Source organism: Humulus lupulus, chromosome X, assembly GCF_963169125.1.
Source record: "Humulus lupulus chromosome X, drHumLupu1.1, whole genome shotgun sequence".
Lineage (NCBI taxonomy): Eukaryota > Viridiplantae > Streptophyta > Magnoliopsida > Rosales > Cannabaceae > Humulus > Humulus lupulus.
In genome coordinates this window covers 232,502,182-232,574,270 of record NC_084802.1, presented here as the reverse complement: position 1 = coordinate 232,574,270, position 72,089 = coordinate 232,502,182, and positions in this window count along the sequence as shown.

The window sequence follows — 72,089 nt, the reverse complement described above, 5'->3', positions numbered from 1 at the left end:
CTACCCCCGATCTCCATTGGAGGGTGAGCGGAGCTGTGCCTCATTGGAGGACGACTTCGAAGCCTGGAGTGATGAGCACCTTAAGGCAGGTGCCTTCCTCCCACTGGATCAGTACTTTGTAGACTTCCTAAACTATGTGAAGTTGGCCCCATTTCAGCTACCACCAAATTCTTATCGCCCCCTCGTGGGGCTAAACTATCTATTCCTCAAGAACGAGTGGGAGGTCCCCACCCTAGAGGATATTTTATATTTTTTTTCTGTCTGAAGGCCAATCCAAATGTTAAAACTCAGGCGATGGTTTTTGTTACCTCACCTGGTTTCCCAAATCCGCCAGCACCATCGACCTCCCCCATACATCCGAATGACTTCGGATTTCGGAGCTGTAAACACCGTTATTTCAACAAACCTCGTAAGTATCATAGCTTTTAAACTCTTCATTTGAATTCCTTATTTTTGCTGAGTTTTCCTTGTTCTGATCGATTTGTTATCTTGTGTAGTTATTTATAAGAGAACAAAGCGGTCTAAGACCCTTGGGGCTCGATACAATACTTTGCCCATTGCTCCTACTGAGGAGAAAAAGTTCAAGGTGATGGTGATTGACGCCACCATGGTGGCCTGTAAGCTGGTTAGGGAAGATCAAATGCTGGCCATCAGGCCTCGAGGTCTCCTCAAGAGGATACCTCCAGTCATTGTTAGTACATAAAAGAAACATTGCTAAAGGCGGGTAGGATACGGACCAAGGTCATGTCGAATCGGGGGCAGTAGCCGGCATCTCCGACCAAGGTAATAAAGATACAGAAATTAACCGTGTTGTTGCCAGTTTTGCACAAACTCAATTCAATATGAGGAAATTAGTGAGCAAACATCCCGAAGACCTGGATGCAACCTTGCATCAGTGCGTCAACCAATTAGTTGTTTGCCATGACTTTGCCTACCCTAAGTACACTGTAGTAGTAGATAACACTTTACACTTTAAGTCCACCATTTTTAGCAATATGTTACAAATCTCATATCATGGCATTCGTTATGTCATGGTTCCTTTACACCAGGTATTAGGCAGGTCGAATATGAGCCTAGTCCGGATGACGAACTCGAACATAGTAAGTTCTACAAAGTAGTAAAGTTACAATCTCTCCCTCCCCCAGTAATCAAAGAGTTAGATGTTGTGTCTAGCCCAGTCCATGATCCAGAACTGATCATAGTAGTTTACTCCTCTAGTTTGGAGGGTAGGGTTCTTGTTCTGTTACTTCTTGTTGTTTACACAATTAGAATTATAAGTCTTTGTTCTAACTCTTCTGTTCGTTCTTGTAAAAGAAGATATGAGCCTCTAAGACATCTTCAGCACCGACCCTACCGTCAAGAGGCCAAGGATTTTGAAGAAGGCTACCGTCAAGAGCTATTGCTACATCTCCGGCCAAAGCCAATGGAACAAGCTCTATCCAGAAGCATCGATAGTCCTCCATTATTTCGACCCAAGATGCTCCTCCCCAGCTCCTTGTGATACTGTGAATGTTCCCCAGGTCATCCAAGCCGAAGCCCCAATTATCATGATCCCAAGTCCTCACATTGAGGTGGGGAAACATCTAGAGCCCCTGCATGGCTCTCTCTAAGAGATCGTGAACCATGTGATGAAGCATGCAAACCTGGTCAGCCGTAGAGAGCTCCAGGCCATAGAGGCAAAACCCTTGGCGACCGTCCTCAACTCTACATTAGGGATGAATCTAACAGTAAGTCCTATCCTTATCCTCCTTATTTAGTTCCATGTTTTCATGAACTGAATCATTGGGTGCAGTCTTGCATGGATGAGATTCAAGGTATTGCATGGATTCAGGTTGAGATGGAAGAGGCTAAGGCAGCTCTGGAAACCTCCTAGAATAACGAAATTTTTTTCAAGGCGCAAGCTTTGGAGGTGATCCAGAGCCTTAATCAACTTCTGAAGGAGGTCGATGATCTTAAGCTGAATGTTTTGGAGGTCGAGGAAAGTCTCTGTCCAAGGCCAAGGAGGATGCTGCCCAGATTGAGGAGCTTAATCTTCAGGTGAAAGGCCACGAGGCCCAGATAGAGAGCTCCATGGAGGATATCTTCTATCAGTTTTGGGCGTACAATCAGGACGGGGATTTCTCATTCCTTGATGTCAAAGTCTGGGGATGGTATCTCACCAAGTTTCAGGACCGATTAGCAAAAGAGCCTGCAAAGACAGTGGAGACGGCTTCTAGGGCTGGAGTTGATGGATGAGAGGAAGAATTGTCATCCCAGAGCACACAGTCGGAGCTCGGGGATGAGAGGACTCTTCCATATGTATGTTTTATTTATTATTTTTTATTGTTAGGGGTATTGCAAACCCTTGTAAGGAGGCCTTTTAAGCCGAGACAATTACCTTAGGGCACTGCTTCGAGGTTTATTATCATCGTTCAATTTGCACATATTTTCCTTATATATATGTTGATCTTTCTACTCCCCTTTTCCAATGATTACTATCATGTTTATAAACTTTTGAAACTTTTATACACTTGCATAGTGGTAGGGAGTGCATTTTAGATCAAGACATGTGCCTGATGGCTTGACCAGTTAGTTTGTAGTCGTTGACCTGGTTATATCTACGAGCTTTGACTGCCAATTTGCGCATACTTGTTAGGATATAGGCCTTGAACTTGGTTTGGCTCCAGGATTTTTTATCCGACTTCAATTCTAGGATTTTTATTTTCGCTCTAAGTTTCCTTAACTTATTTCGCATTCATAATTGCTTTGAAAACTCTAGCTTTAAAAACTGCAGATTTTCCAAATTTCTAAATTCTGAGTTGCCTAATATTCCAAAGACTATGGGTTATATCCCCCCCCCCCCCCCCCCTCCCCCCCAAGTGACAACATTTAAAAATGTTCTAGATCACTTTTACATAATCAAGTCGTGGTAGATAACAAGAATAAATTGAAAAATTCTACCGTCGTGTTTAAATTACACAAAATCCTTATACTATTCAAATCGAAACAATAGGAAATATATCTTTTATACTTAAGCCTTACAAGAGATGAAATGAATAAAGTCCTAACAAAGATTTCTTATCATTGGTAATACTTCTTGAGATTCAAGGCATTCCAAATTTGTGGAACCATCTCTTCGTTTAACCGGGCTAGTTTGAAGGTTCCTTCTTGTAGGATCTTCATGATCTGATAGGGTCCTTCCCAGTTCAGTCCCAGTACACTATCTTTAGGGTCTTTGTTAGCTAGGAACACCCTCCGGAGTCCGCTTTTTGATCTTTGGGTTGAAATAGTGCATCACCCTTTGATGGTAATGGGGGAGTTGTAGCTAAGATTCTTCTCGTCACTCTTCAATTAAATCTAGGGATGCATTAAACAGGTCGTGATTCTAATCCTGGTCAAAGATCTTTTGCCTGTGTGACGTTACCAAAGCCTCGACAAGGATCATAGCTTCGCTTCCAAAAGTTAGAGAGAATGGAGTATGCCCAGTGGAAGTGCGATGTGAGGTTCTGTAGGCCCAGAGTACTTGTGGGAGTTTCTTAGGCCATAGCCCTTTAGCGTCGTCTAGTCATTTCTTTAGAATCACCTTAAGGGTTTTATTTACTACCTCGACCTGCCCATTGGCCCGAGGGTACGCCGCTGAAGAAAAACTCTTAACTATGTCGTATTTCTCACAGAAAGTTGTGAACATGTCGCTGTCAAATTGAGTCTCAGTCTCTGACACAATCCTCTTTGGGAGTCTATATAAGCATATTATGCTCTTCACCACAAAGTCCAGTATTCTCTTCGAGGTTATAGTTGCCAGCGTTTCTGGCCCACTTTGATTTAAATGGGCATATTTGTAATTTTAACCCGCTGATGGTCTAATTGTAATTAAATGATATTATGTGATTGAGACCACATTATTATGTGGATATATTTTGAGATATTTGGTAGGAGTCGGTCCTTTCGAACAAGATAGCAGTTTAGTCACAACAGGGGATTTATACCCAGCTCAGGGTGAGCCAAGGGGTATTTCAGTAATTCAATGAGTTACCAGGACTCACTAGAGTATGAGTCGTATTTTGGGGAAAATAGTGATACTCTGGGTGTAGCAGAATTAACAGGGAATTTTAAGGGTATTGTGAGACGGGAGGGTAAAATGATGATTTTTCCCTTGAGGGGTGTTCAGAGGAAAGAGTTTCCTTGGGGGAATTTTGGTCATTTATACCCTTGACTTAGGTAAACTCAGCTGAGTTTGTCGACTCAGAATACTCTCTCTCTCTCTAAGTTCTCTTAGTGTTTGAAGATAAATTGATTCCAAGCTTAGGAGCTTATTGCTGGAGGAATTAAAGGGATTTGGGGCAAGTTTGGAAGCTATAAAAGCTTTGGAAAGAGCTGGAATTGAACTCCATCAGAGGTAGCTCAACTAATTGAGTTTTGTTTTTCTGGTTTTCTATGGTTTTTGAAGTTTTATTGAATTTTGGGTTTGATGACGTTTTTATTGAGTTTTAAGGTTGGATGTTGTATCTCTAAGCTACTAGGACCATTATTATGGTCGAAACAGGTGAAAATAATGTTTTGGGGTGATTTTTGGGAAGTTCGCGATTCTTAAAATCGCTGGTTTTCTAAGTTCGCAGTGTCGCATCGTGGCCCTATTCTTGGAGTGTCCAGTGGTTTTGGGCTCGGGCTCTCTGACTTTTTAAGCGTCGCGACGCTTAGTTTGGGGCATCATGACCCTATTTGGGAAATGATAAAAAGTAGGTTTTGGGAGCTAGGAACCCAAATGTAAGGGATTATTACCCGGGTTAGTAGAATGCAAGGTCTCGGAGGCTAGGACTTGGTATGGAAGCCTTTATTAGTGAATTTTGTGATAATTATTCATTATTATGGTTGTGACTAGGGTGAATTGTTAGGCTCGGGAGGAAAGGACCGTACAAGGGGGTCGTCAGACACAATTTAACTCAGGACTTGAGGTAAGAAAACTTCACCCAGACTTTGTTTAGGGCTTGGCCTGGTTATCGAACATGGTTATAACCATGCTGAGAATGTTTTATTAAACACTTTGATTGCACTGTGCTTACCTGTGTTAAGTAATAACTGCTTATCTATAAATCTGATTGAAAGTCTCGACTTATAAGTCGAGGGTTATCTGTTATATCTGATTGAAAGGCTCGGCTTATAAGCCGAGAGTTTATCGATTATAATCGATTGGAAAGCTCGACTTATAAGTCGAGGGCGACAATAGTGTGCTAAACGTCGACCGATGTGGTTAAGCTAACCAGGAAGCGTGATATACACTTGAACGACCCTATGGCCTCCTGAAACAATAAGCACCAGGTACGCTTGGCCAGCTCTAAGGCTGGTTATATAAGGAATTGGGCATTAGGCCCTAGTGTGACTTTATAGTCACTTATCTGGATTGAATGCATGGACGAATAGGGTATTACTGCTAGGCATGTTAATTATGATTCTGTGATCTGATGATTTTTTACTTATAAGCATGATTATGTTTTCTTGCTGAGCCTCGGCTCATGGGTGCTTAATAGTGCAGGTAAAGGAAAGGAAAATTTGGACCAACCATGAGTTGGGGAGCTTCAGGGGCAGGGTGTACATATACAGCCTGCTCGACTGCCACGACCGAGGTTATCAGTTGGAACTAGGGTTGGACCTTACTTTTTCCTCTTACGTCGGCTTTTGTATTCATTTTGAGTTTGTAACAGTTTTGAAACTCTATTGGGATCCTACGTATCGAATTCAAACTTTTTCAATGAAATTGTTTACTTTTGACCAAAAATTTTAGTATCTAAATCCGTGGTTAGTTTCAATTACACATTTTAAGTCCAAATGACTCGTTTAGCAAGTTAAGCACTATTTAATTACATAGTGTAACGGTTCTGGATTTGGAGGATGTTACAACTTGGTATCAGAGCGGTTTAGGTTTAAGGGTTCCTGAAGATTGGCTAGGCATGTACACTCGCCGCTAAAGACAAGCTCGGCTCAGAGTTCGATAACTATAGATATGAATCTGTGCTTACCTGCCTATTTCATATATGAATGTTTCATTTGTATGATTTATTAGGAAGCATGAGTTATACTGATAGGGCCTGGCCCTTGAGTGTTATGTGGATGTTAAAGGAAGTGTTGATTAGCATTATTACTGCTATGAATATTGAAGAAATGCTTATTAGTACTCTTATTAGTTTATAACTGCTAAGTGCGTGCTTGTTGGCACTAGTGTGGCTTGAAAAGCTAGAAAATTCTTATTGGCTTTGTTGTATGCATATGAATACTAAGAACGTGCTTATTAGCCGCTTAATTGAGCATGAATATGATCAGACGTTCTTATTAGCATGATTGTTGTATAGGAAAGCTATTGAACTACTTTTTAGCATTGTTATTTCATGTGTATGCTTAATTGTTCGGTCTTGGATCGTGGGGTGGTTATAGGCACTGTTATTATTGCCTAATGTGCTGAGTCATTGATTGCAGATAGACTTGGAGTATGCTTCCAGGGCAATCAAATGAACCAGTTAGTGTTGGAAGTCAGGTTAAAGAAAACGACTACAGTCAGAACCCTCCGCCAGCTCCTGAGAACTGGCAACAGGTGCTTGCAGAAATGCAAGCTAGATTACAGAGGCAAGAAGAAGAGATCCGCCTATTGAGATAGAGCAGGTTACAGCAGGGAATGCTACACCAGTTCTGCCACCTGATGTGGCACCAGTAATACAGCAACAGCCAGGGGCTCTGAACAGGTGGGAGCCTCTTCATGAGCGCTTCAAGAAGTAGCACCTCCTTGTCACGACCTGAGCCCTAGGCTGTGACAGATTTGTAATATTCATAACTTGGGTGGTCAAAGGTCAAACTTTGACCCTTGTTGGAAAATAGTCGTTATAAATGAGCCTTTAGTTTATATTAAATAGTACTATAATTATAAGTCAAAATAATGGAATAACTCCTCTAATTATATATAAAAATAATAGTAATAAAAGCAGGATCATCTATCATTATACATAGAACAATAATATCTCCACAGTTATGTAGTCACCAAACAGTTAAATTTAATAAGTCATAAAGCACCCAAAACAATACTTAGCATCCACCATTCCTCATTCCTAACTATTGTTAGAAACAAGTTTCCTAATACGCAGCGGAAAGGTGGTGTGGTTGGCCCACTGTACAACAAAAAATTTTGTAACATATTTAAACTACCTTTAAATATGTGGATCCATTAATATACATACATTAATCATAAGCAAGTTAAGAATAGAAATCATACCTCTTGAAGCCTATCAAGTGTCATTGCTATCTTTTCGTAATAAGAACGATCTTCCTATCCAAGCTACTCCCAGGTACTCAGACCAAGATCTTCCACAGCGTTCTCTACACCTCAAGAAGTGTGTGGGCACTTAGAGAATGAAGGATAGTTTATTTGTGATTCTACTTGATGTACTCAACACATGAGATCAAGAGAATAGACCTGAAAATTGGTTCTTTATTTTTCAGGAAGAGAAAAGTATCGTTCTATTTTTCACAGAGCGAATAGACTTAGTGGTCTGAGTTATCTGTATATTTTCTGATTAGTCATACTTAAAAGAAAATATTGAAATTTAAAAGATAAATCTGTAACCAACTTACAATTTACTTTTTCATTAATTAATTATTTTATTAATGAAAATATTCAAAAACTAATTTTTTGAATTATCCATTAATTAATTAATTAAAAATAAAAATCCTATCCCTGAAAAAATAGCAGTGCACGCCACACATAGTCTATGGACTGTGTGTACACATGAACCACCCCTATTTTTAGGGAAATTTGATTTTTCTATTTTTATTTAATTATTTATTCAAACTACTTTGTTAGATAAAAGTCTAACAACCTGATAATTAATTCAAATTTGAATTCAAATTTAAATTAAACATCTTTTTAACTAATTATCAAATATAATTAATTATTTGAATAAATATTAATCTTCTAAATTCAAATCCAATTTGAACTTATCAGATTATTATCTCCCACTTAAATAATGATATTTAATTAATTCTACCAATTAATTAAATCCAATATTTTCGAAAATAAATATTTAATTTATTATAATTTCGGAAATTATAATTAATTAATTATTTAATTAAAATTTGAAATTAATTTAATTATTTAATATAATTTCAAAAATTATACAATAATTAAATATTAATTAATTTTGTTAACTACAACTAATTTGTAATTAATTAATTAATCACTATTATCATATTTGGCCCGAAGAACAAATTTCTTCTTAAATATGTCTTTAAACTATTTTTCCCTTCATATTAACTCTTACCTTGAATAGTCTTGATAGAGCCGCTATGGGGACCTATGGACCTATAATTCCAAGCTTCAATAAATTTGAGATTTATTAATTAAACTCTTTAATTAAATAATCTTAATTTATTAATCTCATGATTATTCCACTATAAATATGAGACTGCACTCTTGTAATTATAGACATTTCATTTACTGAGTACTTTATAATTATAAAGCGTCCATTGATATAATCATTGCATACAAATTGACACTCATAAGCTTAACGATGATCCTAGAGTGATTTAGCTCAATTTTAATATCATGTTTTTCCTACATGCATAAAATGAGAAAATGATTATCATCATTGCATTCCTTATTCAAAGTCGTCTCCAACGACATATAATATGACTATATTTAAAATTTCAAGTACCGGAACCTCACCCAAGCAGTGCACAGTAGCAGTTGGTGGCAGCAGTGATCGGTGTATCGAAAACGTCAACGAAGGTAGGCGTGGCATATATAAAAAAGGTCATCTCGATGAGTACATCACATATGTGCAACACGTTACTCTAGATAGCCACCAGTGTAACACCCTGGTAAGCCAAGACCGTCACACTATGTACTTTAAATAGAGCTTAATTCGCTAAATGAGTCATTACGTCATAAACGTGCATCTAAATGTTTTTAATGGGCCATGGTGAAAATATCGGTCAAAAGGAATGAATATGATTTACTAAGAACATTAAATGGTACATGGGATCCCATAAAATTGTTTACAAAGTTATTCACAATCCAAAATGGTCATTACAGTTCAAAAGTTACAATCCACCGACCTAAGCGGCAAAATTAAGGTTAAACCCTAGTTCCTCTGAGAAACACCTTGGCCATGCTGGTCAACTGGTCGCATATGTACACGTCCCCACCTAAGCTCTCCACTCAAGGCTAGGTAAGCTATTCTTTCCCTTTACCTGCACCACTTAGCACCTGTGAGCCATAGCTCAGCAAGAAAACATATTGCTGCATGTATTCAATATAAATAAATGATCATGCAATCACTTTGGGGATTTAGCCCTAATCAAATGACGAATGAGTCTCTTCGGGGTCCTGTGCCCTGAATAGATGACTAATGAGTCTCTCTGCGGTCCTGCACCCTGAATAGATGACTAATGAGTCTCTCTGGGGTCCTGCGCCCTGAATAGATGACTAATAAGTCTCTCTGGGGTCCTGCGCCCTAAGCTATGTGACTGTCAATTCACCTGAACCTTTTTTGTCCTGGCTCTGAGTAACTAGTCATAAACTAGCCAAGCACTTTAGTTTTCTTCGACCAATAGGTCGGTCAAGCATTTGATGCTCATGTTGATTAGACCTGATCATTTCGGCCTGCAGTCAGAACGCTAATGCCGTTCTTGACTCATAAGTCAATTCTATATGACCAGCGCTCACTACTATTGCGGATCATGACTGATAAGGTAGAACTTCCCGACCAGTACTAACACCATTGTCGTTTCTGACTAATAAGTTAGTGCCATTTGCAAATAAGCAACCCTGCCAAGCATTCAATCCCAGTCCAAGAGAATCGAAAACCTTCGCTTAAAACTTGTTAAAACCCAACCTGGCACAAAGAAGACAGGGTCGCGACCTACCCCAAGGGTCGTGGTGCGCCCCCAAGATAGAGAGCCCCTTGTCTGGGTGTCAGGGGCGGGTCGCGGCGCGCCTGCCAGACAGAGCCCTGGGGATTCTCAAGGGTTCATTCAAGTTGCGACTAGCATGAACTCGGTCACGACTTGACTCCATGAACCAAGCCCCCTGAAATTCCTTCAATCTAAACCTCAACCAAAACTCATCAAACCAATCCCAATATCACAACCAAACCTTAATACAACATTATCACCATTCTAACATCAAAACCCAAGCTTTATACCACTTGAAACATCATCAAACACCCAATTGCACAATCAAACTCTCAACTTGCAAACCACCTTAAAAACAGAATAAAAACCAGAGATATAAACTAAAAATCCTTACCTCAATCCTTGAATTAACACCTTCAGTTGTGCAATCCAATCCTAAACTCTCAAGCCTTAAATCCTTAAGCTTCAATCTCCTAATTTTCTTCAAAACTTCAAACCAAGTGAGAGAGAGAAGAAAAACACTCTTTTTTGCCGTAGTCCTTCTACAACCATCTTAACTCAAGCCTATCTTACAGCCAAAATGACAGAAATGCCCCTAAGCCATAATAATCCTTCAAAGCCACCCAAGGGTATAATTGTCATTTCCCACCTATCCAGTTAATCATAATTAACGTCCTCAAATTCTGTTATTCCCAATATCCTCAAATAATTAATAAATCATATCCCATTACTCGCTCATTCCGGGTAATGTACTAAACACCAAATTACCCATAGGCTTGCCCCGAGCCAGGTAATTAACCCTGTTATGACCAAACCGCTAACTTGATTCCTAGGATTGTCTTATGCCAAATTTCTCAAACATATCCACATAACAATGTGGTCTCACCCATATATAACATACATGCACATAAATATACAATTATGCCCTTAACAGGTCAAAATTATGAAAATGCCCTTCTAATAAGAAGTGGGCCTACATGCATGCAATTATCATCATACAAAAATATAACTCACATAATCATGCATATAATCACATAATAACATATTATATCAATTATGGCCCTCCTGGCCCCCTAATCCAAGCACTAAGCCACATTAGGGAATTCGGGACATTACAACTACCCCCTCATTACAGAAATTTCATCCTCGAAATTTACATGAACAACTTGGGATACTGACTCTACGTATCTGACTCCAGCTCCCAGGTCGCTTCCTTGACCTTGTTGTTCCTCCATAATACTGTAACCAAAGGTATAGTTTTATTTCTCTGGGCCTTGTCTTTTCTGTCTAGTATCTGGACTGGCTGTTCCTCATAGGAAAGATCTACCTGAAGCTCTAGATCTTTGTAACTCAACACATGAGTCACATCTGATACATACCTTCGAAGAGCTAAAACATGAAATTTGTTATGCACGACCGACAATGTCGGTGGTAAGGCCAACCTACAGGCCACTTGACCAATCCTCTCTAGGATATCAAATGGACCTACAAATCTAGGGCTCAACTTGCCCTTCTTCCCAAATCTTCTCACCCCTTTCCATGACGAGACTCTAAGGAAGACATAGTCTTCTACCTGGAACTCCACGTTCTTGCATTTGGGATCTGCATAACATTTATGTTTGCTTTGAGAAGCAAGCATCCGAGCTCTAATCTTCTCAATGGCCTCATTGGTACTTTGATCTGCATCAGGACCCAAGTATCTCATTTCTTCTTTCTCATCACAATGAATGGGAGATTTGCATTTCCTACCATACAACATCTTATAAGGAGCCACCCCAATGGTCAACTAATAGCTGTTGTTGTAGGAAAACTCTATCAAAGGTAGATACTTACTCCAGGACCCACCAAAGTTCAGCACACATGCTTGCAGCATATCTTCTAATATCTGGATCGTCCTCTCAGATTGTCCATCTATCTAAGGATGATAGGCAGTATTGAACTTCAATTGCGTACCCATGGCCTTTTGCAAACTTCCCAGAACTTGGAAGTGAACGTGGGGTCCCTATCTGACACAATCGACCTTTGTACCCCATGGAGGCGCACAATCTCTCTCACATAGAGATTTGCGTACTAGTCAACTGTATAAGTAGTCCTCACTGGTAAAAAGTGAGCTGACTTAGTGTATCGATCCACGATAACCCATAATGAATCATGTTGACCCGCAGTCCTGGGTAACCCCACCATGAAGTCCATCGTGATGTCCTCCCATTTCCACTCTGGGATGTCTAGAGGCTGTAATAGCCCTACTGGCCTCTGATTCTCAGCCTTGACCTGTTGACATGTCTACCACATCCTTCTTCATCCCAGGCCACCAATACAGCGATCTCACATCATGATACATCTTCGTGGTGCCTAGATGCAAAGAGTATGGAGTAGTATGAGATTCATCCAGAATCTCCCGCCTCATAGCAGTGTCCATTAGAACACATATCCGGCCTTTGTATCTCAACAACCCCATCTCTAACACTATATAATCTCTGGACACTCCAGCTAAAACATCCTCTCTGATCTTGGTCAGCTATGGATCACCCAACTGACATTCCTTAATTCTTTCCAGGAGCGTAGACTATAGCGTAATGTTTGCCAACTATCCTACCAGCAACTCTATGCCAGCTTTGGTCATATCCTCTGATAACTCTCTGGACATCAGCCTTTCGGCTTAAAGCATCTACAACCACGTTGGCCTTCCCTGGGTGATACAAGATTTCACAATCATAATCCTTTACTAACTCCAGCCAACGTATTTGTCTCATATTCAGGTATTTCTGTGTGAAGAAGTACTTCAGGCTCTTGTGTTCAGTATAAATGTCACACTTCTCCCCATAAAGATAGTGTCTCCATACCTTTAATGCAAAGACCATAGCCGCCAACTCTAAATCATGAGTGGGGTACCTCTGTTCATACTCTTTTAGTTGGTGTGAGGCATAAGCAATCACCTTGCCTGACTGCATAATAACACAACCCAAACCTTGATGTGAGACATCACAGTATATCACAAACTTCTCCTGATCTATTGGAAGACTCAGAACCGAAGCTGTAATCAACCTCTGCTTCAGTTCCTAGAAGTTGTTCATCACACTTGTCTGACCACACAAACTTTTGAATCTTAAGTGTCAACTCAGTTAATGAAGTGGCAATCTTTGAGAATCCTTTCACGAAACATCTGTAATAGCCTGCCAATCCAAGGAAACTTCTAACCTGTGAAGCATTCTTTGGCCTTGGCCAATCACTAACTGCCTCTATCTTGGCTGGGTCTACCTTAATCCCCTTCTTACTGACAATGTGCCCAAGTAAAGTTACCTGAGATAAGCATAACTCACATTTCTTTAATTGTGCAAAAAATCTGTGTTCCCTCAGTCTCTGTAAAACCAACCTCAAATGTTGCTCATGTTCTGACTCTGACTGAGAATAAACCAGAATATCATCGATGAAGACGACCACAAACTGGTCCAAATAATCCTTGAACACTCTATAAATCAAATCTATAAAAGCAGCTGGGGCATTAGTCAACCCAAAGGACATGACTAAAAACTCATAATGCCCATATCTAGTGCGAAAGGAAGTCTTAGGTATATCTCCCTCCTTGACCTTCAGTTGATGATAACCTAATCGAAGGTCTATCTTAGAGAATACCCTTTTACCTTGCAACTGATCAAACAAATCATCTATCCTTGGTAAAGGATACTTGTTCTTGATTGTTAGCTTATTCAGTTCTATGTAATAAATACACATCCTCAGAGAACCATCTTTCTTTTTCACAAAAAAAATTGGTGCACCCCACGGTGAGAAACTAGGTCTGATAAAACCTAAGTCTAACAGCTCCTGCAGCTGTAACTTCAGTTCTTTTAATTCTATTGGGGCCATCCTATAAGGTCCTCTAGACACTAGCTCCATCCCTGGTGCCAGTTTAATCACAAATTCAATCTCTCTGTGTGGTGGCAACCCTGGTAAATCTTCTGGAAACACATCCAGAAACTCATAGACTAGCCTAGTCTCCTCTGGTCCCACTGGCATGACCTGAGTGGTATCAACTACACTGGCTAAGAATCCTATGCAACATGCTTGCAATAAATCTCCAGCCCTCAGAACAGATATCATAGGTATACGGGGTCCATGCATAGTGCCAACAAACACAAAAGGATCCTCACCTTCAGGCTGAAAGGATACCATTTTCCTTCTACAATGTATGATTGCCCCATACTTCACCAACCAATCCATACCCAGAATCATGTCAAAGTCGGTCATAACCAACTATATCAAAGCAACTGATAACTCTCTGCCATCTACTATCACTGGAAATGATTTGACCCATCTTCTGGTACTACTAGCTCCCCAGTAGGTAATAAGGTTTCGAACCCCACAACATAATAATCACATGGTCTACACAGTCTATCAATAATTCTACTAGCAACAAAAGAATGTGTAGCACCGAAATCAATCAAAACAGTATAAGGGGTTCCAACACTAAAAAGCTAATGTGTAAATACTAAGGGATAAGCCTCAGCTTCTGCCTGAGTCAATGCGAACACTTGAGCTGGGGCCGAGCTGTCTGCCTTTCTTGGCTCTTCCTTCTTTGTTCTTGAGAAATCTTTCTTCAAATGTCCCACTACTCCACATAAAAAGCAAGCTCTTACTCGAAACTCCCCTATGTGGCACCTCTTGCACCTAGGGCACTCAGGAAAAGTCCCCAGGCCTCACTGCCACCCTGGTGACCCATTGTAATACCACGTGGTCGTCTATCAAGGCCTGGAGCTAGGAAGACATCAAGAGCCTTCCTCTTCTGATCACTGGGGCCTCCGCCCCTACCTGTACCCAAATATGGAGGTCCCACCCTCCTAGTGTCTCTTCTGGCTGCACTGTCACGCTAGATCTTATTCTCTGTGCTCTCAGTTGTGAGCGCCTTCTCAACCACCTGTGCATAAGTAGTAACTCCAGACAGTGGTAATACGAACATCACAGGCTATCCTAGGCTGTAGCCCCTGGAGAAACCTCTCCCTTCTGGTCCCATCAGTGGGCACCAATTCCATTGAAAACTTGTCAGTCTATCAAACTTTAAAGCATACTCAGTCACTGACAGACTTCCCTGAAACAGCTTGTTGAAATCTTCAGCTTTGGCAACCCTGATAGCATCATTATAATACTTCTCATTGAACAGAGTCTGAAACTCTTCCCAACTTAGGGCATTAACATATCTGGTCTGGGATATCACTTCCCACCAAATTCGGGCATCTTCTCGAAACATATATGTGGCACAAGCTTAGAAAATCTTTTATCTTAAATTTTATGATCGATTTACTGGGGTTGTCTTCCTTTCTTGGGCGTCGTCTTAGCCTTCCCTGACCAGGATCGCTCCCACACCCATAGCGTTCGTGATCGGCCTACTCACCACCCTATCATTACCAAACACCCTCATAAAGTCAAGGATGGTGGTAACCATGCTCATCCATTGCTCAGCTTTAGCTGGATCTATAGTATCCTTAAAGACTAGAGGGTGCTATTTCCTGAACCTTTCATAAAGAGGTTCCCATTTATTCTTAGCCTCTAACGGCTGCTCAACTATTGGCACCGCTACAGGTGGTGCCTTTGGTAAAATTTTCCCCGCAAGAACCTATTGTTGTCTAAGGAGGCATATTTCTTCTTCCTGCCTCATTACTCTGGCTTGTAAATCAGGAAACAACTGCTGCTAGTTATCAGGAGCTACATGAGGGATCTGACCCTGGTCATTATCCTGACTTTGTCTGTCATTCTAGCCCTGATCTTCATGGCCAGCTGATGAGTCTACCTGTCTTGGAAGTATACTATCAACTTATACCTTGCTGCAATAATGAATATGGCCAGATAGGTAGTGATAAATAAACCTCTTGCTGCCTCACTGTCCTAACATGTTTGTTAGCATGATTGTGGAACATGGATTGTGGAACATAAATATACCTTGCTCATCCATGTTCCACAATCATGCTAACAAACATGTTGATTTATAAACATGGCAGCTAATATTTAACATTTAGCATTTAACAATTAACAATGCTAATAAGAATGTTCTAGCAATATCAATCCTAATAAGCCGTTCTTGCATATCATGCAGCAGTCAAGGGCCAGCCCTATTAGTGTATCTCATGCACGCAAATAAAGCATTTATATTCTATTTAAGTAGTTTAATACATAACCACATAAATAGTTACCAAACCATGAGTCGAGCTTGTCTTCAGTGGTGAGTGTACATGCCCAACTAGTCTACAGGAACCCTAAACCTTGGCACGCTCTGATACCAAGTTGTAATGCCCTGGTTAGCCAAGACCCTCACATTGTGTACTTTAAATAGTGCTTGATTCGCTAAACGAGTCATTAGGTCATAAACATGCATCTAAGTGTTATTAATGGGCCACGGTGAAAATCTTGGTCAAAAGGAATGGATCTATTTTACTAAAAAAATTAAACGCTACATGGGATCCCATAAAAGTGTTTACAAAGTTATTTACAATCCAAAATGGTCATTACAGTTCAAAAGCTACAATCCGCCGACCTAAGTGGCAAAAATAGGGTTAAACCCTAATTCCCCTGAGAAACACCTAGGCCGTGGTGGTCAAGCGGCCGCATATGTACACATCGCCACCTAAGCTCTCCACTCAAGGTTGGGTGAGCTTTTCTTTCCCTTTACCTGCACCACATAGAACCCGTGAGCCAAATCTCAACAAGAAAACTTATTACTGCATGCATTCAATATAAATAAATGAACATGTAATCATTTTGGGGCTTCAACCCTAATCAGATGACTAATGAGTCTCTTTGGGGTCCCGCGCCCTGAATAGATGACTAATGAGTCTCTCTGGGGTCCTGCTCCCTGGATAGATGACTAATAAGCCTCTCTGGGGTCCTGCGCCCTTAGCCATGTGACTATCAAGTCACCTGAACCTTTTTGGTCCTGGCTCTGAGTAACTAGTCATAGACTAGCCAAGCACTTTAGTTTTCTTCGACCAATAGGTCGGTCAAGCATTTAATCCTTATGTTGATTAGATCTAATCATTTCGGCCTGCGGTCAGAATGCTAATGTCGCTCTTGACTCATAAGTCAATTCTATACGACCAACGCTCAATACTATTGCCAATCATGGCTGATAAGTCAGAACCTCCCGACCAGTATTAAACACCATTGTCTTTTCTGACTAATAAGTCAGTGCCATTCGCAAATAAGCAACCCTGCCAAGCATTCACAATGCAACCAATGTCCATATATAGAGCACTCAACATGCCTCATCAATAATCATGTATGTCACATACTGGGTGCAGTTTTCTTACCTCAAGTTTGAGCGTAAAATAAATAAAGAAGGACCCTTGAGAACGATCCTGTCCTTAGGTCCCTTAGTTGTCACCTAATCATAACCAAATATGAAATCCCATCAAGAAAATAAGTAATAAAAGGTGCATGTACTAAAACCCAGCTCCCGAGACCTCGAATCCTACTAAAATGGTTAGTAGATTCGATCCTGAGCCAAGAGAATCGAAAACCCACACTTAAAACTTGTTAAAACCCAACCTGGCAAAAATAAGTCAGGTGGGCCGCGACCTGCCCCCCCAAGTGTAACACCCTACTTCCTTAGAGCCGTTACTAAGTGAGGTTAAAAACGTGCATTCAACTCGCTAATCGAGGTTTTAGAACAAATAGTGTAATTAAACCATAAACAGAGGAAAAACTTTAGAAATAATTCCATTTCATTGAAAATCATAAAAGTTTGACACCTGGGATCCCAAATACAGTTTAGAAACATTTACATTATATAAATCGAACCAAGTCGGCTAAACAACAAAATCTAAGTTTATTTACAACCATCTCCCAAAATCCTCTGGCTGTGGCAGCCAGGCTGGCCCAACATGTACATGCCGCCTCACGCCTGCTACACTCATGGTCGGTTGGCTTTCTCCTTACCCTTACCTGCACCACAGAGCATCTGTGAGCCGAAGTCCAGCAAGAAAACCCACAAACAGATATCATAAGCAACACATATATCAAGCATATAAACAGGCCACCAGTGGGCTAAACACATACGGCCTAGCCGTCCCAGGCGTTTAACAAGCCCTGGGTTCGCGGTCCACGCCGTGAGGATATCCCAAGTATCCTTTTTAGGGACTCACCCTGGCAACTTGCACTCCACGTGCTCAACGCTGCTCCCGGCCCCTTGCCGTACTCGGCCTTGCACTCATCGTGCCTAATGCCATTCCCGGCCCTTTGCCATTTCCGGCCCATGCCGACCTCGGCCTACACCGTTCCCGGCTCTTGCTGGTCATTCACATAATTGCACTCATAGCATATTAAACAAATACAGAATACTAGCAAATACAATCAAAGGGCTACGGCCTGCAATTCAAACACCTTGGGCTCAGCCCTGTATACCAGTCCTATTCAAACACATTGGGCTTAGCTCTGCATACAAGCTCTATGGGAACAAGGGTTTTCTTACTTGAGGCCCGAGCTCTCCGAGCACCGATGTCCCAAGCACAGTCCTCTAACTTGAGCCTCACTGAAACCCTAGTCACAACACATTAACAATATCCATCCATCAAGTTCTAATCCAAGAAATAACTTTGAGCCATAACCCTAACCTCCAAGACCTTGAATTCTATCAATCTGGGTGATAAAATCCATCCCGAGCCTTAACCATTGAGTTCCCAAGCCTATACACCCTTAAAAACACAAACTAGCACTAAGAGTCGCGGCCCTACCCACAAGCGCCGCGGCAAGCCCCGAAACAGAGTCTAGCACCCCACTTACACCCACACGGGCCACGGCGCGTACACCAAGCACCGCGGCGCGCATGAACTTCTTGGCCTCCCATGGTCGTGCACACACACGGGCCGCGGCCCTCTCCTTCAAACCCAGAATTATTCACCAACTTTCTATATTTTCCTCAAGCCAATTCACCCTAAAACTTATCTAACAACCCCAGATAATTAACACAAACATCCAGCTCAATATCAACCTCAAAACCCCATTAAAACCTACTCCAAAACTCAAACTAAAATACTAAAAAACAGATCAATTTCTACCCACATGCATAACCCAAAAAACACAACTGAAATCCAAGCATAATCCCCATAATTAGAGCTTACCTTTGATGTGCTATGCTTCTGAACTGTTTCCCCCCCAAGTGCCCAGCTTTAACTCCTTAATTCTAACAGCTCAAAATCCTCAATCCTTGGCTATTTCCACCAGAATTTCCCTTTGATATGCCTTAGAGAAAAATAGAGAAAGAGAGTGATCAGAAGCTATCCTTAACTGAAAAGAAGGGTATATGTCGGTTTCCCAAAGTTTCTAAATAATTCTTCCTTTTTGTTTTACTTAACTTAAGTCTATAGGGTTACCTCAAGGCTCGGGGTACCAAAACATCCCCGAGGGTGAAATGGTAACTTTCCCCAACATTCCCTCCTAGACATTCTATCCTCAAATATATCTCGAAATATTCATTTCCATATCCCGATAACCCCATAATATATCTAATACCCAAATTACCCCTCGACTCGCCCCGAGTCAGATTCTCGACCCCGTTGTGACTTCCTGGCTAACCGCTCCCTAGGACTGTCTCAGATCGTGCTGCACAGACACATCACATATATATAGCATTTATCACATTTATACCCCTAACATCCAAACGGGGCCCACATGCACATTTAACTCAACTAAACATGCATCATTATCATATATTCACATTAATTCATATATTAATATAATAATCCATTTATTGCCCTCCAGGCACACTAATCAAGGCTCTAAGCCTTATTAGCAAATTCGGGTCGTTACAACTATCCCCTCCTTACAGAAATTTTGTCCTCAAAATTACCTGAACAACTCGGGATACCGCTCCCTCATCTCTGACTCAAGTTCCCATGTCGCCTCCTCAACTTTGCTGTTTCTCCACAGCACATTCACCAAGGCAATGGTCTTGCTCCGCAAGACTTTATCTTTCCGGTCAAGAATCTTAATCAGCTTCTCCTCATAGGACAAATCCTGATCAAGCTCTAGATTCTCAAAACTTAGAACATGCGTTGAATCTGACATATACTTCCGGAGCATGGATACATGGAAAACATCATGAACCCCTGATAAAGATGGAGGCATTGCTAGTCTGTAAGCTACCTCTCCAACTCATTCCAGAATCTCGAAGGGGCCAAAAAACCTAGGGCTCAACTTGCCCCGAACACCAAACCGTTTCACACCCTTCATGGGTGAGACCCTAAGGAACACATGATCACCAACCTGAAATTCCACGCTCCTGCGTTTCAAGTCTGAATAACTTTTCTGTCGACTCTGGGAGGCGAGCATACGTGCTCTAATCTTATCAATCGCCTCATTGGTCCTCTGAACCATCTCTGGACCCAAATATCTCCTCTCACCTGTCTCATCCCAATGAATACGTGATCTACACTTCCTTCCATAAAGCATCTCGTACGGAGCCACTCCGATAGTCGCCTGATAACTGTTGTTGTACGAGAACTCGATCAAAGGGAGATACTTACTCCATGATACCCCAAAATCAAGCACACAGGCTCGCAGCATATCCTCCAATATCTGAATCATCCTCTCAGACTGCCCATCCGTCTGAGGATGATAAGTAGTACTAAATTGTAACTGTGTGCCCATAGCTTTCTGCAGGCTCTCCCAAAAGTTGGAGGTGAAGGTGGGGTCTCTGTCGGATACTATCGACCTCGGAGCCGCATGAAGAACAATCTCCTTCACATACAACTCAGCATACTGCTCCACAATATAAGTTGTCCTAACAGGCAAAAAGTGGGCGGACTTGGTATACCTATCCACAATCACCCACACCGAGTCATGCTGTCCCGTAGTCCTCAGCAAACCAACCACAAAGTCCATAGTGATATCTTCCCACTTCCATTCTGGGATCCCTAGAGGCTGCATCAACCCTGCTGGCCTCTGATGCTCAGCCTTAACCTGCTAGCAAGTTAAGCACTTAGCCACATAATCCACCACATCCCTTTTCATGCCCGACCACCAATATAGAGGTCTCAAGTCCTGGTACATCTTCGTCGTACCCGGGTGCAAAGAATAGGGAGTGGTATGTGATTCATCTAAGATCTCTCGCCAGATATTAGAATCCATCAGAACGCAAATCCGACCCTTGTACTTTAGTAACCCCATCTCTGAAATGGAGAAGTCCTTAGTCGCTTCGACCAAGGCACTCTCCCTAGGACCTCTCAACTGGGAATCTTACCCCTGTGCTTCCTTGATCCTCTGAAGGAGTGTAGACTGAAGAATGATGTTGGCCAACTGACCAACCACCAACTCTATACCTGCTCTGGTCACCTCCTCAGCTAGCTTGTCAGATATCTGCCTCGAACTGAACAACTGTCCTGGGCCCTTCCGACTCAATGCATCAACCACTACATTAGCCTTCCCAGGATGGTATAGGATATCACAATCATAATCCTTAACCAACTCCAGCCATCGCCTCTGGCGCATATTCAGGTCCTTCTGAGTAAAGAAATACTTTAGGCTCTTATGGTCGGTGTATATCTCGCACTTCTCACCATAAAGATAATGCCTCCAAATCTTAAGTGCAAACACCACCGCTGCCAACTCCAGATCATACGTAAGATATATCTGCTCGTATTCCTTCAACTGCCTCGATGCATAGGCTATCACCTTACTAGCTTGCATCAACACGCACCCCAAACCCTGTCTGGATGCATCACAGTAAACCACAAACTTTTCATTCTCTGTCGGCAAGCTTAACACTGGCGCGGTGATCAGTCACCGCTTCAACTCCTTAAAACTGTTCTCACATCTATCCGTCCAGACATACCTTGTCCTCTTCTTTGTCAGCTCTGTCAATGGCGTAGCTATTCTGGAGAACCCCTCAACAAACCGCCGATAATACCCTGCTAAACCCAGAAAGCTCCTCACTTCAGGGACATTGCTCAGTCTAGGCCATTCTCTGACCGCCTCAATCTTACTTGGGTCAACCAGAATCCCCTCCTTACTGACGATATGGCCTAGAAATGTAACTTGTGGCAACCAGAACTCACACTTATTGAACTTAGCATATAACTTATGCTCCCTCAACCGCTATAGAACCAACCGTAGATGCTGCTCGTGCTCTGTCTCTGACTGAGAGTACACTAGGATGTCGTCGATGAATACAATCACAAACTTGTCCAGATAATCCTTGAAAACCCTATTCATCATGTCCATAAAAGCTGCTGGGGCATTGGTTAATCCAAAGGACATAACCAGGAATTCATAATGTCCATACCTCGTTCGGAAAACGGTCTTTGGTATGTCCTCCTCCTTAACCCTTAACAGATGGTAACCCGATCGGAGATCTATCTTGGAAAACACTGTTCTTCCCTGTAGCTGATCAAATAAATCGTCAATCCTAGGCAGTGGATACTTATTCTTAATGGTTAACTTGTTTAGCTCCCTATAATCAATACACATCCTAAGGGACCCATCCTTCTTCTTAACGAACAACACTGGAGCACCCCATGGCGAGAAACTCAGTCTGATGAACCCTAAATCAAGTAACTCCTGCAACTGAATCTTCAATTCCTTTAACTCCGCCAGAGCCATTCTATAAGGTGTCCTAGATACTGGCTTCGCTCCTGGTACCAACTCTATAACAAAGTTAATCTCCCGTTGCGGCGGCAACCCTGGCAAATTTGCTGGAAACAAATCCGGAAACTCACACACCAATCTAGTCTCACCCGGTCCAACCGACACCGCCCTAGAGGTATCCACAATGCTCGCTAGGAATCCTATGCAACCTTCCTGCATCAGGTCTCTATCCCTCAAGCCTGAAATCATCGATACACGCGGTCCACTAACTGATCCCACAAACACAAAGGGTACCTCCCCTTCTGGTTCAATAGTCACCATTCTGCGCTTGCAGTCAATCGTTGCCCCATACTTGGATAACCAATCCATTCCCAAAATCATATCAAAATCATCAATCTCTAACTCAATCAGATCAACAGACAGTTCCCTACCATCTACCTCTACTAGCAATGCTCTAATCCACTTCCTAGAGACTACCAATTCTCCTGTTGGCAACAAAGTCTGAAATCCCCTAGCATACACACCACTAGGTCTACAAAGCTGATCTATCACTCTAGCAGATACAAATGAATGAGTAGCCCCTGAATCAAACAATGCAGTATATAGAGAACCAGCACTAGAGATCTGACCTGTCACAACTGAGGGGCTAGCCTCCGCCTCAGTCTGTGTCAAGGCAAATACCCTGGCAGGAGCAAGACTGTCACTCTGCTTCTGCTCCTCCTTCTTAACTTGAGGGCAATCCCTCTTCAGATGATTGGCACTCCCACAAACAAAGAAGGCCCTGATCCTGCACTCACCCTAGTGTCATCGCCTGCACCGCGGACACATTGGAAAACTCCTCCAGTTGTCACTGCCACCCGGACGGCCAGTGGAAGCACCCCGTGCCCTCCTATCTAAACTAGGAGGAACAAAGGAATCTGGGGCCTTCCTCTTCTGGTCACTACAACCACCACCACGACTGAACCCAACAAAAGGAGGCACTGTCCTCCTGGCATCGCGCCTAACAACGCTATCCTTCCAAATCTAATCTTCGGCCCTCTCAGCAGTAAGGGCCTTGTCCACCACCTGGCCATAAGTAGTAGTCTCTGGATCCAAGGTAATATTCACATCGCGGGCAATCATAACATTCAACCCTCGCACGAACCTGTCCCTTCTTGCCGCATCAGTCGGCACTAAATCTGGCGCAAACTTTGCCAATCTATCAAACTTTATAGCATACTCTGTCACTATCGATCGGTTTTGAGTCAGGTTGATAAACTCATCAACCTTCGCAGCTCGAACTGCCACACTGTAATACTTCTCATTAAACAAGTTTCTGAATTCTTCCCAGGTCATAATTGATATATCCCTTCTCTGAACCACCACGTCCCACCAAATGCGGGCATCCTCTCTAAACATGTAACTAGCACAGGCTACCCTCTCATTCCCCTGAACTCTCATAAAATCCATAATTGAGGAAATCATATTCATCCACTGCTCTGCCCGCAGTGGATCTGATCCACCCTCGAAGGTGGGAGGATGCTGCTTCCTGAACCTCTCATACAAAGGTTCCCACTTATTCTCCTCAGTAGACTACACTGGCACTGGCGCTGCAACCTGCTGCACTGGCAGCCCAGTAACCTAAGGCGGGGCCTGCTGCCTCAACTGCCGTAACTCTTCCTCTGTCCGCTGCAGTCCTTCCTCCATCTCGACAAACATCTCTTGCCAATTCTATGGGGCAGGTGAAGGGTCCTGACCCTGGTTGTCATCCTCGGCCCTACTGCCGCAGAATCTAGCTGATTGATGAGGCATTTCAACAAATATGCCTACAACCAACGACGCCACTCGTCAGGCATGATAACAACATCCAAAACCACTTCCCAAACACAACAGTCATCCACAAATAATACCTCATATAACATATAGCACACAACGAGCCATGCCCTAGCATCATGCATATGTTAACTCATTCATCACGCTCTATATAAGATAAGCAGGCAAACAGGGCATTCAAACACATATTCAAACATATTAGCCAATCTAACCAACCAACCCTGAGTTGAACCTGTCACTGACAGCGAGTGTACATGTTCGGTCAATCTCCAGAACCAATAACCTTGGCTCGCTCTGATACCAAGTTGTAACGCCCTACTTCCTTAGAGTCGCTACTAAGTGAGGTTAAAAACGTGCATTCAACTCACTAATCGAGGTTTTAGAATAGATAGTGTAATTAAACCATAAACAGAGGAAAAACTTTAGAAATAATTCCATTTCATTGAAAATCATAAATGTTTGACACCTGGGATCCCAAATATAGTTTAGAAACATTTACATTATATAAATCGAACCAAGTCGGCTAAACGACAAAATCTAAGTTTATTTACAACCATCTCCCAAAATCCTCTGGCTGTGGCAGCTAGGCTGGCCCAACATGTACACGCCGCCTCACGCCTGCTACACTCATGGTCAGTTGGCTTTCTCCTTACCCTTACCTGCACCACAGAGCATCTGTGAGCCGAAGCCCAGCAAGAAAACCCACAACCAGATAACATATGCAACACATATATCAAGCATATAAATAGGCCACCAGTGGGCTAAACATATACGGCCTAGCCATCCCAGGCGTTTACCAGGCCCTGGGTTTGCGGTCCACGCCGTGAGGATTTCCCAGGTATCCTTTTTAGGGACTCGCCCTGGGAACTCGCACTCCACGTGCTCAGCGTTGCTCCCGGCCCCTTGCCGTACTCGGCCTTGCACTCATCGTGCCTAATGACGTTCCCGGCCCTTTGTCGTTTCCGGCCCCTGCCGACCTTGGCCTACACCGTTCCCAGCTCTCGCCGATCATTCACATAACTGCACTCATAGCATATTAAACAAATACAGAATACTAGCAAATACAACCAAAGGGCTACGCCCTGCAATTCAAACACCTTGGGCTCAGCCTTTCATACTAGTTCTATTCAAACACATTGGGCTCAGCCCTACATACAAGCTCTATGGGAACAAGGTTTTTCTTACCTGAGTCCCGAGCTCTTCGAGCACCGATGTCCCGAGCACAGTCCTCTAAGTTGAGCCTCGCTGAAACCCTAGTCACAACACATTAACAATATCCATCCATCAAGTTCTAATCCAATAAATAACTTTGATCCATAACCCTAACCTCCGGGACCTTGAATTCTATCAATCCGGGTGATAAAATCCATCTCGAGCCTTACCCATTGAGTTCCCAAGCCTATACACCCTTAAAAACACAAACTGGCACTAAGAGCCGCGGCTAGCCTCAAAACAGAGGCTAGCACCCCACTGACACCCACATGGGCCGCGGCACGCATGAACTTCTCGGCCTCCCATGGCCGCGCGAGCACACGGGCCGCGGTGCACCCCTCCTAGGGCCACAACCCTCTCCTTCAAACCCAGAATTCTTCACCCTAAAACTTATCTAACAACCCCAGATAATTAACACAAACATCCAGCTCAATATCAATATCAAAACCCCATTAAAACCTACTCCGAAACTCAACTAAAATACTAAAAAACAGATCAAGTTCTACCCACATGCATAACCCAAAAAACACAACTAGAATCCAAGCATAATCCCCATAATTAGAGCTTACCTTTGCTGTGCTATGCGTCTGAACTATTTCCCCCCAAGTGCCCAGCTTTAACTCCTTAATTCTAACAGCTAAAAATCCTCAATCCTTGGCTATTTCCACCAGAATTTCCCTTTTATATGCCTTAGAGAAAAATAGAGAAAGAGAGTGATCAGAAACTATCCTTAACTGAAAAGAAGGGTATATGTCGGTTTCCCAAAGTTTCTAAATAATTCTTCCTTTTTGTTTTACTTAACTTAAGTCTATAGGGTTACCTCAAGGCTCGGGGTACCAAAACGTCCTCGAGGGCAAAATGGTAAATTTCCCCAACATTCCCCCCTAGACATTCTATCCTCAAATATATCTCCAAATATTCATTTCCATATCTCGATAACCCCATAATATATCTAATACCCAAATTACCCCTTGACTCGCCCCGAGTCAGATTCTCGACCCCGTTGTGACTTCCTGGCTAACCACTCCCCAGGACTGTCTCGGATCGTGCTGCACAGACACACCACTTATATATAGCATTTATCACATTTATACCCCTAACATCCAAACGGGGTCCACATGCACATTTAAGTCAACTAAACATGCATCATTATCATATATTCACATTAATTCATATATTAACATAATAATCCATTTATTGCCCTCCAGGCACACTAATCAAGGACCTAAGCCTTATTAGCAAATTCAGGTCGTTACACCAAGGGTCGCGGCGCGCCTCCAAGACAGAGAGCCCCCTGTCTGGGTGCTAGGGGCGGGTCGCAACTTGACCCTAAGGGTTGCGGCGTGCCGCCAGATAGAGCCCAGGGGAAGCTCTGGGGTTCATTCAAGTTGCGACTAGCATGAACTCGTTCGTGACTTGACCCTGCGAACCCAGCTCCCCTACAATTCCTTCAATCTAAACCTCAACTAAAACTCATCAAACAAATCCCAATATCACAACCAAACCTTAATACAACATTATCACTATTCTCACATCAAAACCCAAGCTTTATAGCACCTGAAACATCATCAAACACCCAATTACACAATCAAACTCTCAACTTGCAAACCACCTTAAAAACAGAGTAAAAACTAGAGATTTAAACTGCAAACCCTTACCTCAATCCTTGAATTAACACCTTCAGTTGTTGCAATCCAATCCTAAATTGTCAAGCCTTAAATCCTTAAGCTTTAATCTCTTAATTTTCTTCAAAACTCCAAACTGAGTGATAGAGAGAAAAGGAATCGAGAGAGAGAAGCAAAACACTCTGTTTTTGCCTTAGTCCTTCTACATCCATCTTAACTTAAGCCTATCTTATAACCAAAATGACAGAAATGCCCCTAAGCCATATTAATCCTTCAAAGCTACCCAAGGGTATAATTGTCATTTCCCACCTATCCCGTTAGTCATAATTAACGTCCTCCAATTCCCGTTACTCCCAATATCCTCAAATAATTAATAAATCATATCCCATTACCTTCTCATTCCCGGTAATGTACTAAACACCAAATTACCCCTAGGCTTGCCCCGAGCCCGGTAATTAACCTTGTTATGACGAAACCACTAACTTGCTTCCTAGGATCGTCTCATGCCGAATAGCTCAAATATATCCGCATAACAATGTGGTCTCACCCATATATCACATACATGCACATAAATATACAATTATGCCCTTAACGAGTCAAAATTATGAAAATGCCCTTCTAATAAGAAGTGGGCCCACATTCATGCAATTATCATCATATAATAATATAACTCACATAATCATGCATATAATCACATATTAAATCAATTATGGCCCTCTTGGCCCCCTAATCCAGGCACTAAGCCACATTAGGGAATTTGGGACATTACAACCAGTGTCGCCGGAAAACGCTCCCAAAGGGGTAGAGATACCAAAAACATCCCAGGATAAAAATGACAAGTTGACCTGAATGGCTTAGTGGTTTTTTTTCTCCTCGATGAGCTGGTTTCAATGGTGGAAACGGCTCGTTGATTGGACATCGGAGTTGGCCAAAAAATGGAGTCAAAGTTGACGGACAAAAACTTTGACTAGCGACTCCGGGTAGTTGGCGGCGAGTGAGGCGACGCCGCTTGGTGGTTGAGGTCACTGGTGGCTGCTGAACCTAAAGAGGCAGCATGTGGCAACAGCTAGTGTCCATAAGTGGTCATCCATGTTGGTGGTAGTGGCTGCATTTTTAAGAGAGAGAACGGAAGAAAAAGATAGGGAAAGGGAGAGGGAGAAGAAGAACACTATTGTTGCACGAGAGAGGGAAATGAGACCAAAATTTTAAAATATAAAGGGTGGGTCCCACCACTTCCAAAATAATATATATAATATTTGAAAAATAGTCTTGGTTTTCACATTCTTCCCTCGTTAAAGAAATTTCGTCCCGAAATTTAGTAGTACAACTTCAAGCTAAAAATTCAACACAGGCAATGACACTTCTCATAGGCATACACCTCCGTCTCCAACTCCAACTCCAACTCCCACTCCCACTCCCAAGTATTCTTGTCTTTTCTATGGATTCGTCATAAGACCCATATTACTGAAATCTCCCTTTTTATTTACGCCTCTAACTCGCTTGAAAAGTTATTCTTCATAACCCATATACTTCAGACGATGGGCAACCTCTTATCCAATAATGTGCAGGTCTAGATTATACTCCCTCAACATTGACACAAGGAACTCATTTTGAACTCACCCTAATTGCACTAAAAAATTGAACCAGTAAGCGATCTGCCTGACCTTCTCGATAACCTTGAAAGGTTTAGCCTACATTAGAGCTACCTTACCCTTACCCTAAAATCATTTTGCCATACATGAGAGCAACTTTCAGTAAGACATAGTCACCAACCTCAAACTCAACTTCTCATTGATGAAAATCAAAATAACTACTCTAATGTCTTTGAACAATCTTGAGTCATTGTATGGTCTTGATGTAGCTTGCTACATCAGTAAAATCTAATGTCCAATGGTGACATGATCGTCCATTCCTGTCCAATAGAAGGGCGATCTGCATGGTCTTTCCTATAAATTCTCGTAGGAAGTCAAGTTGTTTATAGATGATCAAGAAATTTTGATTCCAACTAAACTCCACTTGCAACAAGTGATTCTAAGTAACTTCTGAGATCCAAGATACAAGAACGAAGCACATCTATCGACATCCTTATTGTCTTCTCAAAGTATCCAACAATCTAAGGATGTGAAAAATACTTAAATCCAATTCAGTCTCTGAATGTTCATGCAATGCTCACAGAATCTTGATGGGAAATAAGGATCTCAATTTGACACCATGCTCATAAATGCTTTTGTAGTCATTATACTATCCACATATAGTCGAGAAATTTTGTAATTTTTTTTATTAGCTGAGCAAACTTAGTTAATTGGTCATCAATCATCCGAAAATGTCATGCCTTAAAAAGCATCAAGGAAAACCATTCAAAAAATTTATGATGATCTTGTCTCATTTCCATTCTAGTATAAGTAATGGCTGAAGCAAACTCGAGTATTTCTGGTGCTACAACCTTAACCCGTTGGCATCCAAATACTTAGCAACAAAGTTGGCTATACTTCATGCCTTCATACCAGTGTCATCTCTTCAAGTCTTAGTACAGCTTTATACTTTCAACATGTACGCCAAACTTAGACCTATGACCTCGATCATAGCAGAGTCTTTCAAATTATGAATATATGCAATAACCAATCAACCCTTATAGAATAAGAACCTTTTGGCATTTACTGTCTATCCATTCGTAGGCTTGCCAATTTGGATTCGATTTTAAAAAAAAAATCCTAATTCCTTATCTTGCCACTGGTAATGCCTAACTTGCTTAAGTAGCATTGTTGTAATCACCAAAGTAATAGACACAAATTATCTCTCCTCACTCATAGTACTGCAAGTTATAATCATCCACCATGATTATTCTTTTTCAATCCTCAAGAGCTAAACAAGCCAAAGTACTATGAGGTTATCTACTTAATGCATCAGTGACTACTTTTTCTTTTTCCAGGATGACATTACAAAGTGAAATCATAATATTCCATGCACCCGACCCATCTTCTTTGCCTCTAATTCAAGTCTCTTTGATTAAATAGATACTTTAAACTCTTATGATCAGAATATAAGTCAAATTTTTCCCTATACAAGTAACATCTCCAAATCTTCAAGGCAAGAATTACTGCTGCAAGTCCCAAGTCATGCGTGGGGTAGTTCTTCTCATGTGGCTTCAATTGGCATGAAGCATAGGCAACAACCTTGCCATTTTGCTTGAGAAATCCTCCTAAACCAGTACTAGAAGCATTCGTGAACACCACATACAGTTCATCACTATTAGGCACAATGAGAACAGGCATCGTAGTCAATCTTTGCTTAAGTTCATTGAAAGATTCTTCACTACTGCCATCCCACACAAACTTTAAATCCTTTCTTGTTAGCTTTGTCAAAGGCATAGCAATTCGAGAAAAATTCTCCACAAAGCAACGATAGTAACCTGCTAACCCAAGAAAACTTGGAACCTCAGTAACATTCTTTCGTCTTTCCCATTGCAAGATAGCATCTATCTTTGCAGGATCCATAGTAATGCCTTCTTGAGATATTACATGCCTTAAGAATTTGACCTCGGTCATCCAAAAGTCATGTTTCTCTTTCTTAGCATATAATTGATGATCTCTCAAAGTTTGCAACACAATTGTTAAGTGTTCTGCATTGCCCTCAGGTATCTTGGAATACACCAAAATGTCATCAATAAAGACAATAACAAACTTATCCAAATAGGGTATAAAGATCCTATTCATAAGGTCCATAAATGATGCAGGCGCATTCGTCAATCCAAATGGCATCACCAAAAACTCAAAGTGTCCATAACACGTTCTGAAAGCAGTTTTAGGAATATCCTCTTCCTTAATCCTCAATTGATGATAGCTTGACCTCAAGTCAATCTTGGAAAAACACTTTGAACCTCCGAGTTGATCAAACAACTCATCTGTCCTTGGCAAAGTATACTTTTTCTTAATGGGCATTTGATTCAATTTCCTATAATCGATGCAGTCACAAGGATCCATTAGCTTTCTTAGCAAACAAGATTGGAGCTCCCCATAGGGAAGTATTGTTCCTGATATAACCTTTATCTATTAACTCACCTAATTGTTTTTTTTTTCAATTCAACCAACTCTGCGGGTGCCATGAGATAAGGTGCAATAGAAACTGGTTGAGTCTCGGGAATCAAATCAATGCAAAACTCGATCTCTCTATCAAGTGGTAGTCCTGGGAAATCCTCAAGAAAGACATCTGGAATGCCACTAGCCATTGACATTGAAGGGAACTTATGTAGACACCTAGACTCATCCTTAATTGCAAACAGACTCCCATAACACTCTGAGTTTCTTTTCCAACTTAAACATGCTTTAAGGATAGGATTCTGCCTTACTGCATTCATGTTAGCTCGAGATACAATGAAATCTCCACTTGGAGTTAAAAGAGTAACCCTTTTGCGTGATCAATCTACAATGGCTTGGTACTTAGACAACCAATCCATGCCAAGAATCACATCAAATTGTCCCATAGATAACACTATCAAGTTTCCTAACAACTTATGTCCTTCAAACACAATACAAGATAATTTACACATGGTCGATACTTCACCATGCTATCCCATTGGTACACTCAACTACAATGTAGGACTAAAAGTTTCCCAACTCAAACCCAACATGCTAACAAACATTAATGATATACAAGAATGTGATGCACCAATATCAAATAATGTATGAGCCCAAGAGTTTGAGATAAGAACCATACCATCCACAACTCCTTGGCCTATTCCTCCTTGCATATCATCACCACCAAGAGCATAGGCTTGACCAGAGGCTTTTCCTTCTTCTTGGTCAGATTTCTTTTTCCAACCTTTTACCCTATAATGAACTTTAATTCACAAGGCTAACATCACACACTTGTTCATGTCTGTAAAGGTTAGGGTAATGGTTTCACCAAGTGTTGTAGTCCTCAATTGAGTCATGAACTTTTCAATCGAAAAAGACTGATCAATGATACTGACATAAACATAGAAGGTCAACTCTACAAACTCTATGTAGAATTCATTCACTCACACCCATCATTATCTAGTCATTCTGTGATATCATCAACCTATCATTGATCTTAAGCAATCAAATGATCCAATCAAGTCCTCCTATGAGATGGGTCAAAATGTTGTTCTTTGGAAACCCTACTCAAAATTTCCTCAAGTCATCCCATTAGTTCCTCTCATCCTACTTAAGGCTTCCTACCAATCCGATGCGCTCCTTTCAAACTTGGACACATTAAAATTAACATGATACTCTTTAGGCGTTCCCATAATGTTTAAACTCTTATTTATCTTCCTCGACCATCTTTCAGCCACCATGGAATCTTGTCCACCTTTAGACTTAGGCATGAATCTGATGAAAAATTTGGAAGTGATAGCTCTGTCAGGCAGTTTGATCCATCTGCTGGGCAGGAATGCCTCTTAAAGCCTCAAGAATGGCATTCATAGGGAATGCAACTGGAAAAGAGGGAACCCTAGCCTTAGGGACATCAGCATCAAGTCTTCTCCTTATTGTCATTCCTTTTAGAGGCATTTTCATAGGTCAGTAAATCAAAAGCTAACTAGTTAGTCAGGAATGGATGTTATCTATATGCATAAGCCTTTATACATCAAAATAATTTATTTTAAAATAAATTTAATCTATTTGGTGACACACTCTGAGGTATTTAAACCCAGTGCTCTAATATCATTTTTCTATCACAACCCGAGCCCTAGGCTGTGGCAGATTTGTAATATCCATAACTTGGGTGGTCAAAGGTCAAACTTCAACCCTTGTTGGAAAATAGTCTTTATATTTGATCCTTTAGTTTATATTAAATAGTACTATAATTATAAGTCAAAATGATGGAATAACTCCTATAATTATATATAAAAATATTAGTGATAAAAGCAAGATCATTTATCATTATACATAGAACAATAATATCCTCAAATTTATGTAGTCACCAAACAGTTAAATTTAATAAGTCATAAAACACCTAAAATAATACTTAGCATCCACCATTCCTCATTCCTAACTATTACATAACTAATTTAGATATACAGATCATTAGGTTCCAAATCAAATATATATAATGTTCAAAAGATATGATTATGGCACTAAATAGAACTAGGCTAAACACATTGGCTCCATTAATAATTCACCTTCCACATTCACATCATTGGGTTCCTGGAATGGGAGAAATATAGGGCATGGGCTTATAAAGCCCAGTAGGAAAACAACTAATATCATAGGACCCAAAAGTTTAATGCAACCCCTACATGGTTAGCTTTGAAAACAAAACATACATCATCATGTGAAAACCAAATTAGAGAGAAACACAAATAATCATAAGAGCATAGTTACACATGCACATCACATCGTCCACTAGATCCCTATCTCCCGTTACCCACCATAGAAAAACCAACATCCTAAACCAGGTAGCCGGACTTGATAACCACCACAAGGGGGAGGCTCAGAACACTTCCTGTATAGAGATGCCAGGTCTTTACACCTATATGTGAGCGGACACCTGATCTACCTATGATGACACAGAGACTAGGTCATGAAACAACAGCATGCACAAATCAAGATCACTATGGCTCACATCAGTATAACCAAATGCAGGTAAACATGAAAAGAAATAAACATATTCCCTTTATATTTTAGAAAATTGGGCAACATAATGGCTACATTTGAATAAAACCCAAAAATCATAACCTACATAAATAAGTGAACAAAAATATATTTGGCACCCAGTGCCCTCTAAACAGATCAGAAAACATGCAGATTAAGTTTTCTATTTTTTTCAAACATTTATAAATATCAAAATTGGAATATGTTTAATGCAATTAATTATGAGTAAAATAAGTCCAATAGTCAAGTCGAGTCCCTACCTCCATAGAATTTTCAATCCGAGTCCAAAGCAACACTCATAAGCTTAACGATGATCCTAGAGTGATTTAGTCCAATTTTAATATCACTTTTTTCCTTCGTGCATAAAATGAGAAAACGATTATCATCATTGCATTCCTTATTAAAAATCATGTCCAACGACATATAATATGACCATATTTAAAATTTCATGTTTTGAAACCTCACCCAAGTGGTGCATAGTAGCAGTTGGAGGCGGCAATGAGCGGTATATCGGAAACATCGATGAAGGTAGGTGTGGCATATATCAAAAGGATCATCTCGATGAGTACATCACATATGTGCATTACGTTAGTCTAGACAGCCACCAGTGTCACCGAAAAACACTCCCAAAGGGGAAGAGATACCCAAAATCTCGTCAGAGAAAAATGACGAGTTGACCGGAATGGCTTAGTGGTTTTTGTTCTCCTTGATGAGCTAGTTTAAATGGTGGAAACAAATCATTGATTAGACATTGGAGTTGTCCAAAAAATGGAGTCAAAGTTGACGGACCAAAACTTTTACTAGCAACTCTAGGCAGTTGGCGGTGAGTGAAGCGATGCTGCTTGGTGGTTGAGGTCGCCGGTGGCTACCAAACCTAAAGAGGCAGTGCGTGGCAGTAGCTGGTGGCCCTAAGTGGTCATCCACTGTGGTGGTAGTGGCTGCATTTTTAAGATTGAGAGGAAGAAAAAGAAAGGAAAAAGAAAGAGAAAGGGAGAAGAAGAAGATTGTTGTTGCACGAGAGAGAGAGAGAGAGAGAGAGAGAGCGGGAAATGAGACCAAAATTTTAAAATATAAATGGTGGGTCCCGCCACTTACAAAATAATATATATAATATTTGAAAAAAAGTCTTGGTCTTCATCCTGGACGGGTATGACCACCTCAATCCTGGATTTTATGGGGGTGACAGGTAATGACAAAGTGCCCTGTGCCACATTTATGTTTCGAGAGGACGCCCGAATCTGGTGGTAAGTGGTATCCCAGACCAAAGATGTGAAGACTCTGACCTGGGAAGAGTTCAGAGCATTGTTTGATGAGAAATACTCTAACGATGCAATTAGAGCTGCAAAGGCAGATGAGTTCAGTAATCCGGTGCAGGGAACCATGCTCGTCACAGAGTACGCTCTGAAATTTGATAGGTTGGCCAAGTTTGCTTCAGACTTTGTGCCAAAAGATGTGATAAGAAAGGAGAGATTTATTCGAGGGCTAAATGTTATGATAGCCCAGGATGTTAAGATTACTTCAGTACATGGAGTGACGACTTATGCTCAGGTTGCGGAGAAGGCCCTTACTGCTGAGGGCGCTGAAAATAAGATCTTGCGCGATAACACGGCCAAAAGGGACACCATGAGGGTGGGACCTCCCTTTATTGGATTTGGAAGGGGCGGAGGCCCTAGTGAATAAAAGAGGAAGACCCTAGACACTATTACAGTTCCAGGTCCAGACAAGAGGCCACGGGGTATACAGGTTGGCCATCAAGGCGAAAATGAGAGCTGGAGGACTTATCCAAAATATGCCAGATGCAGGAGACATCATCTGGGGGAATGCCAGGTGAATGTCTGCTTTTTATGTGGTATATATGGTCACCTTAAGAAGGATTACCCAAGGTTGAAGAAGGAAGAACTAAAGAAGGCAAACAGGTTGGCCCTAGAGCAAGTGTTCACATTGACACAACGAGAGGCTGAGGCTCGACCTTCAGTAGTGACAGGTTAGCTTTCTAGTGCTGGCACTTCTTATTCTGTTTTGATTGACTCTAGGGCTACTCATTCCTTTGTATCTAGTAAAGTGATTGATAGGCTGTGTAGACCATGTGAGTACTACGCAGTGGGATTTTGGACTTTATTGCCTACTGGGGACCTGGTGGTCTCTATGAGATGGGTCAGATCATTACTGGTGGAGGTGGATAGTAGAGAGCTATTAGTAGATCTGATTGAGCTGGTCATGGAGGACTTTGATAATGATTCTTGGTATGGATTGGCTAGCTAAGTATGGGGCAACCATAGACTGTAAGAAAAAGATGGTAACCTTTGATTCTGAGGGTGAGGACCCATTTGTATTAGTGGGAACTATGCATAGACCCCGTATTCCTATGATATCAGCATTGAGAGCTAGAGACCTATTGCGAGGTAGTTGCATAGGATTCCGAGCTAGTGGGGTAGATACCACTAGGGTTGTGCCAACTGGACTCGAGGAGACTAGGTTAGTTTGTGAGTTTCTGGATGTATTCCCAAAATAGTTTCCAAGGTTACCGCCCCATAGAGAGATAGAATTTGTTATTGAATTGGCACTGGGGACAGAGCCAATATCTAGAGCACTATACAGGATGGCTCCAGCATAGTTGAAGCAACTGAAGGTTCAATTACTGGAGTTTCTAAACTTGGGTTTTATCAGGCCTAGTTTTTTGCCATGGGGTGCACCAGTTTTATTTGTAAGAAAGAAAGATGGCTCTTTGAGGATGTGTATTGATTACTAAGATTTGAAAAAGCTGACTATCAAGAACAGGTATCCACTGCCAAGGATCGATGACTTGTTTGATGAGCTTCAGGGCAAGACAGTATTTTCAAAGATTGATCTTTCATCTGGTTATCACCAGTTGAGGATCAAGGATGATGACATTTCGAAGACGGTCTTTGGTACAGTCATGTCATTTGGATTGACTAATGCCCTGGCACCCTTTATGGATCTAATGAATAGGGTGTTCAAGGATTACTTTGAAATGTTTATGATAGTCTTCATCAACAACATCCTGGTTTATTCCCAGTCTGAGGTAGAGGAGCAGCACCTCCGATTGGTATTTCAGAGGTTGAAGGAGCACATATTGTATGCAATGTTTTAGAAGTGTGAGTTCTAGTTATCTCAGGTGATGTTCCTCGGTCACATAGTCAGTAGAGATGGAATTAAGGTGGATCCAGCCAAGATTGAGGCAGTCAGGGATTGGCCAAGGCCAAGGAGTGCTTCAGTGATTAGAAGTTTCCTTGGATTGGTAGAATACTACCGATGTTTTGTGGAAGGGTTCTCAAAGATTGTGACACCACTGACAGAGCTGACACGCAAGAACTTGAAGTTTGTGTGGTCAGATAGGTGTGAGAACAGCTTGCAGGAGTTGAAGCGACGATTGATCATTGCTTTGGTTCTGAGTCTTCCTTCTTATCAGGAGAAGTTTGTAGTCTACTGAAATGCATCGAAGCAAGGGTTAGGTTGTGTCCTTATGCTGGAAATGTGATTGCTTATGCATCACGACAGTTACAGGATTATGAATAGTGGTACCCTACACATGATATGGAGTTAGCAGTGGTGGTTTTTTCTTTGAAGGTATTGCAGCATTACCTTTATGGGGAGAAGTGTGAGATACACACTGGCCATAAGAGCTTGAAGTATTTCTTTACTCAAAGAAATCTTAATATGAGACAGAGGCAATGAATGGAATTGGTGAAAGATTATGATTGTGAGATTCTTTACCACCCAAGGAAAGCCAATGTGGTGCCAAAGTCCTTGAGTCTGAGAGGTCCAGGACAGTTTTTTAGTTTGAAACAAATATCAAAGGAGTTCACAGAAGAGATGACTAGATCAGGTATAGAGTTGGTGATGGGACAAATAGCTAACATCACCTTGCAGTCTACTCTTTAGGAGAGAATCAGAGAAGGGCAGATGAATGATCTGCAGTTGATGAGGCACAAAGAGGGCATTCTAGCTGGAGTGGCTAAGGATTATATTGTCTTATAGATAGGATAACTAAGATATCTGGAGTGGATTTGTGTTTCGATGGCCTCTGTTATCAGATGGGAGATTCTAGATGAATCTCATACCATGTTGTACTTGCTCCATCCAGACACCATGAAGATGTATCAGGATTTGAAATCGCTATACTGGTGGCCTGGGATAAATAAAGATGTAGTTGAATATATGGCTAAGTGCCTAACGTGTTAGGTGAAAGCTGAACACCAGAGACCAGCAGGGCTATTACAGCCTTTAGGTATCCCTGAGTGGAAATGGGAGGACATTACTATGGACTTCATAGTGGGATTACCCATTACCGTGGGTCAGTGTGATTCATTTTAGGTGATTGTGAATCGGTATAGCAAATCAGACCATTTATTTCCAGTGAGGACGAACTTTATGGTAGATCAGTACGTTGATATTTATGTGAAAGAGATAGTACGCCTTCATGGGACTCCTAGGTCCATTGTGTCAGATCAGGATCCCATCTTTAATTCCAAGCTTTGGGGAAGTCTGCAGAAGGCTATGGGTACATAACTGAATTTTAGTGCCGTCTATCATCCTCAGACATATGGAGAATCTAAGAGGACAATACATATATTATAGGACATGCTGCGAACATTTGTGCTGGACTTTGAAGGGTCCTGGATTAAATATTTTCCATTGATTGAGTTTTCCTACAACAACAGCTACCAGTCGATTATTGGAGTGGCTCCTTATGAGATGTTGTATGGTAGGAAATGCAGATCACCCATCCATTGGGCTGAAATGGGTGAGAGAAAATATTTGGGTTCTGAAGTAGTTTAGAGGACCAATGAGGCTATTGAGAAGATTAGAGCTTGGATGCTCGCTTCTCATAGTAGACAGAAGAGCTACGCTGATCCCAAGCGTAGAGACATAGAGTTCCAGGCTGGAGTCTATGTTTTCCTTCATGTTTCACCATTGAGAGGGGTGAAGTAGTTTGGGAAGAAGGGCAAGTTGAGCCCTAGGTTCGTGGGACCTTTTGAGTTCCTAGAGAGGATTGTTCAGGTAGCCTATAGGTTGGCTTTACCCCCATCGCTATCAGGGGTTCATAATGTATTCCATATTTTGATGCTATGGAAATATGTATCATATGTAACTCATTTATTGAGTTATGAAGATCTGGATCTACAGATAGATTTGTCCTATGAGGAGTGACCAGTTCAGCTCTTGGATAGAAAGGACAAAGTATTGAGGAATAAAACAATACATTTGGTTAAAGAATTATGGAGAAACAAAAAGGTCGAGGAAGAGACCTGGGAATTAGATTCAAACATGCAAAATCAGTATCCCGAGTTGTTCAGGTAAATTTTGAGGAAGAAATTTCTATAAGGAGGAGATAGTTGTAACGTCCCAAAATTCCTAATAAGGCTTAGTGCCTTGATTAGGGGCCCAGGAAGGCAATATTGGAATATTTTGTTTATATGTGAACTAATTGAATATTTATGTGATTATGTGAATTGCATGGGTTATATTATTATATAGCTGATTATGCATGTTTTAGTGTATTAAATGTGCGAAACAGGCCAGCTTTTATTTAAAGGGGAATATATGTAATTTTAACCCGTTGAGGGTCCTTTCGAATATTCGGTAGGAGTTGGTCCTTTCGAGCAAGATAGCAGTTTAGTCACAACGGGGGATTTATACCCAGCTTGGGGTGAGCTAAGGGGTATTTCGGTAATTCGGTGAGTTACCGAGACTCACTAGAGTATGAATCGTATTTTGGGGAAAATAGTGATATTCTGGGTTTAGCGGAATTAACGTGGAATTTTTGTGAGACGGGAAGGTAAAATGGTGATTTTGCCCTTAAGGGGCGTTGAGAAGAAAGAGTTGCCTTGGGGGGCATTTTGTTCATTTAGACCCTTGACTTAGGTAAACTTAGCTGAGTTTATCAACTCAAAATACTCTGTGTGTGTGTGTGTGTGTGTGTGTGTGTCTAAGTTCTCTTGGTGTTTGAAAAGAAATTGATTCTGTTGACTGCGTTTTTGGCCAACGACGTGAGAACGTCAAAAACGACAAACCTTCAAGAGAAAATAAAACAACACAGACGGGTTTTGAACAGAAAATAAATAACACAGCAATTTTTATAGTGGTTCAGCCCCAATATATTGGTAATAGCCTAATCCACTTAGAGTTGTGATTTATAGATCTGTACTCAAGATCAGATGAACTGTGCCAACTGAGTTTCTTCAGTACAGATTGCAAAAATACAAGGATTCTTTCAAATACACGCACTTTCTCTCTCTAGAAAACTCAGACCCAAAATTTCCCAAAAGTCTAGAAAGAAGGAGAAGAAGCCCCTTTCTAATCCCATATTTATATGCTTAGGATCATATATCTGATATCCCCTAGAATAGGGATATTTTATTATATTTATTACATTTAAATTACAAAAAACATTCAAAATGTAACAAAACCCCCAATTTGTGGGAAGAATGAGAGATTCCTGCGCGTGCCAAGACCGATTCTTGTTGAAGCCATTTCTGGGAATCTTGACTTAGTCCTCCTATATCTGGTCGACCCATATCTCCTACTGACCACCCATGCAAGTGCTGGTCGGACACATGCATGCTGGACATATGCAAGTACTGGTAGGACATACACTTGCTAGTAGGACATGCTTTTGTTGGTCGGACAAGTGCATGGTGGTAGGTCATGCACTCCTCTCCTCTAACATGGCACTCTCCTCTAGCATGCCATATCTCTCCTCTAACATGGCACTCTCCTCTAGCATGCCATATCTTTATTTGGACAACCATGCACTTGCTGGACATATGCATAAAGACCACATTCTTGGGGTCTCCTCGGACCAAGGTCCCTTGTGCTCTCCTCCGACCACTCTCTTGGGTTCTCCTCGGACCAAAGTCCCTTGGGGTCTCCTCGGACCTAGGTCCCTTGGGCTCTCCTCGGACCAAGGTCCCTTGGGCTCTCCTCGGACCAAGGTCCCTTGGGCTCTCCTCGGACCAAGGTCCGACCTCACCTTGGCCTTTCATCGGACCAAGGTCCGACCGGGCACTTGGACTGCTCCTCGGATGTACTTGGCTTGGACGTGACACTCTCAAGCAGTCAAAACTCTTCATCAGTCTACCGGGTCACTTTATCACAACTCTGAGGAGTCAATGTATTTATTGACTATTTAATGTGTCTTTTACGGACCATGTACTGCCATTTGTCACCTCTATTGCCACATCATCAATCTCCATTTTTGGGGATAACAGATTCCAAGCTTAGGAGCTTCTTGATAGAGGAATTAAGGGGATTTGGGGAAAGTTTGGAAGTTATTAAAGCTTTGGAAACAACTGTGATCGAACTCCATCAGATGTAACTTAACTGATTGAGTTTTGTTTTTTTGGTTTTCTATGGTTTTTGATGTTTTATTGAATTTTGGGTTTGATGAAGTTTTTATTGAGTGTTAAGGCTAGTTGTTGTATCTCTGAGCTACTGGGACCATTATTATGGTCGAAACAGGTGAAAATCATGTTTTGGGGTGATTTTTGGGAAGTTGGCGATTTTTAAAATCGTTGGTTTTTTGAGTTCACAGTGTCATGTCGCGGCCCTATTCTTGGAGCGCTGCGACCCTCATGAACTCAGAGAACTGGGGAGGTGCCTCGAACTGCCTTGGCATTGTGGCACTAGGCGAGTTGCACTGCAGTGTGTGTCCAGTGGTTTTGGGCTTAGGCTCTCTAACTTGTTGAGCACCGAAGCCCTTAGTGGTGGGCGCCTGACCCTATTTTGGGTTTACAGAGCTGGGCACCCAAACCTAAGGGTTCGGGAATGGTTCTACTACCCGAGTTAGTCGAATGCAAGGTCCTGGAGGCTAGGACTTGGTCCAAAAGCCTTTATTAGTTTGTTTCCTGATAGTTATTCATTATTATGGTTGTGAATAAGGTGAACCGCTAGGCTCAGGAGGAAAGGAGAGTACTCGGGGGTCATCAGACAAAATTTAACTCAAGATCTAAGGTAAGAATACTTCACTCGTTTTGTGTTTAGGGCTTGGCCTGGTTATAGAACATGGTTATAACCATGCTGAGAATGTTTTATTAAACATGTTGATTGCATTGTGCTTACCTGTGTTAAGTAATAATTGCTTATCTATATATCTGATTGAATGTCTCAACTTATAAGTTGAGGGTTATCTATTATAGCTGATTGAAAGGCTTGGCTTATAAGTCGAGAGTTTATCGATTATAATCGACAAGAAAGCTCAGCTTATAAGTTTAGGACCTATTTATTGTATCTTCCTAAAAGCATGGCTTATAAGTCAAGGATCTATCTATGATATCTCATTAAAAGCTCAGCTTAATAGCGAGGATATATCCGGTTAAAAGAATCGACTTATAAGTTGAGGGTTTATAAGGCTCGACTTATAAGCCGAGGGTTTAAAGGCTTAGCTTATAAGTCAAGGGTTTAAAGGCTTAGCTTATGAGTTGAGGGTAGCAATAGCGTGTTGGAGAGTTGGACTAGCCATGAGTAGGAGAGCTTCAAGGGCAGGGTGTACATATGCGATCTGCTCGACTGCCACGACCGAGGTTATCAGTTGGAACAAGGGTTGGGCCCTTCTTTTGCCGCTTAGTTCAACATTTGTATTCATTTTGAGTTTTTAATAGTTTTGAAACTCTGTTGGGATCCCATGTATCGAATTTAAACTCTTTTAATGAAATGGTTGACTGTTGACCAAAAATTTTAGTACCTAAACATGTGGTTAGTTTCAATTACACGTTTTATGTCTGAATGACTCATTTAGTGAGTTAAGCACTATCTAATTACACAGTGTAACGGTCCTGGATTAGGAGGATGTTATAGGTTCAGCCTCAACCTACTTCATGAAATAATCAGTTGCGACAACAGCGTAGCGAGCTCCTCCCTTTCCAGTTGGCAATGATCCAATTAGGTTGGTCCCCCATACGGCAAATGGCCAGGGCGAGGATGTCATGGTTAGCTACTTGGACGCAACTTGGGTGATGGTGGTAAAGCATTAGCATTTGTCACACTTGAGGACATATGAGGTCAATTCCTTTTTCAGTGTGAGCCAAAAATAGCCCTGCCTTAACACCTTTAGGTCCAAGCTTTGCCCCCCAGCGTGGTCTCCACAAAATCCTTCGTGAATCTCTTTGAGAATAGCTTGCGCTTCCTTGGGCAAGACACGTCTTAGAAGAGACATAGAGTGACCTTGTCATTTTAGAATCCCCTTAACCCTAACATACCTTGGGACCTGGGATAGCAATTTTTGTGCATCTTGAGGTCTTCAGGAAGTTTTCCAGACATGAGGTATTCAGTGATTGGAGTCAACCAAGTCGGTCCTTCGCAAATCATTACAGCCTTTCTCGGCTCTTCATCTATGCTTGGTTTGTCTAAGAATTATACGAGGACCACATTCAATGTGACCGGTACTTTTGTGGTGGTAAGTCAGGCCAAAGCATATGCATTTTTGTTCTGCTCGAGTGGCACTTGTTCAATGGAATAGAATTCAAACTATGACTGTTCACTTTTCACCTTACCTAGATAAGCTGCCATTTTGATTCCTCGAGTTTGATATTCCCCCAATACTTGATTAAACATGAGCTGAGAATCAATGAAACATTGAATCGCCTTTGCTTTCAATTCTTTTGCTACCCGAACTCCGGCCAATAAAGCCTCGTACTTCGCTTCGTTGTTGGATGCGTCAAAGCCAAATTTGAGAGCTGTATGGAAGCGATGTCCTTCAGGTGTAATTAGGATTATTCCAACTCCAGAACCATTTTTGTTGGATGACCCGTCAACAAAAGGTTTCCACAATTCTTGTACTAGTTCCCTCATATGCTCATCTTGGAACTCAGTACTTTCAGCTATGAAATCAGTGAGCGTCTGGCCATTTATTATTGTCCATGGCTTGTATAATATTTCAAACTGACTGAGCTCGACAACCCACTTCAACAAACATCCCGATGCTTCTGGCTTTTGCAAGACCTGGCTTAAAAGTTTATCAGTTAAGACGTGTATGGTGTGGGACTGAAAATATGGCCTGAGCTTCCTCGAAGCCAAGATTAAACAGAACACAAGCTTCTCAATCAGAGGATATCTGGATTCAGCTCCCAAGAGCCTCTTACTTGTGTAGTACATTGGTTTCTGCGCTCGATTTTCTTCTCAAATTAACATTGTGCTAGTCGCGTTCTCTTTTACTACTAGGTATAAGTATAGACATTCCCCAACAACTAGTTTTGATAAAACAGGGGGTTCAGCTAAATGTGTCTTCAGATCTTGAAATGCCTATTTGCATTCTTCTATCCATTCAAATCGTTTGTCCCCCCTAAGAAAATTAACCAGATAAATGTGTTTCTGCATGTCTTTTAGGTCGGTACACACAGTGAAGATAGAAGTGTACTTCTCCCCATACTTATTCTTTTTGGACCCAGTCTGGTCGCCCTCACCATTCCCCTTTCTTTTATTACTTCCTGCTTGGTTGTTATGGGCCATGGTTGAGTAGTAGCTACAGCATCCGTTGCCATTCTAGCGAGCTGAATAGGGGTCTGGCTGGTTCCTACGATTGCAGACTCTACTTCTTCCAGGTTGATCCAATCTTGAGCTCGAACCAAGAACTCGTTCATACTCTTTATTCCCCCCATTGGAGTTTCTTCCATAGTTCTCCACCCACAGCAATCCGTGTTTTAATAGCCATGAGCTTGGCACTGTCGTCAGCGTCTTTAGCTCATGCTGCTATATTGGTGAACCAGTTGAGGTAGGTCTTCAGGGATTCACCGGACAGCTGTTTATTGTTGGCCAATGAGTCGTACTCAACTCGAACTTCCTTTGCAGCCTGAAATTGCCTCTTGAACAAGGTGGACAAATTTTTCCAGGAGGTGATTGAATGTTTCTTATACTTGTTAAACCAAAACATGGCTTGTCCTTTCAAAGTAGCCGAGAACAGGACACAATGCAAGTTGACGCCAATGTTATGGGCCATCATGAAAGTGTTGAAGGACCCCACGTGGTTAGGCAGGTTAGTAGCTTCGTCATATGTTGGCATTCTAAATCCAATGGGATAGGGAGTTGTCATGATGTGAGTAGCAAAAGGCTCGAGCTCTTCAGCAGAATCGCAGTCGTCCACATTTTTTCTAGATAAAAGTCTCTTCATCGGTTTATCCATTAAGGCCAATTGTTAAAGGGTTGGATCATTTGTCTCTAGGTTATTTAGGAATTGGTTACTAGCTCCCATCCCATCTTGTGCGTTATATTGGTCATTGTCCTTCCAAGCTGGAGCTCGGTTAGGCTAGACGTTCCCATTATCACACATAATTAGCATATCTCCCACTGTCTGAGCGTAACTCAGATCATTGTAATGGGTCGACTGTCCTCTTTGCGTGTTCAGATGGTCGCACAGATTGGACTGAGGATTGAAATGGAAGCTTTGGGCAGAGCTTAATTGATTTCTTAGGTCTCTCCCATGTGTCTAGGAGTGTGTGTTGCATACACTCTCGGTTCTGCTTCCATGATGGCTCTCAGTCCAATAGCTACCATTCACGAAGCTTACTTCTCGCAGCTTAGGTCACAGGGCCTGATTGTTCCTACGAGATTACGGGACATATGTATCTTCTACGGGTACAAAATTTCTCATGTCATTCCTGCAAACTGAAACATTTCTCTGTGGGAATGTGGTGTTGGATGACGTATAGGAGATCGAGGGTGCCTTATTGGCAAGGAAATTCATCTCTCGTCGGGGTGCACCAGATTAGCTCACCCATTGTCAACTCTGATCTCCCAAGTCGGTGGCAACATAGATTGTTTTCTTTGCACCCGAGCGGCTGGTTGAGGTGCTGGTGGATTTACAGGGACCTCTACCCTTCTCGATGCAATCTCAGCTCACCCTGTTTGACTAAGCTGATTTCTGTGAGTGTGAGTCGCTTGTTCATTCCTACAATTATTAGTAAGTGGGTTGTTTCTTGGAGTTTTTTCAGAAGGCACAGAGTTCAGAGCTGATGTTCTAACAGAACAACTCACATTGGGTCGATTGTTCCTACAGGACCGAGATCGGCAGGACCCGCTTTGCCTCCTTCCGACATTATTTTTGGTTTCAGTGAGATGTAATCTAGCCATTATCTTGTCTATTCACCTATTAGCCTGGGCATGGTGGCTATTTATCTTAGCATTCTCCATTTTGATGGCTGTCAAATATCTAGGATTTGGATTCAGAGGGTGCAAAGCCGAACTTCCAATATTGCCCTGGTTCACTTGTTGTTTTTAAGGACGACACTGTACAGAGGTGCCCTCTTCAATTGGGCCAGCTGTACGGTAATCTCCATGGTCACCAGGTCTCTGATTCATTGTCACGCATTGAACGAGTTACCACCATGTTGATTGTTGTGTCGAATATTCTCTAACAAAGGTCAAGCCTAATCTACTCTCAATGAAGTACCAATCTGTTAATGCAGTTTTTCACCAACGAGGGATTAAGAAATCCTATTAGAGAGATTAAGCTTATTAATAAACCAGAAATGTAAACTCCTAAGATTTTAACGTGGTTCAATGGTTAAAATCTACCTAGTCCACGAGTCACTCTTATTCTTGCTTAGGAACTCTTGAAGAGATTGTTTATGAAAAATTCAGTAGAGTTTTGGTATACAAGATCTCGGTCTCTTTTACTATCAATTCCCCTTATATTATGGGGAATTGTGATGGACAATATTGGGTAACTGTACTATAAATGGTAACATACAATATTGGGTAACTTCCCAAATAAATGGATACATAAATATCCTAATCAAGCCTATTTCCATTTACATTAATCAATAAATGTATATAACGATCATGAGCATTTAATGCACATATTGGGCATCCGAGTCTGTAGGGATTCTTCCATATGCGCATCTTTCACCTGCCTTAAGCTAGATGTCACTATTGAACTGGATATAACTAGAGCGTGACGAATTGACTTAGATAATGCTTGGGCCTGATGAAGGCGATCAAGACACGGGACACTTCGATCTCTTGTCATCAACATTTTAAATGATTTGAAGGATCCTGGGCTGTCCAAGACTCGGTGACACAACCTCGAGTTATTTTGTCTTGAGTTAATGAGATATCTCTGAAGCCTTGTAACCTTTATTTAATACATGCCATTTGTGCCTCGAGCAAGATCGTTGAGCTCGTGTTTTTAGGGTACAACAAAAATGTATCGAAATCTTCGATACATCAAACACGTTTTTTGGATTCTCCAACATGAGATCTCTTAGCCAATCAACCTCTTTGTCGGTTGCCACTAGAGCTACAAACTCAGACTCCATGGTTGAGTGACATATACCTGTTTGTTTCTTAGATCCCCAAGAAACTGCACCCCACCAAGGGTGAACACCCAACCGGTCATGGAGAGATTATCTCCTACACCAGATCTCCAACTCATGTCAGAATATCCCTCAAGTATCTTAGGAAACAAAGAATATTGGAGGCATTACCCTTTGGTTCTTTTAAGGTATCCAAATACTCTTTCCACGACCTTCCAAGTGCATTGGTTAATAGACTAGGGTGCACATGTGTGCATGGCACATATGTGGACATGTGACATGTGATGCATGTTGATTCCTTAATAGTTACTAATATTTTTTATTATTTATTTAATTTGCTTATTTAAAAATAATAATGGTATAATTCTAGAATAGTTAGAAATAGGGTATAGAATATTTTAGAAAATAAATTAATAAATTATAAAATATCATAATATAATCAAGGAGTGTGCAAATAAGGAAATAAATATGGTGATAGACAAGAATGGGTAACTTGATCATTAGAGAAATTCGTAGCTTTTGAGGCAGCTGTAAAGAAACAGTCATATCTAGAGCTAGAAGATTTAGATTTGCACATGAGAGATACCGTTGGAAAGATCTCAAAAAGATCTACAAATGTCATGAGGATCTCGAAGTATAATTCATATGCTAACATGGTCGAAAATAGGTCGCAAGGTGTCAGGTCCCTAAGGGTGCGAAAATCTATTAAGTTTCCATTCTTGTGTAGAATCATGGACCAAGACTAGATACAAGGCCTTAGTGTAATGTGATTCGGGTGCAGAAATCACAGGGGTAAATTAGGAATAGAAACTTACCACTTTAACTTAGGACAATCAATGAGATTGTTGACTTGTTCTTGCACCCCAAGGCCTTGAATCCATATAAATAGAGGAGCAAGAGCTCTCATTCTTCACACCATTCCAAGGTTTCGGTCACTAGAGAAAGAAAGGGAGAGAGAGAGAGAGAGAGACAAAGGACCAAAAAATTTTAGAGAAAGAAAGAGATAGTGATAGCTCGAAGAAGAAGAAGAAAGGGAAACCATAGTGTCAGTTTGTTCTTGAAATCTAGTTTTCTTTTAAGTTTCTACAGCGTTATAATTCTCTTCTTCTCCTAAAGGATCAAATCCTCTTCTTCATGGTAATTATGTTCTTCGTATTGTGTTTAAGCTCTTAAGAACACCAAGAATACACTCTCCACTCTCTAGAGTTTTCGACCAAGGTTGTTACAAGGAGGTAAGGAATTTCTCTTCATATATTGGTGTTGTTAGAACATGTAAAATAGCCTATAGGGTTCAGTCATATAGGTCTTATATTAGAATGTAATCTTTGTTGATCAAGATAAATATTGAGCATGTTAAATTTGGTAATAAGCATGCTAGAAATTTGTTAAATTGTTGGTGCTTGGAAATAAGTAAGGCTTCAGAAATAGAAGTAACCCAGGAATTTATGAATCTTTTAATGTATTGTCACAACACAAGTTAAGCAAAGGTCTGAATATATTAAAATAAAAGATCTTGATTTAGGCTACAAATGTGTTTTCCAACTTGTTTGAATTATGTATTCATGTTAGACTTATTGTGAAGAGTGTTATCTTACCTATTGCTTGGACCTAAGGTAAGGGAGTATCTATGTGGTCATGTTTAACTTGGTGGAAGTCTAGAATTTTTTACATTTTTAAATGTATGAGAATATTTATATAGTTTGAGAATATGTACATTGGTTAATGTATTGAGAATATTGACATTGTTGAATGTGTTTGTGAAAAGGAGAATCATGTTAGTATGCGTGTACAACCTAACATGTATTGGCAGACGTGCCAGGTTCAACTTAGGGATGGATATGGTTTATATCCCCTATTTAATTGGGGTAGAGTTTCCCTTCTAGATGGTTATCAGAATTGTATGCTATGATTATAGCATAATTGTTTAATATTGTGATGTAGTGTTGAGACATGAATTATATCTGTCAGAATATTGAATACTGCTATTGTATTGTTGAGACATGGGTAATGTCTGTTACAGCATCATTAATAAATTGTTGATATAATATGTTTGGTTGTAATGTTTGTTACTTCCGTACTGGGCATTAGCTCACCCCCCCCCCCCCCCCTTTTCCCTTCCCCTTTAGGTAATAATTAGTGGCATAAGCTTGGCATGGATGGTGAGCAAAGTGGGTTCCAAGTACGTGTGTATGATGCGAGGGGCTATGAACGAGCTATCGGTTCGGATGATGCCAAGAAGCCTTAGATACTATTTTATATTTGAACTTTGAATAAGTGGTTGTTATTTTATTTGATTTACATTAAGACTTGTTGGTTTTGATTTGAACTGTGAAGGATCCTTCCATTTTATTATGATGAAATAAAACCACAGAGGTATTTTCAATATTAGTTTGGTATTTTACTATGTTTATTACAAAAATGGTATTTTTGCAAAGTTGATTCCAAAAGTGGTATTTTTGCAAAGTAAGGAAAATTGAGGCGTTACACATCAACATAGGCCATAGTCATCACAAGTCTTAGAGTATAAGCAATTGTCCACACTATTGTGGCTAATCCCATCTAAAACAATGGCCTCATCAAACTTCTTGTGCCATTGTTTTGGTGCTTGTTTTAAACTATATAATGATTTAACAAGCTTACACACCTTATGTTCATTTCCCCTTAGAACAAACCCTTCCTGTTGTTCCATGTACACCTCCTCATCGAGGTTACCATTTAGGAATATCGTTTTGACATCCATTTGATTAACATATAGGTTGTGTATTGATGATAAGGCAAACAATAATCTTGTAGATGTTGTCCTTGCTACCAATGCATAGGTATCAAAATAATCTATGTCCTCCTTTTGTCTAAACCCTTTGGCCACCAATCTTTCCTTATAGGCTTGAATGGTCCAATTAGTTTTTTATTTTCTTCGAAATACCCACTCGCAACCTATTCGCTTTGATCCTTGTTGTAGATCAATAATCTCCCAAGTGTGGTTAGACATAATTGAATCCATCTCATCATTTATTGTCTCTTTCCTAAAGTTAAAGTACCTTGAAGACTTAGCTTCTTGGAAAGTTTTAGGATCATGCTCCACTTGAAGTACCAAAGGATACTTCCAAGTGACTCCCTTATTGTTTCCCTCTACTAGATAAAGAGTCTTTACTTGAGAGGTTTCATTTTTTTTATCCACTATATTTAAGCCTTTGACTTCTTCTAGGCAATATCAGTTGCTCTACAACCCTTGAAGGTAAATCCTCTTAAGTTCTTTCTAATGAGATCAGTTCTTGAGGCTTATTGTCATTATACAATAAACTCTCAAAGAACTCAACTTTTCTAGATTCAATTATCACATTAGACTCCAAGTCTAATAGCCTATAGGCCTTGTTTTAGGCATAGCCTACAAATACACATTTGATGGCCCTTGGACCCAACTTGGTCCTTTTAGGCTCCGTGCTTTTACAATAAGCAAGGCACCACCACACTTTGAGATACCCTAGGTTGGGCCTCTTTCCTTTCCATATTTCATATGGTGAAATTTGATTCTTCAATAGAGGAATCCGGTTTAGAATATGACAAGCGCTAAGCAAGGCTTTTCCCCATAACACAAAACTCAAATTTGCATGTAATAGTAAAACATTTATCATTTCAACATATGTTCTATTCTTTATTTCCACTATACCATTTTGTTGGGGTGTATAAGTGGTTGTACATTCATGTATTATAACATGTATCTCACAAAACACATTGAATTCATTGGAAAACTATTCACTGCCCCTATCACTTTTAGTCACTTTAATTTTCTTTTCCAATTGATTTTCAACTTCTATTTTATAGATTTTAAACATGCTAAGTGTCTCATCCTTATTCTTAAGCATGTACACATATGTGAATCTAGAACAATCATCAATAAAGGTAATAAAAATACATATGTCCACCTCTAGTAATTATTCCATTCAATTCACATAAATCACTATGTATCAAATCTAACAAATTAATTTTCCTTTCAACACTTGGAAAATGTTTCTTTAACATCTTAGATTTAACACATAATTCACATTTATCATGATCAACATCATCGCAATTAATTAAACAATATTTGATAACTCTTTTAATTGTACTATATCCTATATGAGCAAATCTATTATGCAACAAAGTAATAGAATCAAAACCGAGCACATAAGAGGAAGATGAGAATGCATTATTATCAAAAAAATTGTCTTTGGTATACAATTTAATCATCCCATCACACACATACCCTTTCCCTACAAAGTAGTTGCTCTTCGATAGAATTAGCTTGCCAGAATTAAACTTTGCTTTGATGCCCGGTTTGCTCAACATATGCCCACTCACAAGATTCTTACTCATATCCAGAACATACAACACATTGGTCAATAAAACCTTCTTTCCAAATGTGAAGTAAAGATCAACATTCCCCTTTCCCAACACCTTGGACCTATGATCATTGCCCATTTGGATCTCATGACCATCTCTTGATTCTTCAAAGATTGTGAAGATCTCTCCATCATAAGTCACATGAATGGTGGCACAAGTATCATACCACCATCTTTGCACTTTCCCTTAGATGGCATTCACCTTACTCAAGTTAGCAACCAACTCCTCTTCGGTTGTGTTGACCTTGGATCCATGGTTGTGGGGCTTTCGATACTTACATTCCCTAGCAATGTGGCCACTCTTGCCACAAACAAACCAAGGGTCTCTCACACTAGTGAATTGCCCTTTATTCTTATTAGGGCTAGGTAAGTATCCTTCTTTGATATGGGCTTCTTGTGACTTTTCCCATTTGATTGAAAGGGTTTCTCTACGGTGTTATCCTTTGATGTCCCAACATTGAACTCTTCCATGCACTTGTCTTTAGAACGATACTTCTCTTAAATCCTTAGGTGCTTCAAGATCTCTTTCAAAGATATCTCTTCAATATTATGGAGGATCTTCTTTCTATAGCTTCTCCAAGATGGAGGTAACTTAGATATAATCCCTCCTACAATGAAGGGTTCCAAAAATGTTATCTTAAGAGTAGACAACTTATTCACAATAATTTAAAGCTCATGTAATTGGGGGAGTAAGGGTTTACCATCAAAGAATTTAAATTCCATGTATTGAGTGATAAGGAATTTCATGGTACCTTCTTCAGTTTTGTATTTCTTCTCAAGAGCATCCCATGTCTCATTTTCCAATGTAGTATTTGTGTAGAGATCATAGAGGCGATCTAACAAAGCATTGAGTATGTGGCCTCTACAAATGGGTTCATCCTCTTCCATTTTCTTCCTTTCTTTGATCACATCTTGAGTATCATCATCCTTTGGGGGCTCCAAATTCTTCAAATCTTTGTCAAGGATATAGTGCACTTTCAAAGTTCTGAGGAGGAACTTGATCTTGTCTTTCCATCTTACAAAATCTGAGCCATCGAATCTATCTAGTCTCACTAGATCTTGAGACATGAACTTGAGGGCAGAGATTGAGGAGCTTTCTTCCATAGCTTTGGTTAGTAGAAAAAACTTAGAGATAGACAAACTTTGATACAAAACAAAGGTTTAGAGATAGAGATTTTTTTATTGTTGGGGGATTAGGCTAATAACCTTGGTTTTTTATTACAACTCAAAGAAATAATAACAAGTAATCTAACTCTAATTGAAGATAATCATAAAGTACATAAACACAAATAAGTAAGTGTAGAATGGACCTTTCTTGAAGAACAACCTTCTAACATAAAATCTATGATTTTATGTGAACCACAAATGTTACAAGGCTTGACACATGAAGATTTGTTGTCCAAAAATCTCTATTCCTAGCCTTCTCCTTGGAAATGCTTGAAGCTACAACAATGGAATGAGAATGAGATTCACAAGCATTGATCCTTCATACAAGTCAAGCTTTCTTGATGAAGATCTTAGAGAAAACTAGTAATCTTGAAAGCTAGAGAGAGAGAGAGAGATGAGTGATCAAGTTACCATAAAACTCAATGAACCCTTTAAATAGTATAGGAACCTCATTAGACTCAACCAATGAGATTAGATCATTTTAATTTGAATTTTTGAGCAAAAAACATGTCACTGTACAGACCCATACAGACGGCCCAAGCGACGAGTTGCCAGACACTTGCCTACCAGGCGATACGTCGCCTAGCATGAGGTGACATATTGCCTGGTCTATCAGTTCATGGCTGAGAGACGCGTATCCTGGGAGGCGACGCATCACAGATGTCACTGACTTGGTGCTCCAAAACTTAACTCAAAATATTCTCAAATGCTCCCAAAATTTGTGGGTACTCTTTTATACTCCAAAGAAACACTTTGGACCCAGAAAGATGATTTATAAATGTCTATACCGAAGGTCAACTCTCACATGTTTACTTTTGTGAAATCGTTATGAATGTTGCACCTCTTCATGCCTAACCAATTTCACCATGTATTTAACCAATCATAACATTTTTTACTATTTTTCTACAAGCTTTCTTCTAATTATGTAGTTGACGAAAATTTGGATCAACATTTTGGTGCTTTCATTGAGAGCTATAGAAATCTAAAAGAAACCTCAACCAACACCAAAAACTGATCTCGAGTGCAAACCGATCCCCTTTTACGCGAGAAGTGGTGCAATGATCTCCCACCTATCAGGGATCCCCCGACAATGGAAGGGAATGAACAGTCGCAGAAGGACTACTACCCACGCGATGGGTATGATGGCTATGAACCAGAAGATGGCTTCGATGCCAAAGACGACTACCTCCCAAAAGATGACATTTCTAGTACCGCTTGTCCTCAACAATCCAAAAATACAGAGGTAGTAAACTTGGGAAACTAGGTAGCCGCCCAAAAAGCAGAGTTGGAGGCTCAGAGAACCAACATGGATACTCTAATGGAGGTAATGAATGCCATGAGAGTTGCACTCGCATCCCAGCAGCTCCTGGTAGACCCACTTGTAGTAGGAGTACCCCAAGGACAACAAGTTCCCACATCGGTTCCTCCAATACCTAGTGGGAGAGGGAGTGGGACCATTAGGGACTGGTTGCAGGTCCCTCAACCATAGAAGCGAGTTCCAATGAATCAGGCACCTCCTCCAAGACCCCCGCAAGGGGCATGAAGGGCAGTTAGTATGCGGTAGAGATCTCAGATACCTATGTACGACCCTCAGTTACCTAGGGAAAACCCAGGACTGTGGGCCCACTGAAACAGTTGAGCACCATCTTCATACCCAAACATTAGCATCTACATCAACAATAATTATGCATGTGATGCTGACCTTGATGATGAGGAGCAATATGCTCCCAAAAACCCAGACCTCTAAGACAACGTAAACTCCCGACGAAGCAGGGCATCATCGCGAAACATGCCCAGGAACGGGTACAAGCAGCCCGATCTGCATGACGACTTGAACATGCATAGACACGGGGACATGCCTGAGGCCAGTCAAGGTTTCAAACCCGAGAACCTGACCTCCATGTTGGTTTCACGCTTGGAGACATGCGAACAAACCCAAAGTCCCTAGATGGCCCGACCACTTGGTCAATGATCCAATGGTTGCTGAGTTTGTAAGAATGTGACAATAGATGGATCATTTCTTAAGGTGCCATGGGAGCGATTAAGATTTGAACGAGGAGGGAAAATAGCCTTATGCATGCCATTTGCTGGAGGCACCCATGCCCTTTGGTTTTAGAATGCTAGCCATGGAAACCTATGATGGAACCATTGATCCTACCGACCATTTGGCTAAATTCAATAGGCAGATGACGGTCCACAAAGTATTTGAAGAACACACGAAGCACTTGCTTCCCATTAACCCTCATGGGAGCAGCAAGTGAGTGGTTGAAGAAATATAAGTTGGAAACAATACATTATTGGTTCTAGCTGTCAATGGAGTTCAAGAGATAGTTTGTGGCCACACGAAAAGTTAGTTTTGAGGTCAACACTTTGGCAACTATAAAGTGAAGGCCTGATGAGACCCTAAAGCAATACATCAACTTCTTCAACTAGGAAGCCATTTGAACCAAGCGAGTAGATGATGACCAACAATTGATGGCCTTATAAGCAGGCATCCTCCATATGAGCCCTTTGTCAGACGATTTGCAGAGGAAGGGCTGCCACAGGCTAGATTATTTCGCCAGGCGAGCCCAGAAATTCATTAGTTGGGAAGATGCCCAAATAGCAAACGCTATATCAGGGTCCTCGACAGCCAACCCACTCGGGCAACAATAGAAAAGTACACTATGAAGAAAAGACTTACCAGTACGAAAGTTACTGATTAACTTTGGGAAAGATGGGCAATGTTTTGCTCTCGTAGCTGAGCCTACTGGCGAGCAGGTATACTCCCCATGATGTCACCCATAGTGGACAATAATTCAGCGATGAGGGGAGTAATCTCCGCCTTGAGTCCTCTGAGATACTCCATGAACCCATCGCGGGTGGAAGACTTGGAGGCTTCGTTACTCTGATCTGCTAGGAGACCACCTGAGGGCCTCAAAGAAGAAATGCGACCAAGGGGCGCTGCCAAGGTAGGCACCGCCGTATCATCCACGACCTTCTCACAAAACATGACTAGGCCGAAAGCCTCCTGCACCACAGGGATTCAGGCAACCTCAGCCAGCTGCAATGGAAGACGACTAAATGGGTCCTTCTGAGATGTTTCGTGGGGGCGGTCCCCGAAACCACCGAGATAGAAGCCTTGGGGCCATGAGATGGAGCCTCAGTAACTGACACCATCAGTCCAGCCTTCTAAGATGCCAATGGGGCATCAACGGTATCAATCCTCGATTGTTTCTACGCCCTCGAGGACTTGATGACCTGGTTTTTCCTCTTTCAAGTATCCAGTGATGCTTGCTTATTCTTAGTAACAATACGGGCAGCATCCATCTGACCTAAAAGTAAAAAGAAATAGAGATTAATTCCAGAATTAAGAGACCAATGTGATAGAAAAATAAACTTCAACACTCGGAACATCATCCCACCATCGAGGACCTCCTCGGGTTCATTAGACACCTCGGGCGGTACAAGACCTCATGGAGCACCCGAGTCCTTAACGATATCTAACAACACTAACTCCTCTACAGTTGAATCCATAGCGTCGAGTAGGCATATCAGGTCCAACCCAAAGTTTGTGTTGTAATCATCGAACCCCTGCATGCTCATTGACATGATTTGGTCTACTGTTGCTGTCCCTGCGAGATCCCGAAGGTGGTGATCATGGAAAACCTGATCAACTTGGTTGAGGTAGTCGGCATACTGGCATCTCAACCAACATCGATTGGCATACCTGTACCGATGCAATGTAGGAGTAAAAGAAGTATGCCCCAGACTATGACCTTCATCAACAATCTGGGGAACAAAAAGGGAAATCTTTTCACCTTGCTTCTCAGCCCCAGCTACCTAAGAGTTCGCAAATGGTGATTGGCGTGTTGGAAGCACACAAGCTTGAAGGAATCATCAACTTCTTCCTCTAGTTCAATATAGAGCTTGGGGACATTTACCCCCTTTGGTTTTCGAACCCCGCCTGTCGCGAGGCCCAAATTTATCGCCTCATTCTCCTCGCTCATCAGTGGGAACTGTCGAGTGTTCTGAGCAACCTATTCGATATCCTCCTCGAGTGGCCTAAGGTCCAAGGCATCCAGGTCTACAACATCATCCATGACTACCACCAGAAAGATACGTCTTTCCCTCCGACGGGGTTGAACGATCCTCGCCATGTTGAGGTGGTTGACCCGCTACTCGGGCCCGATAAAGTCGGCCCTTCGTAATCTAGTAGTCGTCATCAGCAACATTATATCCTTCTCTTTATGAGAAAGGGCATGGATAGCTCGGCCCTTGCCAAGTAGTCATTACGCTCCTTGGGCCACTCATAGTGAACTATAAAGGAGGGTTCGGAAACGCGCGTGACAAATAAGCGTGAAGAACAAAAAATATGGAAAAATTGAAAGACCACTAAGATAACTCACCCACTCGGTAAAACACTAGGTGTATTCAGAGGTTGTTGCGGGTGTCAAAGCCTATCGACAAGAAAACAAAATTTTGGAGTCTCAAGGCTTGTTCTCGTTGTGGTGGAGCCATCAGTAGGGGAAAACCACTTCCTCATCTAGTAGAAGTCGTCCTCCTCTTTCCTCCCTTTCTTGGGAGTAGCTTTCAACTGGAAATGATAGTGAAGCTCCTCGGGGCTCGAGAGAATCCACCTCTTCTACTGGCAAAATACGTAGAACTATGCTAGCAGTCGATAGGTGTTTGGAATGAGCTAAAATGCTGGCAACCTCATCCTCAACACAAAGTTGATAAAATGTTGGTGGAGAAGAATAATTGTGCTGGCCTCTAAGTGAACTTAACTCCAAGCCAAGAAGTCGTTGTATGAGTAACATGCTTGCTCCATTGTGTCGGGGAGCCTGTTCATAATGTGAGGAGAGGCGATACCATAGTGCTCCTCTATAGCTCCAAGTACCTCCAACAAAGTTATAACAGATTCGATAGCTTTTGATTCGAAGTGTGTGGTCTTAGGATGAGGTACTTGGGGATCCAGTGTCGGACCCAATGGCCTTTGTGCAGCCGCAGGCGCCACCCGAACTTCTGACTCTGTGCCATGGGACCTGGGAGTTATCACAAAAGATAATTTTATATTATAGAGTTATCACACCCCCAAACTTAAATCATTTCTAGCCCACAAATGATGAATCTAAAAACTAAGGAAAGAAAAACTAACTTAAAACAAATCCACACAAAGACTAAACACCACAAAAATACACACAAAAGAGATAAGATTATGCTTAACTTACTATTTGACCTAACAATGCTCTCAGAATTTTATTAAAATTATGATGCTAATGCTTCTTGCAAATGCTTTCAACCAATTTTCTCAAATGTTAATGATGTTATCACACCATAAATCAAGTGCTTCTCCCTTGAGTGAGTACATAGCTTTTCCCAATCATTCTCAATTCCCCCCAAAGCAAGCTAGATCTTGATGCTAGAGCCTACTAATTGTCTCCATAAGTTGACTTAATGATTCCATCTCTACTAATGCAGACAAATACCAAACCAAAGATCAAAATGACTTTTCAAGCTTGTAATGTAAGGTTTAGGAAAAGGTGGTTAAGAAAAGTCATTTTTAGCTCAAATCACCCTAAAAGCGCTTTAATTTTCCTAGGACTCACATCCCCAAAAGAATATCCCATACAATTTGAATATCACTCTTGCCATTATTCATTATTAATAATAAAGAAAGAAAGAAAGTAACCAAATAACACAAACTTTTTGTTTTTTTTTTTTACATTTTTTCTAAGAAGCTTCACCCTCGAACTTGTTTTTAACTCTATTTATACAATTTACAAAACTCTTTTTTTTCTTTTTCTTTTTTTTTTTTTTGTCTTTTTAAGGGGTGCACTCTTGTCTTTGGATACACATTTTTCTAACAATTTCATACATATATAAAAATGGCAAGAGAATCCACAAGATGAGATACACTCCCTCCAAATTTAATAATCTTTATTGTCCCCAATGTTGAAAACAAGAAAAGGAAACAATGTAAGCACTCACCAAAAAGTCACTCAACAAAGATACTCTTTTCTCACACTCCCTCATGATGCAACTATTAAGATATATCCTAGAAAGACTAAGGTGCTCAAGGGGTATGGTGAAAGGATGTGTACATAGCTAGGCTCACATGTGGCAAAGAAAGAAATGAATTAATTAAGCTCAATGGGTGACTAGGGAAAAAAATGTAGATAATGGTTGGCTTGAAAGGCTCAAACAGTCCAAAGATGACTAAATCATATCCTTAGTTAGGTGTTGTCTAGGATTTCACCTCAAAGGAACCACTAAGCAATTCTAGAAACTTAAACTTTACCAAAATTCTAGCTAGCTTTAAGGGTTCAAGAAATTATTGGTCAAGTTATGGGCATAGCGTTAGGGGACTATCATCAAAATTTTCTAACTTCATTAACATTTGTGTACAATTAGTCTAGAACACTAACAAGAGGCAAAGTGATGGATTGTGAAATGCTTTTTCATATGGTTCATCATCGAGCGCCAAGTTAAGCACTACTAAAAGAAAATCACAATCCTCATAACAACACACAACACATGAACACACACAAAAGACAAACCAACACCAACTAATAATTCCTTAATATACAAAAAATAGAAAATGACATAAAAATCAACAAAAACAAACCAAACACCACTAAACTTAAAACTAGGCTATAACCCGACTACAACAACTTCACTAGACAACAAAAGGAAGCACGAAAACTAACACTCAATGAACAAAGCACAATCACCAGAGCAATAAATCAAAAGGAGAAAAAAATTGAGGGTTGAGAAATGCTCATTCAATGCTATGCTAAGGCCTCCCTGGGATTAATGAATGGCTCTTGTTGCAAACCAGAAAAAGTTGATGTGAAAAGCAGTATGTATGTGCTTAAAAGATGAAGTAAGTGGAACAATTTTGGATTCGATCTCATCGAGGGTCATACATGGTAAATAACATATTCCTATGCCATCTACAAATCACAACCTAGATAAGATGATCTTCGTGTATCATTCAAGTATTTCCACTAATCCTATTTTTTCCAAAATTAAGATTAGCTAAGTGTAGTGGGGAAATTTTTCCTACATACCAAAAGCCTAATCAACTAGTCGGACTAGCCAATCAGGCCCAGTTTGACATATCTTAAGCCCAACAAGGCAATTAGAATAGCCAAGTAGGCCCAATCTGACATAAGCAAATGGCCCATATTTGCTATATTAACCATCTAACAATCAATCAAAACCCATACTCGGATTTGGATACACTCAGTCAGCCAAGGACGTCGAAACGATCAAGACACACGTAACCCTTCCCATGAAACTTGGAAGGGAACCGATTGGAGCGAATCGCATGGATCTAGAGGACGAGAAAGTCACGGGATGATGGACGACTATAAGAAAGATGAGAGAGGTCGAAGAGGGGGATTGGAAAAACAAACATTTGAACTATTCTCTCATAAGTGATATTCTCTTACTAACAATATTATCTTTAATGGAATCAGTCGAACCAGTCAATCAATCCAGATCGAACTCTCTATCTCTGTCATCACCGTTACCTTCCCTATTACTCATCTTTTACTATTGATTATTTTACAATCATATTTTTTTATCGTGTATTCTATTACAATCCAACTGACTTCAGCGTCGGAGTCCCTTTGGCTGGCACCCCATTGGTGCTCCCAATTGAACTCTTGCCTCGTTATTTGTTCTTGGTAGGTTGTTGGTGCCCAAATTAATCAACTGTAGGACATCCCATCTACAATTTGGCGCCCACCATTGGGCCCTAGCAATCAGACAATTAGCAAAGGATCACAGATTTCACTTTGAGAGCTATGGCGGACATGACTGAGGCACTCGATCTAGTTGCCCATGTTCCAGCCCTCACTACCCAGATGAACAAGGATCGCGAAAAATTGAAGAGGCTTGAGGCAGAGAATGTTGATTTACTCCTCAAGATGGAGGCAATGTCATCCCAGACCATAAGAGTGTAACCATCACACTTTGGACTCTCAATCAATCCAATGCAGCCACTAGGTAACATTACTCCAAACGCCAACCTTGGAGGAGTGGATCAGTAGATGATGGACTCATCATCTTTGGTAAGGAATTATGAGACTCCAAATACCCTCCCTAACATGGAAAATTCCTCTATCAATGTTGGTGAACAATTAACCATGACTAATCTAGAATAGCTGCATGCATCCAGTCAGCCAGCTGGACAACAACAAACCCCATGAGCCAGTCAGCCAGCCACTGGAGCTGGACAACAGCGAACACAAGGAGTCAGTCAACCAGCTGGACAACAGCAGATTCTAGGAACCAATCAGTCGACCGTTGGGGCCGGACTACAATAGATTCCAAAAGCCATTCAACCAATCACTTAAGCCGGACAGCAGCAGACCCTAGGAGTCAGTCAGCCCTTCACTGGAGCTGGACAAAACAAAAAAATAGATATTAACAATGAGCACACTTGAATTAATAGAGCGTTCATTGCTAAGAACATTCATAAAATATTAATTAAATCCACAATTCAAAGTTCACCAATAACCCTAGCTACAAGAAAATTAGTTCATACTAAAAAATACAAGACCTAAATCAAATATGAAATAAGGAAGTAAAAGAAATACAAACATCAAAGGGTGAAAGAAAATATGTGGATAAGTCTTCCTTTTCCCTTCTCTCTAATGCACCTCTATTTCCTTCTTCTTTCTCATATTTTTCTTCATTCTTTAGTATTTCTTGTTCAAAAATGCAGAAACAATGGCTGGGTTTTCTCTTTTGGGTGGCTTGAAGATGAAAGTAAATGCTAGGGCTCCAAAAATTGGTAGACAACCCTATCTTTTCTTCCACACGTGGGGCCCACCTTCTTTTTCAATTGAGACAAGTTGTCATCCTTCTCATCCTCTCCAACTCAGGAAATTAGTCCAACTCATTTAATGAGTGCCGAGTATGCATGACTCAAAATAAATGCTGACTGAGCACACTTTGTTGCAGCATTGTAGCAACGTTGCTCCAACAAAGTTCTTGATTCATTTAACATTAATTAAAATAAAATTCCAAACAAAATTAATAGATAAAATAACTAAAAAGACACACCAAGAACACAAATCACCCTTTTTTTAATGTACATTTTAAGTTCAAAAGCTTATAGAGTTATCAACTACCTTTTCTAGATGTTCTATAGTTTCCATTCACTCTCGTTGGGCAATGGGTTAACAATTTCTTCATATGTTGCCCTCATTGTGGTTGTTATGTATAATTTGGAGCAATAGTTGTATTAACTCAGTCTTCTTTTCACAATTACAATAAATGCATTGCAACAAGGCATCTCATCTTCTTTACTTATTACAGCTGCATGTTTTTTCAGGTATGTTGACCAAGAAATTTCCTCTTTTTTCAATAACTTGGTACAACACAGTGTTGACAACATTCATCTGTAACCAGTTTCATAAAACACAAGAGTTGTGTTAGCTTTACATAAGATATTGAGTGTTAAAAGTTCCAGTCTTGGTTTATTAATATTTTTTGTTTTTCTGATATGCATAACTAGTTACACATATGATGTATGTTTTAGCCTAGTTTTGTTTAGTTTTGGTGCAATTGGTCTCAACAATTTTTATGAAAAAAAAAAAAAAAGAAGATTCTTAGGTTTTTTTTTAATTTGTTACCACAAATTTGATCCATTCAGTAGCATTGCTCCTCATTTCAGTTTTAGCTTCCGTCTAAACTTGTGTGAATGTTCCAAGGGCTTTCGTTTCCATTTTTCCATACCCATTTTTGAATTATGCTTTGTTGGCCTTCTACCAATGTAGTTATTGGAAGTTCTATTGCTGCTTTATTTGATGACTTTATAGACTCATTTATGTTTGAGGTCATCAAAATGTATCTACATTGGAGTGTGTACGGTCTTTTGCAAAGTGGATAACCAATTTTTTCCAAGTAAGGTCTTATTCAAATGTCAAGTTTGTCCACCTACTTAATATAATACCCAAACTCTTACGCAATATAAGCTTTTGCTGTAGTTATGTGTAGCGCACCAAAAAAAAATTATTTATTCAAATTTTGTGCTTTAATTTATTTAATTGTTAAGTGTTGTGAATTATTTTATTTATTTGTTTAAATTAATTGTTAGAATTGTCTGGTATAATTTTGGTGAATTTAATTGTTAATTTTTTATTTATTTTAATATGTGAATAATTGAGTTTTGGTTGAATGCACCAAGGTGCATGGTAGGTAGTGATGCACCCTAGTTATTGAGTGTGTGCATGTGCATGGCTGCATGGTGCACTTGTGTAGAATTTTCTACACACCTTATTATTTCCTTTTATTAGATTTATTTAGTTTTTTTAATTGAAAAAATAAATAAATAAAAGAAAGGGAAAGGGATGGCTTGGACATTGAGAATAATGGGAAAGGAGGGATTACGTTCCCATTTTATTTGGCTGATTTTTAGTTAAAAATGGAAGGAGTTGTCATCTTTATGCACTCCTTATTTTTCCCATTTTTAAGATAAATCAAATAAATAAAAAAATAAAAGAAAATAAACCCAACGAGGAAACTTACCCATTATATTCATTAGGCTAATTTTGGCTAGGTTAGAATAAAGAGAGAAGGAAAGAAGTGAAGAACATTTTTGCTCATTGGGACCGACGGCTAGAGAGAGAGATAGAGGCTACCATTTTTCTAGAGAGAAGGAGGAGGAAAAGAAACATGAAGAAGGAGAGAAGGGAAGAAAGAAAAAGGAGAAGAGGAAGAAGGCCATTCGAAGTCTCTAAGGTATGGGCTCGGGTTGTGATTTTCTTATTCTCTTCTTCTTGGTTCTAGTTTAATGGAAGTCCTCGATGATGCTAGGTTCTAATCTCACAAGAGCATAGGGATTTTTGTTTAGGGTTTCAGCCTACAAGGGTAAGGGTGTTTTGACTTTCCTAATGTTGATTTATTTGGGATTCTTGGTTTGTTGGTCTAATGATTTGGTGGTGACAATAAGGTGTTGGAGGCTAGCAAACAAGAGGGTGACCATAACTATTTTTTTTGGTTCTTTGATTTCGATCAAAGGAGGTAATGGAACCTCTATTCTTGATTTTGATTCTTATTGTTGTAACCTTTTTATATATATGTTCATGGTATGTGTGTTTTGGATTGATTGTTGATGTTATGTTGCTTAAGGTTTCTCCTATGATTTGATGCTATGTATGGTTTGGCTTAAATGTTCTTTGTGTAAACATGAAAGGATTTGACTATTTTGGGCTATGAGGATTTCGGCCTAGGTGTGGTTATTCAAGCATGTTAATTCACCTTTATGTGCTCATGTCAATGTACTCTTAGAAGCATGATAGGTTTGTAAGATCTTAAATAAATTCTTTTAAAATGTTAATAGATGCATGCTAGGGTTTAAGTGTTGTCTTGATCTATTTTATGCCAATGTAATTCCCCCCCAATATTTCGTAATCATGTGAAAAGGAAACATGAAATCTAGATGATGAGGTTTCAGCCATAGGTGTGATTTTTGATGAGATTGTTTTATTTTTGTGTCACCCATGCATATTAAGAACATGCTAGGTTAATTGGTTAAATGAAAGATTTGTCTTAAATCCTTGATAAATTGATGTATTGGCGGAACATGAATATTCATAATTGAGTTTTGAAAAGCATGAGTTTGAAATTAAATTTTATGATGAATATGCTTGCTGATTTTGTGTTTAAGTGGTGAGAAATATGATGAAATTAACGATTTTGCATGCTTAAATGATTTTGCAAATGTCATGATGTTTTTAAGAAATTTAAGGGAATTTTAATATGCATTAAAATGATGTTTTTACTCAAATAAATACCTACATATTTTTTTTATATATTTTTAGAGAAAATATGAGATTTTAAATTCGAGATGATGATTTTTTAGAGTGTATATCGTTGCTGGAATTTTTGGTAAAATATTCGAAAGTCATTTAAATGAAAGAAAAAATTGTGTGTTTTGTGAAATAATATAACCCTAAACTATGAAAATATTAAAAATAATATTTTTTTTAAATGTAACCATGAGTGTTCCTTTTAATAGATGTGATTTTCTTTATTTTAATGTTGAGATTAATTCACTTGTGATTTTTAAATAAATTAAATGGTGTCTGAAAATTTAGTTTAATAATTTAAAAATAATTATTTGATTATCACTTATGAATTTATACTACATAAGATTAAGTTTTAAAATAATATAAGTAAAATATATTTTTCTCACACCTAAAATTTATATTTTCCTCACATCAAATTTTTTTGTAATTTTGTTAATTTAAATAAAATGGTTATTTTCTAAAGGAAACATGATAATTATAAGTATATTAAATAATTTCAAGCCTTTATTATTTCTATGTAGTTTAAAATAATAAATTGATTTATTATATTTTTTTAAATGGCTAAATAAATTATTTTTATGAAATAAAAATAATGTTTTAGAGGTTTAATCAACTTAGTGATTTTAAAGAGATAAATAATGGTAAGAAAAGTATGTTACTAAATCCTTATTTTGAAAACGATAGAAATAAGCGCGTAGGAATTATCGTTTTTAACGTCACTTTTAACAACGGTCTCACGTATGCATGTCGCATGCAAATGCACTTTTACGTTCAAAAATATGTTTAATGTTCAACCATATGATTTTTACTTAAAAATCCATGCATGTAAAATATGTATAATTTGCATTATTCTTTTGGTGATTTTATGTGTAAATATGCATGTTTGGAAAATATGTGTAGTTTTCACCATGTGTGCATGGCCCATGTACACATGAGGTATATGAGTTGGGCACAAGAAAGTCTTATGTGATGCTAAAGAATGCTATTTGATTATGGTTATAGGCTCGTTGTGAAGTTTGTCAATTTTTGCTTTGCTTGGACCTAAGGTAAGGAAATTAGAGAGAATTTTATTTGTTTATGCTATGAACGGTAAGATTGTCTTGTATGAATATAAATGTTATATATGATGATGTACCATGTATGAAATGCTATTCTGATATGATATGATGATTGTAGAAATTCATGTAGTTTTCCTTGGCTTTGAGATGACTGGATTGCATGTATTTCTGTATGTTGTATGATATGTAATGGTTGTTAGTGTGTTGAACGCGACACAACAAAGGGGTTACTAACGATATGAAGACGTAATTCGAGTTAACTAAGGATATAAAGACATAATTCATAGGGCGGACGCGCCGAGGTTATTCAAGGACCAGAGATCTTGTTTACCTCAAGATGTGACATGGACAAGTTAGCGGGCCATGTTCACAAAGACATGATGATGATGTTTATGATGATAATGTTTATGATGATTATGTCTATGATTATTATGTTTATGATGATGGTGTTTATGATAATGATGTTTATGATGATGACGTATGATGATAAAGTTATGTATGATGTATGAACGTGAATATGTTTGTTGTGTTTACTTGTGTGTTGTTTGTACTTCCTTACTGAGCTTTTAGCCCACCCCCTTACTTTCCCTTCTAGATAGCAAATAGGTTTTCTCTTTGGCATGCGTGGTGATGTGGGGAGTTCCGACGCCAAAGTGTGCATGGCGTGGGGGTATCATATGGGCGAACAAACGATCAGCTTAACGCCAATTTCTAAGGAACAATGTTATGTTTATTTTTAACTTTTCAGAACTTATCAGTGGGACTTGAACTTTATTTATTTTTAAAACGTTGCATGAAAACTATTATTTTAATTTTTAAACTATTGGGCCCAACTTGCATGTTTTAGCAAGGCGCCACAGGGATTTTTCATACAATCAGTGGCTTTCTTCTATAAATTTATGCACATGTAATTGTTTTACAAAGCATTAGATTAGGGCGTTTTACATTATGAATGTTTTTTTTTTTCAGTTCTTCTCTATGGCCTCTGAACCTTGTTTTAAGATTGTTTAGCAAGTGGAACATGCATGTGTTGTGAAATACATTTGCGTAGACTCTTTCCACGACATTTTTAATATTTTTGTGCCTGTCAGATATTATTATTAAAACTGGTAACACAACACATAGAATTACAATAATGAGTTAAATGAGTAATGTTATAACTAATTTTTTTTTAGTAATTGGTTACATTATACAATGTGTAACAAGTTTTACAATTTTGCTTGTAACCAGTTTCAACTATAGCTGTTTTTTCCTTTATGATTTAGTGTGTATATATATATATGTATGTAATTAGTGTACATGTAGCGTCCTGAAACTCCTAATATGATTTAGTGCTTTGATTAGAGTGTTGGGAGGGCACGTGGGGTAATTATGTGAATTAATTGATTTATTATGGTTATATGATTGATTATGCATGATTATGTGTATTGAATGTGTTTAAACACCCATTTTTGTTATAAAAAAAAAGGCATTTTCATAATTTTGACTCGTTGAGGGTATTTTTATAATTTTTATGTGTTATGTGCTTGGGACCACATTATCATGTGGATATATATATGTGATATTCGACTTGAGTGGATCCTTTTGAGCGATTTTAGCGGAAATGTCACAACAGGGATAAATGCCTGGCTGGGTCGAGGCTAGGGGTATTTTGAGAATTTTGCATATTTTGGGAATTATTGGTAAATAAAATAAATTGGGAAAAATATTTGTGTTTGGAAGATTAGTGGATTAAATTGGGAATTAGAGATATAATTTGGGGTTTAGTGGGAATTAAAGGCTAAAGACTTTTTCCCTTGAGGTTCCTTGAAGAGGATTTTAGAGGGAAGGGTATAATGGTCATTTGACCAAGAGATTAGAACAAATGGGCAGCTGCCCTTCCATTCACGTTCAAGACTCTCCTCCTCTTTTAGTTTCCCTCTTCAAAACTCAACCAAGAACCCAAGGACATCCAATCTAGATCAAGTTGATTTTTTAGGATATCTAAGGGATTTGAATCTTTCAAAGGAGTTAGCAGTTGTAAGACATCTTCAATCAGGCTAGAAATTTCGATATTCAGAGAGGTAAACCTCTTTTATTCTCAAGTTTTTAAGTTCAATTTTTGGTGTTCTTAACTTTGAGGGTTTTAGCTCAATTTCAAAATTTGATGGTGTTGGGTTGTTTTGGGTGCTAGATTAAGGTTAGAATCAAGTTTGCAATTGATCTAAGCTTTGAATTGTTGCCGTATTCCGTGATTATTTTTTTTTTGGATTTTTGGATTTTGAACCAAAGGTTTAGTTTAGAACTTGAAGTTTGAGAAATGGGGATTTTTTATGTGTGTTTGATGTTTTTATGGCATCTTGATGTTGCCTATAGTTTGTACTAACTGAATTGAGGTTGGAATTGGTGTTAATCTTGTTGGAATGAGGTTTTGGGTCTGAATTGATGTTTGAAATCGCATAGGAAAAACATGGATTTATAGCGGTGTCACCACAACCCTTGGGGTGGGCACCACGGTACATATGTGTTTTCCTTGAGCAGAGTAATGCTCTATGACCCCTATGGCTTCCCGACCCTTTAGGAGGGCGTCGTGACTCAAAATAAGCTTTCTTTAGGCACCTCAGCACTAACCCCATTTTAGGTCACAACTTTCAGGTTACGTATATAGACCATAACTTTTGACCCCGATGTCAGATTTGGACGTTCTATGTATGGTCAGAATTCTAGTGAAAATCTCTACAGACCTAGAACCTAAGCCAAGTTTAGATGTGATTATTTTGGGGTTAATCAGACCTAGTTTCTCACCATGGGGTTCACCAATGTTATTTGTGAAGAAAAAGGAGGGGTCGTTAAGGATGTGTATCGACTACTGGGAATTGAATAAGCTGGCCATCAAGAACAAGTATCCACTACCAAGAATTGATGAATTGTTTTACCTGTTGCATGGAAAGATAGTATTTTTGAAGATTGATCTTCAATCTGGTTATCACCAGCTGAGGATCAAAGAGGAGGATATTTCGAAGAAAGCCTTTCCCACAAGGTATGGGCATTATGAGTTCTTGGTTATGTCTTTTTGACTGACCAATGCCCCAACAACGTTCATGGATCTGATGAACGGGTGTTCAAGGACTACCTGGACAAGTTTGTGATTGTGTTCATCGATAACATACTGATCTACTCCCAATCAAAGACAGAACATGAGCAACATCTCCGTTTGGTATTATAGAGGCTGAGGGAACACAAGGTATATGCCAAGTTTAAGAAGTGCGAGTTGTGGATACCTCAGGTGACGTTTCTTGGTCATATTGTTAGTAAGGATGGGAATATGGTATATCTGACTAAGATAGAGGAGTTGAGAGATTGACCAAGGCCAAGGAGTGCCTAAGAGATTAGAAATTTCCTTGAGTTGGTAGGTTACTATCGATGATTTGTCGAGGGGTTCTCAAGAATTGCAATACCTTTGACAGAGCTAACATGTAAGAATTTGAAGTTTTTTTGGTCTGACAGGAGTTGAAGCGGCAATTAATTACTTCACCAGTGCTTAGTCTTCCTTCAGATCAAGAAAAGTTTGTGGTTTATTGTGATTCTTCATGACAAGGATTATGGTGTGTTCTCATGCAAGCTGGGAAGGTGATTGTTTATGCCTCACAATATTTAAAATAACATGAACAACAATACCCTACACATGATTTAAAGTTGATATCAGTGGTATTTGCGCTGAAGGTGTGGCAGCATTATCTGTATGGGGAGAAGTGCGAAATATACACTAACCATAAAATTCTGAAGTAATTTTTTACGTAGAACGATCTAAATATAAGATAGAGACGTTGGTTGGAACTGGTAAAGGACTATGACTATCAAATCATTTACCATCCAGGGAAAGCCAACGTGGTATCAGACACCTAGAGTCGGAGAGGCCCGGGACAGATGTATAGCTTAAAGTATATATCAGTGAAATTAGTAGAGGACATGACTAGAGTGGGTATAGAGCTTGTGGTAGGCCAGTTGACCAACATTACTCTGTAGTCACCCTTCTTGAGAGGATAAAAGAGGCTTAAATGAATGATTCTCAATTAGAGAAGCATCAGGAGGACGTCCTAGCTGGAGTGGCTAAGGACTTTATCATCTTTGGGACAAATATGTTGAGATATAAGGACTGGATATGTGTTCCGATTGATGTTGGTATCAAGCGAGATATTCTAGATGAGTTTCATGCCACTCCATACTCGCTACATCCAGGCACCACAAAGATGTATCAGGATTTGAAATCTTTATATTGGTGGTCAAGGATAAAGAAAGATGTAGTTTAATATGTGGCTAAGTGTGTGACTTGTTGTAACGCCTTGCATTTAGGGCATCGGGTAGAATTCAGATTTCGGGAAATTTTCATTATCAAAAACTTTACTTCCAAGTATTTTGATACTTGTAAGAAATATGGTATGTCTTGTATGTAAGTTATGTGTTTAAATATTAATTATTATATGATAAGTTTGGTTATGTAATCAAACTAAGTCTGCGGTCGCAGACCGAGTTAAAATCCATAATCGGGTGAAAATCTCAGATTTAAAATGTTCTCCAATAATTATGACGAAAGGAAAATTAAGTTGGGCATAAAATAATTATGAATATGGGAAAAAAAATAATTTTAATGAATTTTTTTGGGAAAATTCAATATGTGCAAGCTATGGGAAAATACTTAATCCTACTTAAGGTGGAATTAACACCAAAGGAAATTACATAAGTAAAATTATGTAATATTTATTTTTGTAAGACTAATGCCATCAAATATTTTTTGTATGACAATTAATTAAATTAAAAATCCTAAGTTCCTTTAGTTGAAAAATATAGGAAATTACATTTTTACAAAAAGTACCATTCTAGCCTTGGGGAATAATTAGCTTTGTTTAAAAATAAAAGAAGATAGGAGGGCATAAGTGTCTTTTAGAGGGGTTGGATGGCATGTGAGTGGTAAGAGAATCATCATATTCCTATTATCACTTCATGTGACGCTCCACGTCAGTATGGTTGCTTTCTGGAATGACGACTGGCCCTACAAACCAACACGAGTCTTTCCAGCTACATCCGTCAGTATCAATTTCCCAAAATGAATTACCCAATTCACAAAACCCATTGATTTACACTGTTGTTACCCTATCATTCCAAACCAAGCTTATAAGCCCACCAGTCTCCACAGTTCAATCCATGTCTTTATAACCTCTTCTATTAATTCACCATCTGAGTTCTTTCCAACCCATCATGCCAATATCTCGGCCCGAGTACCATTCCAGGCATCCCTCTGCCATAACATTTATCACAACCCTTTAATCATGATCTCTCATCCTCTTAACCAAGGGTGGAATTAACTCTGCCCATCCACTGACCGATTCTTTGTCAACTCAAACTTCCCTCAAAATCAGAGGATAACACCCCTTTAGGCCTTTCACATAATACCCTTGTCTGTCCATATCCTCCCAATAAACCAACACTGGTAACCTTACTACTAAAGCATACAAAGCAGCTCTTTTCCCAGAGAAGTCTCCTGTTCCTCTGTCCCGTCTCAACTATTAAACTCCACAGCTTGCTCACACACTAGCGATCATCTGCTGCGGCTTTCAGGGGTAGATGGAGGTCTCTAACTCCAACTATTATCTAGAATCCCCCTACAAAACAACACCAAGTCCACTTAACCATCCTAGGCACAAACAACTTGAGTTCATCTGCCACTACTGACCAAACTCCTCAACCTCGAGGTTCACACTCTGAACCAATCCACAACTAGATCCAAATAATCATAGTTATCATGCACACACAAAACATATTAGGCCAAATCCACAATGCCATGCATTTAGCTACCGAATTTTGTCACAAGTAAATATATCCACATTCATCATGCTTCTTACAAGCCAATATATAGATATAACATATGAATTCAATTTAGGCAGTTAACCACATACACTCAACATACAAACCATTATCCCAATATTCATCCACATGCAATAACAATGCTATTCAGCACGCTTTAATCTCATCATGCAATAGTCAAGGGCCAGGCCCTATCAGTATCTCATGCATATGTCAACTCATTCATCATGCTCCATATCAACAAGCAGGAAAACAGGGCACTTAAACACATATTCAAGCATATCAATCATTCATACCAACCAACCCTGAGTCGAGCTTGTCACTGACAGTGAGCGTACATGTTCGGTCAATTTCCAGAACCAATAAACCTTGGCTCGCTCTGATACCAAGTTGTAACGCCCTACTTCCTTAGAGTCGTTACTAAGTGAGTTTTAAACGTGCATTCAACTCGCTAATCGAGGTTTTTAGGTCAAAAGTGTAATTAAATCATAAACAGCGAAACAAACTTTGAAAATAATTCCATTTACTATAAATCGTTGAGTAGTTGACACTTGGGATCCCAAGAAACTGTTTAGAAATATTTACAACATATAATTTACAAATTTAAGTCGACTAGACGACAAAATCTAAGTTTTAGTACAACCATCTCCCAAAACCACTGGCCATGGCAGCCAGGCAGGCCAAACATGTACACGCCGCTTCACGCTCTCTGTACTCATGGTTGGTTGACTTTCCCCTTGCCCTTACCTGCACCACAGAGCACCTGTGAGCCGAAGCCCAGCAAGAAAACCCTCACAAGCAATTAACATATGCATAACAAACACTTAGCGTATAATCAGGCCACCAATAGGCTACACACATACGGCCAT